Source organism: Manis javanica, chromosome 1 (genome assembly GCF_040802235.1).
Source record: "Manis javanica isolate MJ-LG chromosome 1, MJ_LKY, whole genome shotgun sequence".
Taxonomy (NCBI): Eukaryota; Metazoa; Chordata; class Mammalia; order Pholidota; family Manidae; genus Manis; species Manis javanica.
Window position 1 is genome coordinate 145,364,528 of NC_133156.1, and position 72,089 is coordinate 145,436,616.

The 72,089-nt window shown below is 42.7% G+C and overlaps 1 long non-coding RNA gene across 1 annotated transcript; it reads left to right on the top strand.

Moving 5' to 3' along the window:
- The first annotated feature begins 6,111 nt into the window (after positions 1–6,111).
- On the top strand, positions 6,112–54,512 carry LOC140849114 (uncharacterized). The gene is made up of 6 exons (XR_012130695.1): positions 6,112–6,481; positions 9,944–10,023; positions 43,890–43,948; positions 44,821–44,976; positions 45,258–45,427; positions 54,351–54,512. It is a non-coding gene; the product is annotated as an uncharacterized lncRNA (long non-coding RNA).
- Positions 54,513–72,089: the final 17,577 nt, after the last annotated feature.

Below are 72,089 nucleotides of genomic sequence, written 5' to 3' on the forward strand. Positions count from 1 at the left end.
CATAAGCAGAATATTGCTGAATTTGTTCATTCATCACTCACTCAGTCTGGAGATGTCTTTTGGAGCTGGATATCTGCCAGGGAGGACAGACATGATGTAATGTTTCCCTGGTCCTCAGCCCATCAAACTGAAGAAACAGATGCACAATTACCTTTGATTATGTTAATAGATATATTGAAGGTAATGAGGGTTAAAAGTTTATTAGAAAGAATGGCCTCTGAGCTGACACTTCACTATTTGACATCATTTGGCTGTCAGAGATTCCACACCCCCAAAGCACTTGTTATAGGGGAGAGGATGACCAGGCATCTCTCAATCAGCTCCCTGGGGATTCAGTTAAGCCCCTCATCACATGAGCAGACTAAAGTCCTCCCACCTGCTCTGTCACACTTTGACAAGTGATTAAACCCTAAACAATTATAATACTCAGTTCAGAAATTAATATGTCTAAATGACACTGCCAAACCTAAGACTTTAATAAAAGCATGGCAAACACTCTATATGGCGCATGACACTCCTCCAGCCCTGATGTGTGCCATTTTGCATGTGGTCACATCATGTGTGAGGGGCACAAATGAGAACAACTAAGAAGCTGAGATTCCGTTAATCTCAAATCTTTCCAGCTGGTAAATGTAATTCATGGTATCTATGAATTTCCTTTAGTTGGAAATGCTGTCCTGTTTGTTGAAACAAAGGATGCCAACCTCTCGTGTTCTTTATTCAGTTAATGATTTTACTCCAGGGCACCCTATGTCGGGCATGTATCATAAATCCCACTGGCAATGAGTCACAATAGAGCAGATTCTTGTGACACACGCTGGCCAGCTCCCTCAAGGCAGCTACCACACTGGCATTTATCCTCCCAAAACTGTTACTCTTGTTGCCTTTGCTTCACCTCCAGATTTTAAGCTGTTCTGTGCTGGGACTTTTGCCACCTGCTCAGTTGTACGAGGTGACAGCTCCCTGCACAGAGCCAGCTCAGGATGACTGTCACTGGATTCTGTGGGCAAAGGACCAGAGAGAGCCCACTTCTCAGAAAAGATCAGCACACTAAGCTGTTACAGACCAGCAGGGATAGGTCAGATGTCAAGGGCAGTGACAAGAGCTCCCATCAGGTCAGATTTGAGAACCACAGACTTGGAGAAACAGGGAGGAGCACAGCGTTGCTCTGCGGGGCTCTGACCCCCAGGAACACGAGGGGAATGGCAAAGCCTGGGAAAGACGGGGACCTGCCTGTCCCCACCCAGCTGGTGCCGCAGCGCTGGGCCTGCGGGCCTAGCTCCTGACTCCCAACCGAGAACGCCTTCGATCTCCCTGGGACCCTGCGTCTGGCTGGGCCCCCAGACGGAATGGCAATATTTGTCCAAGAACCACAGGTGCGGGCTTTTCAGGGGCCCCGGGGAGAACCTTTGCTCCAGGTCTGGGTGTCCCCTCCATGGTAGGGCAGCGGGACTGAAGCTCAGGCCCCGGGGGACGGGACTGCAGGAGCCCTTCGTCCCCGCGCGTCCCACAGACACAGCGTCGGGAGGGCTGAGCGCCGACGGCCGCCATCCTGCAGCCCCGCGGGCTCCTGATGACTGTGGGCTGGGGGAGGGAACGACAGCGCAGCCCCGACACCTGCTCCCCAGCTGCCCCCCTCGCCGTGCTCAGCCCCTTCACACTTTCAGGCCAGGTGGTGATCACTTCGGGTTAATAACTTTCCAAGAGAAATGATTTGGTAAAAGTGCCAATTTAGCTTCCTCTTCCGTGCGCCTGTAAAACAACATAAGGAGCAAAAAGGGCAGGAGAGCCCAGAAGGAAGTCCGCCTTCCCTGTTGCGTTTTGCTCTGAAGGGATCCCCAGAAGCGGCCCTGGGAGCTTGGACGAAAGTCCTCATCAGGGAGGTGACTGCACGACCTCTGCTTGCAGGAGGGACAAGCCTCCTCCGCCGGGAAGGGCTTCCTTGCAGGACCCGCAGGGCTGCCTGGGGCTGGGGGACCCTCACCGCCACCTCCTCCGCCAAACCTCTCTGGGCAAATGAGTGGTGTCAGCACACGTCCCAAAGCAGCTTCCTTCAATCCCGGACTCCTCGGAGTAGGGGAAGGCATTCACTCAGGGACAAGGCAAAGACGCGGTAGCAGAGGAAGGAGAGAGCTGCTGGAACCCTCGCTGGGAGACAGCCTGGGGCAGGGCGTCAGCACCCCAGGCTTCATCAGCAGGCTTGCATCTTGACATGTGACTCCGATTTTAAAATACCAGCATCCCCGTGTGGAAGTATTTATTAACTTTTAAAAGAAAACTTGCCTCAATCCCTGAACAGAGAACATAAGCTCACATTAGAAAGTGTGTTTGCCAAGGACTTTTCAGACCCAAACCAAGAGCTGTCAGTCCTAACACCTGAACATGGGTGAGTTCCCGAGAAAATAATGCTAAGCTGTAGCCCTAGGCAAACAGGCATGGAGACCATTTTATCCTTTGCCCTGGCTTTTGTCTTCTGTCCACTCTGCCACTGCACACAGAGACCTCTGCTGTCACTCTTCTGGGAAATGACCTTCCTGCAAAAAGACCATCAGAATGAGGTCACGGGATATTGTCCTTCCTAAACTGTGACCTCATTCTGATTTTACATGGTAATAACTGTTTTTTCTCTTCTGAAAAATGCAAATACTTTTCCTTCATTTATCAATACCAATATGTGCATAATAAAATATTGCCATGATTGAGCAAATTGGAAAAATATGATTTGTTCTTTTATGGATTTTCATTTTTGTGATCTTCCAGTTTTAAGATTAAATCCACAGCCAAAGAGAAGATACTTGGCTATGGGGAAAGGCATCTCACAGTCCTGGGTAAATTTTAGGAAGCCGTGACACCTTCACCTTCACTTTCGCGGAGGCTGTCCCTGCAGCAGGGACTCTTGCCCTGAGCTTTCTTACTGATGGAAAGTAGAGACCCAGAAGGGGTTCTAAACCTCTTGATTGAAGAGCAGGGGGCAGAGTGCAGCCCCACATAGTAATGACACGTCTGCAAAGCCAGCCGGGTCACCCGCAGAGGCCTGTCCCCACCTGTGCACAGCAAAGCAATCCCATGGGCAGGCGCGGGTTTCCTACAGCTGCAGAAAGGCAGCCCGACACTCTCTTCTACTCGGATGAGAAGGAAAGACGGAAGGTAACAGCAAGGTTCCACGCTGGGCAGAGAGCGCTCTTCCTTATTAGGTGAGATGTGTGCAGATGACCAAGTTCCCACCTTGCCTCATGATGACCATGCTTCATATCCAGTGGGAAATGCATCTCCTTCAACAAAGCTGAGAGTAAGAGTCTCATTTTTCATTTCATTGTCATATTTCAATTCATTAGTGATTGAAAAGAAACCAGGTGTTGGTCCTTATTAAATGTGAAGATCAATGCTATCTGTAAGGAAAAAAAGTGAGATTTCCGAAATGAACCATGCTGGACTCACAGTGCACAGATGAAGTGCCTTCTGGGAAACACTTAACAAAGCAACAAAGATTTTGTTTCTGGAATGTATGAAGATTTTTAGCACCAGGGTTAGAAAAGAAAAGAAAGGAAAATCAAATTCAAATATGTCAACTTGAACATTAAAGCAAAGAAACTAAAGATGACAAACAAGCAATCTACTCATCAGTGAATAATAAATTGGATTTCCATTCAACACAGATACATTTATTTAAGTAGAAATAAAAATAGGGGTGTTTCTTATATTACCCTTGTCATCACCCACCCCCAAGTCAACCTAGCTTTGCAGATACTCGCCCTGGCCTTCCCCTGCCCCTCTCCCTGAGCTGCTCCTAGACCTGTTGGTTTCAATTCCCTTCTTCACCCCTTCCCCATCTTACTCTTCATTACAGAGCCCATCCCTGCAACTGTGTTTCTGTTTCCCATTCTCCCATTGCAGCTTTGTTCCGGCAGGATCCTGCCAATAGAAGGCTCCAGCAAGAAATCAAAGGTGGAGGGAAGGGAGAAACCAGAGCTTTTCTCCCCGACCCTCTATCATTGATAAACTCTTTGCTGGTTGCTCCTCTGGGTATCCAGATAGAATTATTCTGTGCATGTCCCTGCTGCTGGGTGACCCAAACCCTGGGCTCCAGGACCTGGTTCCTGTATTTGAACCTCCAGCCCAGTGGGAGAGCTCCCTGCCATATCCCATCTCTGAGTTGTCTCTATGGACTCTTATTGAAATTCTCAACTTTTCTATCACTTTCATAAATATCTCCTTGTATAAAATCTCTTTGTTTGAAATTCTCGTGGGGTTCCTGCTTCCTCTGGATTCTAATGGAAGTCCCAGTGAGAAGATAGACCAGCATCTTCCCTCTTCTTCCATGAGCCCCTGTGGTCATTTCCTTCCCCTCCGTCTCTTCCTCCTCCTCTTTACTCTTCTCCTGCCCCTCCTTCCCTCTTGCTCTCCCTCCCCTCCTCCCCTCTCTCCCAAATATTGCCCAAGCATTATATTTAAGTAAAAAAAACAGTCCTAGAATTTAATGTTATTAATAAACTCACTTGAAGCTTAGAGTACAGCAAATATTGTAACAATATCATTACAGAAAAAGCTACAGGATGTAAAAAAGAATTAACAGCACTTTGAACATTCATGAAGAAAATAAAACTATCAATGAAGCCATTCATCTAGCAATCATCATGAGAAACTACCCTGGGTCAATAGCTCTCCTCTGCTTCTCCAGAAGAGGGCTGTGGATGGAGAAGTCATATACTGAAATGACCTGGTTCATACATCCGAGAAGCAAACAGTCACCCACAGAGACAAAGGACAAACATGTCATTACTTCAAGTCCTTCACAGGCTCCTTACCCTGAAGTAGTGCCAGCCAGGGAGGGGCAAGCAGCCAGTGAAAACAGCGTCATGCCCCTGTGAGCTTCTTCTGTTAAGGCATGAAGAACTTCCAAAGTATTTATTATCTTCTGGTGTTTATTCTGACTGCAATTCATTTTTGTGAATTTTATCTTTTGTTTGACTTTTGAAAACCAGTTTGATAATCGAGCAACCAATCTTATGAGCCCTGTGTTCTCACAGCTGCCAAGGACTATGAGTCCATGTTTTTGTATTAATTTGCAATTATCATATAGGAGAGAAATGTGTAGTGCCAGAAGTATTCAGAAAGTCCCTATAGCAAGACCTACAACCTACTTTAAAATTCACTGCACCATGGTTTGTTTTTTCCAACTCACTGAATACATCCCAGAGCAGAAATAAATTAAATGTGATTTTTCTTAGAATTATCTGTACATCACCAAAATGTCCTATTGCATTTAACTTAAAATTGACTGCAGTTTAAGCCATAATGCACATTTCTTATGAAATCCTACAGCAGGAAGCAAACCTTAAAGAGTCACAGCTTGTGAGTGATGTCATGTGGGTCACATCACACCTGGGCCGACCCTGGAGAGCCAGGCAAATCCTCATAATCTGCACCTACAGCTCTGAACACAGAAACCAGTTATTACTTATACACACCCACATAGAAATAACATTTTAAAAAATCCATTTGTATTTATCTGCTTTCTCTTTTCACACATATTTAGTCTGTTACATAACACAGTTATAGGACACAACTTAAATATAGGAATAAAAAGAGTGAGGGGGAGATTCTCAAGATGGCGGCATGAGTAGGGCGGTGGAAATCTCCTCCCAAAACCATATATACTTTGAAAATACAGCGAATACAACTATTCCTAAAAGAGTGACTAGAAGATACAGTACTGCAGGCTACAACTACATCTGTGAGAACTCAACATCTCACGAAAAGGGTAAGATACAAAGGCACGACACGGCAGGACCTGAGCACTCCCCCCACCCCAGCTCACCAGCGGGAGGAAAAGAATCAGAGTGGGGAGGGAGTAGAGCACAGGACTGTTACACAACCCAAACTTCAGGGGCCCTAACCCCCTGGGTAGCAGTGCAGCACCAAAGCCCCTCACGGCGATAAGCAGCCTGCCATTCATTCCCCCCACCGGGACTGCAAGCAAACTGGCTGATCCGCCACTGCTGCTGAGCAACCCGGGAGCAGCCCCTCCCACAGCAACCGCACAGAGGCTTCTCCCAGCGCACAGCTAACTGCGCCAGACCCAGAGGCTGCTCCCTGCGCGCAGTCAACTGACACAGACAGCGGAGACGGGGGCAGAGTCCGGAAGGCACAAAGGAGCTTTATTCGCATGGTGAAGACGCACTACTCACCTGCACACCCGTCAATGCCCTAGGCCATCCCGAGGGCCCTCCGCCCATAGCCGCTCAGGGGATCGACCCAGAGGCTACCCTCTGTACATGGCCAACCGACACAGGCAGAAGAAGCCGGCGCAGAGCCTGCACAGAAAGTAGGAGCCCTATTCTCGTGGCAAACATGCATGGATAGCCTGCAACCACCGCCAGTGCTCTCGGCCATACTGAAGGCCACCCCATGCACGGCAGCTAGGGATCAACCCAGAGGCTGCCCCCTGCACACAGCTGACTGGCACAGGCAGAGGAAGTGGGTGAGTCCAGAAAGCACGTACGAGCTCTTGTAAATCAAACTAACTGAATGGTTCTGTGCTTTACTCTCTCCTACTAGTCTCTAGACTTTTAAATCAAGACAACATATTTAGAGATTTTGGATTTCCTTTCTAAATAAGAAGTTAACCTTCATGGCACTATGTTAAGCAAGCCATCATAACCAAAAGCCTAATTTAAATAAAGGCTTGCTTTTTCATAAATAACCACTAACAACATCTGGTCACCTGGGGTGATGGCAAAGCAAAGGGCCACACCAAATCAAACCCTGTGCTCCTCTCCCGGGGACACTATGTTGAACAATCAGTTACATCACTCAGGAAGCCTAACGAAGGGATAAACATGAGAAAAAGAAAAGGTAACAAAAAAAAAGATGATGCAAACAAATCATGGGATCTTTGATTCTTCAAACTAAAATGTCACTATGCTTCCGATACCTGAGATATTTTGGTGCCAAAATGCTAAATCATAAAAAGAAAGTTTCTGAATACAGACACCCTAACTTTCTGTTCTGGGGTATCTATATATCACAGGGCCTAGCTTATTTTTTAGAATATTAAAATTATGGGCAAAGTAGTGATACAGCCTTAAAAAGCAAAGATAGAACAATTTTTCTGCCCCCAAAAATGCCTTCCTTTTGGGAAACCAATGCTAAAACCTCCTGGGTGAGATGAGTTGGTGTCTTTTCGGCCCAAACGCTCCAGTCCTGGACATGCTCCCCTTCTGTTCAGTCCCCTGGAGCTGCTGTAACAAAGCACCACACATTGGAGGCTTAAACCAAAATTTACCACTTCCTAGTCCAGAAGCCGGAAGTCTGAGATCAAGGTGCTGGCAGGGTGGGTTCCTCTGGGACTGTGAAGGCAGGATCTGTCCCCAGCCTCTCTCCGGGCTTGATGGAGCACATCTTCTTGTGTCTTCACATCATCTTCCCTTGTGCATGCTGCCCCTGTGCCCAAATTTTCCCTTTTTATGAGGGCATCAGTCCTATTGAATTCTACCCTAATGACCTCATTTTAACTTGATTTCCTCTGTAAATCCCTATCTCCATACACCATCACATTCTAAGGGGCTGGGAGTTGGGATTCTAACATATCTCCTCTGGTGGAGATACAATTCAACCCAGAACATCTTCCCTGGAGCATGAAAGTCTGAATTCATTTCTAAGGATTGTTACCAGCAAGTTAGGGCCTTTATTTCTACTTAAGGCAGCTCGTTCCCACCCTCTTCCTGGCATACACTTAGGGTAGGCAACTACAAGGCCCCTTCCTGAGGCACCAAGAACCTTTTTATCACGTGTTCCCTGGCAATTGTGATTGCTCTGTCAGAAAAATAATACATTAATCTTCAGACATTTCAAAAACCTAAGTCAAGAATGCCTTTGAGCCCCTGGGAAAGACAGGTGTTGTTATTGCACTGCTGTCACAGAGTTACGGCTAATATTTCTTAAAATCTGTGCATCCCCATTGCACATGCTGACCACCCTCAGTCAGTATAAGATCTCAACTAAGTGCTCAGCACCGTGGACTGAATCAGCAATAACACAGCTTGAAATTTCTCAGCTCCACTTGTATGGCTGCCAGTAACTGGACCCTGAGCAGAATGGGCAGCCCATCCTTATGGGCCCCGTTAGGTAATCAGGCTCATTAGGTGGTGTCTCTGCTCATTATGGCTCATGTCAGAGCAAGAAGGAACAGATCCTCACGGACTCTTCATGACCAGCGGGAGCTTTAGCTGATGCATGGACTTGCAGCCCAGGGAGAGACTGTCATTCTGTAATTCCGTTGGTCCTGCTACCACTCATCCAGCACAGCCTCTTTACATCCCTGCCCCCATTTGCCAGACACTGGAAGGGGGGAACCATCCTTTCAGAATATCAGTGAGGGGAATGATGTCATCTTTTGCCACAATATTTGCTCTTCAGGGAAACTTGTAAGGAAAATACACATATCTCAAAAACCATACCAGAACTTAACTTTCTTTCTCATTATAAGGGCCAGATGATGAGGTGCCACTGTGGTGTTGCTTGTGTCCCTGCAAAGAGACATGTTGAAGTCTCAACCCTTGGTTCCTGTGAATGTGATCTTAATGGGAATTAGGGTGTTTGGAGATGTAAATGAAGTTAAGGTGAGGTCACTTGGGATGAGGGTGGACCCTCACCTAATGACTGGTGTCCTTCTAAGACAAGGAAATTTGGACACAGGCACATACAGAGAGGAGAGCCTTCACCCTCCATGTGAAGATGCAGAGAGGGGAGTGTCACGTGACAAGAGACACCCAGAGAGTGTGGTGATGAGACTGAAAGGCAAGGAACCCCTAGGGCTGCCACAGCCAGCGGAAGCCAGGAAAATACAAGAAAACAGCCTCCCCTAAAGCTTTAGAGAGCCCATAGCCCTGCCAACACCTTGATTTCAGACTTCCGTGCCCCAGAACTGTGAGAGAACACATTTCTACATTTTAAGCCACTCATTTCTGTAACTTATTATGACAGCCCTGTGAAACTAATACAGGTACTAGATTAATTCACAAAATTCCACGTGCTCCTCTGTGCTGAGAATATGGAAGACAGTGTGGTGCATCAGTTATGACTCTTCTCTGGAGAGGTTTGTAATTTGGGGGAATAATGCATAAATAGCTGTCATGCAGATGGAAAATGACACTGCCTTTTAAAAGATACATACCACTGGAGTTTCATCTCTTACCTAAGAGCCTTCACTAAGAGGCAAAAATGAACTAGATCCAAGCCTTCTCAGTGAGTTCCCCTCCTCAGGTCCTGAGGCTGTGGATTTATGGTATCTGTTTGTCAGGGGGTGCATGTGTGTGAAAGGAGGAGATATCAGCTAGAAAAGGAGGTAAGCCATTGCCCTGGTTCTCCCTGCTTTTAGGATTTGCAAGGAGAGCTCAGGCATCTCACAGTGGAAGCTTTCTTCTCATAGAAGCACAGAGTCACAAAAGAAACAGAAAAATGGACTCATCAAGGATACTAGTTATGCTCATCAGTCTGCATGCTCCCCTACCACACTCACTTTTATCTTCTAAAAATGTGAGATAAAATTGACAGATTAGTGTCAGGTATACAACATAACAATTCGATATTTATATATCATGAAATGATCACCATTATAAATTTACTTAGTATTTATTGCACACATAAGTAACAAAATTTTTTTCTTATAATGACAATTTTTAAGATCTACTCTCATAGCATCTTTCAAATATGTAATACAATATTATCAATCATAGTCACCATGCTGTACATTCCATCCCAGGACTTATTTATAACTGGAAGTTTGTACTTTTGAATTCCTTCAGTCATTTCATCCCACCTGCCCCTGCCTCTGGAAACCATGAATGTGTTCTCTCTATCTCTAAGCTCTATTTTGTCCTCTTAGATTCTACATATAAATGAGGTCATACGGTATTTGTCTTTCTCTGACTTCTGTCTCCAGGTCCATCCACAAGTGGCAAGATTTCCTTCTCTTCCATGGCTGAGTAATATATACCATTAAGGAATCTTTCACAACTACAGGTGGGTCTGTGGTGGGTACTGTCTTATCTTTCCCCTGAAAAGGTAAGAGATCTGGGCTAGTAGTTGCCCTCTTGCCTTCTATATGGAGAAAGTCCATTTGCAGAAAGAACCTGTGTAGAAACAACCAGAACCATGAGAAAAAGAATCCTGCTAGCCTTGTTTGAGTACCTGGACCCAGCCACACCAAAGCCTGATGCATCCCGGACTTCCACAGAATATATTCCCTCTGTCAGTGTGTCTCCCAGGTCAGGATGAGCTATGCCTTCTGCCGACACATTCCTGTATTGCAAGAATAAGTATCACCTGTCTTTAAACTTCATAGCATCATGTGCATACCTGCCACAAAACCCTCTTCTTACAGAAATGGAGCACTCTAAGCTTTGGAAAAAATCTTGTCACCTCTTAGTGTGTTTTAATGATAGATGCATGGATAATAGATAGCTAATAGGTGAGCATCCTAATAATGCAAGTTTGATTTGACATTGAAATATCAATCAGTGTTGTATGCTAAATAGACTAAAAGAGAAAAACAATATTATAATCTCAATTCTTTAAGAATATTTGATAAAGTCCAACATTTATTCATGATAAAAACCTCAGTAAAATAAGATTTTAAGTGAACTTCCTTAACCTGATAAAATGCTTCTACAACAAAGCTATATTCAACTTTCTGCTTAATGGTGAAATAGTGACTTCCTCCTAAGAGTAGGATCAAAGACAAAGGATACCTGCTTTCACCACATTTATTCAGGATTATATTGGAAGTCCTAGTCATTTCCATAAGTTAAGAAAATGAAATAAATGCCATACAGATTGGAAAGTATGGCAAGAAGCCCCTACAAGGGCCTTCCCAATCCTGATTTTCACTCTATTTAATGATCCCCCGCATAGTATGGACTACATTTACTGATCTCCTTCTAACAAGTAGAATGTGGCAGGAATGATAGATGCCACTCCTACTATTAAGTTATAAAAATACTGGCTCTCTCTGTTGGATCAGCGACTGCCATAATATGAGGTCACCCTGGAAGTGTATGGAGAAGTCCACATGGCAAGAAGCCAGGGCCTCCTGGCAACCATGTGAGTAAGCTTGGGAAGAGATCCCACCACCCCAGATGAGCCTTCATGTGAGATAACAGCCCTAGCCAGCAGCCTAAGTGTATTCTCATCAGAGATTTTAAACCAAAGGGACCCAGCTAAGCCACATCCCAAAATCCTGACCCACAGAAACTATGAGATAATAAATGGTTGTCCTTTTATGCCACTAACTTTTTAAGTAATCTGTTATGTAGTAATAGATAAATCAAATAATGGGGAGAAATAAAACTATGTGCAAAAGACATGATCTTGGTTGAAAGAAACTAAGGAATCTATAAAAGGATTTTTCAAGGCCACAGGATTCAATATAAAATTATATTTTATATACTAGCCACAAAAAATATTGAAACATAAAAATAAACATATATTAGCATAAAAACCATAAAATAATCAGAAATAAATTGGATGACTCAAGTGCAGAACCTATAAAATGAGAACTACAAAATATTGCAAGAAAGGTTAAAAGATATTTCAATAACTGGGAAATATACCATGTTCATGGATCAAATGAATCAAAAGTATTATGTCCATTTCCTTCATATTATCTATAAATTCAGTACATTTTCTGTCAAAATTGAATCAGGCATTTTTTGTAAGCACTGACAAGCTGATTCTAAAATTTATATTAGAAGTCATGATCTAAAATTGGTGAACTCACTTTTATAAAGGAGAAAAAGACATAGGAAACATTTATATTTCAGTGATAAATTCCCTTTCACTCGAAATTTTGCATGGAAAGTTTTTTTTAATTGACCTAACATTATTTTACAGTGAAAATTGTAGGCAAAGAATATGACTGGAATGGTTTATGCTTTGGCAATCTATTTAATTATACAGTTGTATTATTTCATGAAGATAAACTTAAAATGTGTATTTGGATCATTTGTCACTTTATATAATGCTATAATTCAAGCCATAATTAACACATTTCTGTAACAAATTTTTTAAAAGGAAGAAAATATTTCAAAATCAGGAATGTTCCAAATAAGGGAAATTCTTAATTGTCCTTGTGCCAAATCTCACTATAGGCATCCCTTTCAGTGGTTCCTCATTTTGTGACCTCCTGTGGGCTGACGATGCTTCCTCCAACTGCTCCACATTCCCGGGGTGTCTTTTTAGGACCCCCCCATCCTGAAGCTCTGCAGATGGTTGTCTATTCATCGTTTTTGCTCTTCTCTACTGCCTTTTATCACTTTTACCTAAGATAACATGTTTACTGTTTTCACTTATGAGCTACAAGTACATAATTTGAATAATAATTATTTTAAAATCCTTTAAGCATTACATTTTTCTATTATGAAAGAAAAATGTTCATAGTCATTAGTTTTCCTGCACATTTTAGACCATTGGAAATAAAATTCTACATCCTCTGCTGAACCACTTACCCTCAATGCATATTATAACGTCCTTTCCTTGCTTCATTATCTCTGAATTAGCCCATTTTGGGACACCCTTCATCAGTCCTCTCTGGAAGGTGATGTTTCCTGTGCCTCTATGATGGTATACTATTTTTAAGCTGCCCACTGAACCGTCAGGCCACGAGGCTGTTAAATTCACTCCTTTTGTTGTTATCTTCCTTCCCCTTCCCTCCCTTCTCCTGTCTTGAACCAGCAGGTGTCTCGGGAAGGGGAGGAGCTTCTCGAGTTTTCTGATCCCTGATCATGTCCCCACAGGTCACAGTCCCCATACACTTCATCTCTACTTGTCCTGCTATTCTTATCTTTCCCCATTTGTAGCAAAGTGAAAAGGCTGCTAGGGAGATGAAACTAATGACTAAAAACAGCAAGGGAACTTAACCAAATAAAATTTTTGATTCTGGCAACACTGAGTCAGCGTTTGGCAGTTTCCCAGTGCCAAGGCTGCAGGGGATGCAAATGACCACCTGCTGCTCTCGCATCCCTGCGTGCAGGTGACTCCAGCTCAGGGGGCTGCTGGCCTTGCTATTGTCTGTGGGACTCTGAATCTGCAGCAGGCAGCGCCCATATGGGCTGGTGGGCTATGAGATTATTGCTGCCTTTTTACCAAACTGTGAAATTCAAAGGTTACTATATTCACCTCCTTTTTGGAAGTAATAAAAAAACATGCCAAGCACAGCTGGGTACCAAGCAGAGAAAAATTTATGCCTCGTTTTCTCTCCTCCCTAGGCAACCACATTCCCATGACAGCCAGCTTCCTGATGCTTAGACCAGCACATCAGGTATAATGTTACATAGGATAAAAAAAACACAAAACTTCAGAGGCTGAATGATATGGAGATTGTTGTGCTAAACCACCTCCTGTTAGGAGCTTGCTGCCCAAATCCTACCTCAGAAGCAAACGGGAGTGCAGCACAGATGCTTAAGGACCCAAGAGGTAGGGGTGGGAAATATGGCAAAGCACAGGACCCTGGCTTCAACCTCGCAGAAAGCAGCCTGCAAAGGTCAGTCCTGTGAAAGGTCCCACCTTCCAGAGCTTCTGCTCTTCTATCAGTATCTTTCCTACCAGCAAGATCAGCTTCATTGTTTGTAGGGTCAGGTGCCACGTGGAACGCAGGCTCCCTATTCAGAATTATTAAAAATATCAAGGTGGTGACATGGAGCATGATGCCCTTCTGAGTACGGGGCCTGTGGAGCTGCTCATAACCCGTGGCGATGAGGCCCGTTCTGCCCAGTGGTCAGCATACAGGGGAGGAGCCATGAGAATGGAACAGAGCCTAGTGTGGGCTGTTCACTGCTCACCTGCCAATCTGTCGCTGACACTCACTACAATTAAACCACCCATCATTCCCGTTTGTCTTTGGCCATTAGCTATTGCATGTCATCTGATGTATTTCATCGCCATTTGGACAGAGACTCACAAATGGATTCTCACCTTGCAGTTAGCTTGTAATCCACAAGCCGCCATGGTTAACCAGGAACCGCCCCCCGGGGTGCCTTCTCCCTGCAGCGCGATTATGGTCAGAGGGCACCAGCCAGGAGGAGGCGTCTTAAACCCTAGAATACAGCGCTTCAGGAATGCAGCCCTGCTTGTCTTTGAGGATTTGGAAGAAGGAAGCTTTCTCTCCTTGGTTTACATAGGAGGGCCATCCCAAGGCAGGGCAACAGTTGCATATTCCCTGGTCCCCTGAGAGTACCAGTGACAATGTGGAGTGACTACAGCATCACCTGTCTCAGTTCCCATCCCACCTGTTAAAACACAAACCCATTCCCTTTCCAGTCAGTCTCAGCAAACGTGAGGGCTCTGTCTCTGGCCATGTTTCTCAGAGTCTCGCCCACAACTGTCCTTCAGGGCAGAGGAGGGGAGGACAGGGCCCCTGAGCTGCAGAGTGAAGTGTGGCTTCAGAAAAGCTGAAATTCATATGTGACCCTCATGCTTCACCTGCAAACATCATGGGAATGTTTACTAAGTGCTGTAAAACTGTTCATAAAAATATTTTTATTAACCAGGAAATGTCCTTTGCATCATCTTGCATAAAAATTGATATTTTACTTTCTGTACTTGCCAACAAGTGGTTCTACCTTTTAAAAATTAAGAGTTTAACTTCTTCCTTCATAATTACAACCCCTAAGTAGAATTCGTGCCTCATATCGAAATTACCGAGTATCATAATTCTTCCAAGTGGTAAAGATACCTCAAGACAAATGCTGGGCATAGAAGTCACAGGGCATAAATCTGCAAAGAAGTAAAAAGCTAACCTTTTCAAACAATATGGCTTCTCTCTCACTTACCAACTTTACATTTCCCTGTATGGCCCCGGAAGATGACTGGTTAGCCAGAGACGGGTAAGATTCCTCAAGGGAGGAACAACCTAAGACAGGCACAGTTGCAGGGGGCCATCAGGTGAGAAATTGGGGATCAACAGAGGTGAGGCTTAGAACCTCACCCCCCCCCTGTTTTGAGAGAAATCTTCTGCATCCGTGGATGTTTTGTTGCCCTTGTCTAGCTTGGATTAATACTTAGTCTATAGGCACACACCTGATCATCTACATTTGCCCTCTTACAGCACTAAACTATGTTTTCTACCTTTATCTTGCATCTACCTACCACTTCAGCATTTTATTTTAAAAAAAATAATAATAATAATAATAATAATGATGATGATGATGATGATGATAAGGGAGAAATGTGGGATTCACATATAAATCAAGTATAAAAATCAAATGAATAATCATAATTGACCTGATTGTTTATAGTTCATGATGCATGATCAAAACCGGAAGTTTCTGTGATGAATGCCCTTGTACTGTTCACCATGTAAGAACTTATTCACTATGTAAGAACTTGTTCACCATGTAAAAACTTGTTCGTTATGCTTCAGAAGATTGGAGACTGTTGAGAATTAGACTTGGGGTTGATTAATGATTGTGCATTGAGTCCCCTATACAGAATTTTATTGTTGTTAACAACCATATGATCAATAAATATGAGAGATGCCCTCTCAAAAAAAAAAACAAAAAATTAAGAGTTTAAGTTTTTTTGGTTTCTGTTACTAGGAAAATACTCTGTGATTGACAGGTGAGATCCATTTATCAGTCAATTACTGTTTAGTATTAATAAGCTTATTAGAAATTATTCCAGGGTGAGGGCAGAAGGGAGTGTAGAGCAATTATTGTTAGTGACCTTCCCAGAGAGAAGGGAATCCCACTGAGTGGGGACAGCAACACAGAGCCGCACAGGTGGGCTCCTCCATATCAAACAGTCCATCATATCTCACTCCTGGCAAAAGTTTGCTCTGAATTAGAATAATCTCAACATAAGGGTTTCCACTAGAAAGTGCTATTCCAGTCCCATTAACCTGGCCCATGGCCATGGCCTCTGTCCCGGGCTGCTGATGTGTCCACTGCCAAGCAGAAATCTTATCTAGCACCATCAACATGAACAGGCCCAGTGCCCCTGCTCCGGAGTTTGTCTCCGTCTAGCAGGCAGGCGGGCTCTTGCATAATCATGTAATCAATCAACATTATATTTCATTCTTCAACCAAAATTGATTTCAGAGGTAATTTCATGTGGAACCAGAGGGCTTTTTTTAGAGACCTAAGAAAAGTTAATGCATTGGCTAAACTTCAGGGGCAAAAATAAAATGCACACATGATATTGTCAGAATCACTTTAACAGAAAAAGTCAGTCCTCCCACCCAGAAAAATAAGAATGATTCTAGTAATTTAGGTGGAACTGTCACAAATGAATCACTGAGTTTACTTAGCATGTTACTGCACTCGGAAACTCAAGGCCATTCTAAAACCTTTCTTCCAGTCAGAGCAAACAATATGCATCCCAGGTTCATTCCCTTACAAGAGGGCAGGGTGGCAGCTCTGAACCCACCAGAATGGGGTCTGGCTCCTCCCCTGCATGTCTTGGCTGCAGTGGGACTGCTCTGTCCCCTCTATTCTCTTTGTCTACATGTTTAAAAGCCAGGTAAGGCTGACACCTCAAATCATAGGATGCTCATGAATCTCAAAACCAAACTGAGGGATTTATGTCTAAATATTTTTTAAACATCCACATCAGGGTGCTCTGTGCAAACATGAGAAAATCCTTCCTTGTCTCCTCACCAGTGCATGCTATTATGGCTCAGGTTCCATTCCGGCTTCATCTTGCTTTGTAAGAACACCTAACATTGCAAAAGAATCTGAGTGAGGTAGGATGTGTGGATAATAACAACAAAATATATATTTATATCATATATGTCTACAGTAACATGTAAACACGTATGTTTTCATAGTAAATGCATGTTCACACTAAATAAACTCAGGAGAGAAGGGATCTGAAGCACTCAGGCAATGATTACATTGCGCCTTGTAAAGCTATTGGATCGGAGAAAGCACCTGGGGCAGAGAAGTGAGGGTGGCGGGGCTTTGTATTCTTACTCCAGGAACAGGAGCCACACAAGTCTTTCATTTATTCAGGATTTGGGTATTAGAGTATGAAAGTATAAACGTATTAAAGCGTATTACAAAGCATATTAAACATACTTCTGAAGCTTGCTGCTGACATAAAGTTTTTAATTAAAATAAAACAATGCCACAAAGAAAAGAAGTAGGTCAAATTTAGGTAAGAACAAAGGATAATCTGTTCAGATGTAGGGAGAAATGCTTCTGAAAAAGGTTGGGAATTGAAAGTGTTTGATGGGTGGTATGTGGCAGTGAGGGGCCCACGTGCAGGGGTGAGGGGCCCGGCGTGTGGCGTGAGGGGCCTGGTATGTGGCAGTGAGGGGCCTGGCATGCAGGGTGAGGGGCCCATGTGCAGGTTGAGGGACCCAGTGTGCAGGGTGAGGGGCCTGGCATGTGGGGGTGAGGGGCCTGTGTGTGGGGGTGAGGGGCCTGGCGTGTGGGGTGAGGGGCCTGGTGTGTGGGGTGAGGGGCCCAGCGTGTGGCAGGGCCTTGGGCTGGTATGTGCCCCACTCTCTGCTGCTCTGTAATTTCAGTGTTCCTCATAGAACAGGTCACGTGGCCCCAGGCCCTCACCTTCCAAGGACCCTTTTGCTAACAAGGATCATGACGTCCCTCCGTCTCTCTGAGAAAGATGTGAGGATCGATGAGAACATGCTCTCCAGCTCATGCTCCTCAGAAAAGAATGGTTCAAACAGGCAGAAAAATAGGCTGAAATAAAGCATTTTCTTCTGGAATGAAAACAAACAATTCTACGGCTCATTTGGGCAGGGAGTCCCAATTGTTTACTTTCTGTGACTGAGAAGCATTTCTTCAGATTTTCATACCCCAGTTTCTAAGTGCTGTCTTCTGGTAGCTTGGTAGTAAGCATTATTTCCAATGTTGGAAAATCTGTAAATTATACTGAACATTATGTAAACATACTCTTGTATCTGAAAATTGGTAGTTCTCTTATAGTTTTACTTTTAGGTTGCAAAACCAGAGCCAAGCTGGCCCTGCCCCGTCCTGCTCCCAAGCTGCTTCACATTCCAAGGGCCATTACTGTGACACCGTCACAAAATAGTCACTGAATCTTTCTTTACTTACTATGGATTTTCTTCTCCCTCTTTCATGTCTAATTGTTCTGGTTATTTAATTGGCCACTTTTTCATATGTTTTGAACCCAATTATAATACTTTTCAGCTATAAAAGCATCTCACATTTGCGTATTCGATGGCTTTTCACTAATACAAAAGAATTGGCATAAATTGGTGTTACAGAATCTTGCCAACAGAACTGGACATTAACATATTGAGGCCAAACTAAACTAACTCTTCATTGTTAAAATGTATTTTTGCTGTTGGTTCCTTGGCTAAATGCAACTCCATTAAATGGATAATTTTAGATTAGTCGGCTGCCTTTTCAAATGAACACTCCCTTCTCCATGTACTCTGAGTTCTCATTAGCAAAGTGGCTTGGCCAATACCAAGTGCACAGTTAACAATAATCCATCCATCCAAATATTTCCTATTTTTCCAAAAAGGCAGAGGCTCTGATCATGAGTTTAGGAGGCACTCAAAACACAGTAAGAATAGGGCTTAAAATATCTAACACCATTAAGAGCTTGAACAGCACCTATCTTAGTGAAAATGATTCATAAATTGAGCTGTACACTATTTCACAATTTGCCAAGGAAACTGTGGAATGTAATTATAAGTTACTCTTTTACAGCAATGTCAATAGCTGATTAAGAAATGGCTAGTATAACCCAAGTGAAGTTTAGAAGTCAGTTTACTCATAGATGCAGCATCGTACAAGTGCCCCCCACCCATTACCAGAGTCCAAATGAATACTTATTTGAAGGAACTTGTATTTGCCAATGCTTGAAAGGGTAGGTCAGGTGGAGGAGAAGCCATGCAGTGAGAGCCGAATTCAGGGTTTCTCAACATTGACTGCACGTTAGAACCACCTGGAGAGTTTTTGAAGAATTCGGAAGGATCCTATACTGCAGACGGACACAATAACTCAAGGCAAGGCTGGACTGTGGTGTCTTTAAAAACATCTGTTTTTCCCGAATCACGGTGAGTCCCAAGAACCACTGGAGGACTCAGATGGCATGGAAAGACAAAGAGCCTTTATTAAAGCAACACAAGCTTGAGCTTGGGCACCCAACTGGCCCGAAGCAGCAGGACTTGGTTCGGGAGCCCCTGAGAATGTTACAACAGGATTTTTATGCATTCGAGAGGGACAGTTAGGGGGTTTCCTCTCAGGCAGAACTGAGATTGGTTGACCTTTAACTTGTTCTAAGCTGATTGGATTGTTAAGTTCTCTTTTTTCTATTTTTGTAATGCTCTTAGGGTTCTTTCCTGCCCAAGCCTGATTGTTTGAAGCGGGACATGGTTTTTCTTACTAACTGATTCTTGGTACAGTTATGGGGTAAGAGTATAGTCATGGGATAAGGGTACAGTCATGGGGTAAGAGTATTTTAACTTCTCTAAGATGGAGTCTTTTTGATCAATCTTAAATTTTGCTTGGTTCTCTCACATCCCCAGGTGACTTTGATGTGAAGCAAGAATTGAGGTTTACTCTTAATTCAAGCCTTACATTGAGGAGTCTCCATGGTTTCTCTATCCCTGGTCTCCATATGTTCTTGTTCCAATGCCAAAGGTCATGGAACTGCCACATGTGGCTTGCAACATGGCAGGGGTCTTCTGTGACCCTCTTCTGTTCTTCTCACCTGTAAGCAGTTCCCTACACAACACACTTCACACTTCGACGGGCACAGGAATCAGCTGGGATGTTGTTAAAATGCAGGTTCTGTTTCAGGAGGTCTGGGCATTTCTAACAAGCTCCCAAGGGATGCCGAGGCTGAAGAGGTTGATGGCCCAGGAACCACATTTTGATGGGCTAAAATCTAGAATTTATTTGCTTAATAAACATCACTCCTTCCAAACACCATTAAAATTTCTTTTGAATATGTTTGTATGAGTGGGGAGAGAAGAGAGATTCAGCAAACTGTCAATGTATAACCATCCACACCAATTATTATAAAGTGGATGCCTTCATTTCTTACTGCTTATATGCAATGTAAGCATAAACCCCATTTCAATGAAACGCTGTCACTTTGTAAATAAAATTAGCAGGGCAGCTTTCTTACATGGGAATTCTGACATTATCAGCTCCTTAGGTGTAGAGGACATCCCTGCACTAGGTGGCTGTTCTGAATCTCTGTCCACAGACTCAGTCATACACCTGTGTTCTCTGTAACTCCACTTACCATTGCTTCTGAATTCCCCATTAGGCAGCTGGCTAGAAAGCTTGGCAAGAGCCCTTTGGAGGCAGCCCCACTAGCTCTGTCCCAGGGCCCTGGGCCTTTCTCTTGCCAACACACCACATGCTGAGGGGTCAGCCAGGTGCTCCCTCCTTAGAACCAAAAGAGCATCCCGCCAGCTCAGGGGCTGCAGGCATGAGGCAGAGGCTAACTGCACACACAGTGGCTTTGATGGACTGGCTGACTGATTGACTTACCACTCAACTGTAGGGGCCATCTCTTCAGGAATTCACTTAACTAATTTTCTATCTGTGAACAAATAGGATAATTCTCTATAAAATATATGGTACCATGGTGGCCATCTTTCCTTTTACACCACAGAGCGCTTGGCCAATTTCTGGAGGTGAGATGTGCACACACAAAGGGCTTTGGCGAGAGCTGTGGAAGTTCTCGTAAAGTTCCTGTTAAACGAATGTCCCTCAGTAACATGAGGGGCCAGTTCCACCACGTCCTGCCAATGCCACTACCATTTTTATTAATTTCTCTCATCTGATAAATTTTAAGTGTCACCATTTGAATTTCATCTTTTAGCTACTTCCTATTCATATAATTTGCTTTTTTTTCTAACAGTCTTTCTGTATTTTAATTTAATTTGGAAGAGTTATTTCTGTCAGAAGTTTATCTTGATTTGGGGTGGGTTTACCCCATAATTCATCTCCTCTCCCAGAAGTGCATGTATGTGTCTCTCCAGAATGTTCTTTAGCATCCCAGTTGCCAAGAATGTTCCAGGAAGAGTTTGTTGCTCCACAATAACGAAAGAGCCCAGGGCTGCCAGGGACACCCTGTCCATCCCCTCAGGGGGCATAACCCCTTATCTCCACCCGCAACCGAGTGTGAGTCACAGCAGTTGTGTTCTTGTGTGCTTTGAATGTTCAGGGGGGAGTGATGATTTACATTCACACACTCACATACACACACACACACACACACACACACACATGCATACATACACTCACCTGTTAAAACAATTTTTTAAGAGGTAGAACTAAAAAGAAATGGATTTCTAACTTCTATGTTCTTCATGGCTGTGTTTATAATAGCTGTAACTAAATAGACATGGCTGTCTCTAAAATTAGTTTTCTTTACCCCATGGTATCAAACTGTGCTCATCAGTCGTCACAGAAATAAGCAGGACCACAGCAGACACATTTACTGGCATGTTCCCCACCCCTAGCTGCAGGAAACCTGAACGAGTTTTAAATGCCCAGGCGCAAGGCTAATTGACACCTCCCAGGGGCCCAGCCTTCCTCAGCTTGGTCTGGGAGAAGGAGGCTGCCTTTTCTCTTGCAGAAAGAAGCCAGAGCAGGTTCTAATCAGAGGAGTGTTATCAAATCAGTATCAAACAGATGAGCCTCCCGTGGCAGCATGCACGGCAGGCAGGAGGGAGGGAGGTTGGGAAGGAAACTATTTAGGAGAGTGTGACAGTAGGAAAGAATTAGGATGAGGACCAGGTGGAAGGTTGGCCATAATTACAGATGTTGGTGTTGGGGTGACATGTTACAAGGAGTCCTGAGCTTGATCAGGCTCAGGAACCACACACCTATGCAGGGAGATTGGTCCCAAATCGACACTGGCTGCTGCCCCATTTCACCTGGCTGTCCCTGCAGCCCTGGGTCCCACTCCCACCTGCTGCTCCTGCCGCAGATTACCATTCCAGTGACACTATCATGTCTGGGATCTCTAGAGACAGCTACTATCTTGACTGGCATATTTCTTGATCAATGGGAAAAAAAAAAACATACTGGTGTGCCCATTTCTGGCTTGTCTGGGTCTGGCATCCACTGGCTTGTTAGAGATAATGACATGGCCAAACAATAACTGAGGTCATCAAGCCTCACTTCTTCTGTCTGGATAGCTGCTCTGCTCTACATTTTTTCTTTGTTTCTATGTATTTTAAATATACCATGTCTGCTTAGAAGAAGGGGACACAGCCATAGCATAGTGTGAAAAATCCTGAAGCTCTCTGATAACTGCTTTTGAAAGTTTGTTTTAAATGTGGTCACTGGGAGCCAAGGACATACTTGGGGACTGTCTGAGAAAAGAGCCCTTTGACTAGTTTTAGCCTGGTGCTTGCAAGAGTCCAGATAACATTCCACGAAACCACTTTGTCCAGAAGCAATGCTTTCCTATTAATCAACAGAGGAAGATAACCAGCCTTTAGTTGTGGGCAGAAATGCACATGAGCAAGCAGCACTAATTTGGATGACTTTTGAATCAAGTCACACAGCTCGTAGCTCTGTTACCATGGAGATCACGCTCCTTCTCATCTGGTACACCTGTAACAATTGGGATGAACCTTTGGTTTTGTGCTTTGGCCCCTGTGTAGGCAACACAGAGAATCTTTATACTTGATCACATATGGGAGATCCATACTGGGATAAAGTACCCCCATGCTGGGTTTCACCCCCAGACATTTCAGTTTCTTTGTTTTGTGATTGGCCTTGGACATTGGAAAATTTTTTTACAGCTTTCAAGTTTACAACCTAGTCCAGCCATGATTATGAATCCTTGATTTAATTAGATGAGATTTTAAATCAGTCCCAAGACTGATTTAAAAAAATATGGCAGGGAATTCCACATCTGCGAAAATGGAGTAGATGTACAAATATGCATCTGGTCCTTCCTAGCACATTGTAAAGCTGAACTTCTTATTCTCTTTTAAAAGTGAATGTGGCATGTAACTTGCCTGGGCTGTAGATATGCAAATGGAAGTTAAATATGCAAATGGAAGTTAGAAGCTTTGAGAGTCTATATGTGATCTGCCACATTCCCTTCTACCTACTGTGGTAACTGCAGAAACATGCACTGAGACAAAGCTTTTGTCCATCTGACCTTGAGTAACTATGAAGGGCAGAGTAACCTCATCAACCCACATTGCACAAGTGGTGCGAATGAGAAATAAAAGCACCTTCACCCACTGGCATTTTGGGATTACCTGTTCCTGAAGCAAAATAGTTTATTCTGATACCCTGTAACCCGGCTTCTGAAACCTTAAAATACTATGTACCTGACTGAGAGTTATTTGGGATGACACTAGGTAACAATGAGGATAATTCTGATAAAGTAAATGTATTTTATGTATGAAAAAGATATATGTTCTTTTTTATTGTATGACAACTGTAAACCAGGACTTCACTTGGCAATTTCTGGGACTTGGACAATGTGATTTATAGATTTCAATGTGCTCCCAAGTTTTGTGATTCTGAGGCTGAGAACTGGCAATCTTGGGTTCTTTTGGAAAGGTGGTCCTAAAGCAATAGCAAATGGAAGTGCAGGGAGAGCTATTTCACAAGTTTGTGCTCAGTGAGTTGGATGTCTGGTGAATTTATCTAGAAAGTTCAGAGAAATAAGAGTCAGTTTTCCCCTTTGGGGTTATATCTTATTAGGCTTAGCATTCTGTACTTGAGATTTGTTATTAGCTAATGCTTAAGCAATGAACTAGGTAAATGTCATTCACTCAAGTTCAAATGGATGAAGTTACATGAAAAGTTAAAATAGCAAGGTTGTTTAGCACAGTTGCTTGCTAATGAAGGTAGCTCTGTAATGAAGATGATTATCTTATAACAGGGAGATCCGACTAAGGTTCTCAAGTCCAGATGTATAACACAGCCATCAAAGAAATAGGTAAACAAAGTAAGAGAAAATAAGGAATTATTCCAATCAAATAGCTCATGAAACCATAGATGTCTGAGTTGCTGAACATTAGAAACTGGGAATAAACCTCCACTCTTTGAGAATGGAGAACCTAAACTCTCCCAAAGGAACCTGCTGGCTGCTGCAATCCTGGATGGACCTGAATTTGAAATTGCAAGTGTCCTCTGTGTAGACAAGTCTTTCAAAGCTCAACCACATCCTCCTGTCTTTTCAATACAATTTCTTGTATTTTTGCCTCTGGTTCATGCATTATAAAGTAGGACACTGAAATATCAGTCAGTCTTCCGCTGAACTTTATAAAAACAGCAGTGACAACAGCAGACACATCCCATTTTTGTTCTTTCTTATGCTGAAGACACAAAAATACTGTTACCTGCCAGAGTTGAAGCAGGGTCTATCACCTGTCTGATTGCTGGAACTGTACCTTTTTTATTAGTCTTAACAATGTGTACTTGCATGGCGAATTACATGGTAAAAGAGATGGAAAAACCCTTTTTGATATTCTTGGGAAAGCATTTCAGAACAACACAAGTCACGGTGGCTGAGGTCATGAAGTTGGAACAAGAATGGCCAGGCAGGGCAGTCATGTGAGCACAATCAGGGGGTCCCCGCACGGAGGGCATTTCTTGCCCCAACGACAGCTGGTTGTGGATTCTAAACCTGTTAGTGATAGACTGAGATAATACCTATTGGGTTATTGTTTACTCATTGATATCTGGGGGCATGACACTGACTTCTAGACCTGTCTGGATTTTGGTATATAATTCCTCTGTCGTCATCAGACACATATTAATGACGTTATGGTCCTTATACCTATCCAGGCCATCTGAGTGCTTAGGACTCCACATAGAAAAATCAACGAGATGTGCCCTTCCTTTCAGCTTCCTACTAACAAACAAAGCTGTTTGGCCCTGAAAGAACTTCCACCACTTTTTTGACAGCTTAGCAGAGCAGTGGCTCAGCATGTCAGAATTTGCTCAACAGAACAGGTTATTCTTCTAAATTTTAATTTAATGCAGTTTTTGCTATTTGGGGGTTTAATCTTCCTTGCCATTTATTTACTATTTCCCCATCTGTTCATTGTTTCTTTATCCCTTTTTTCTTATCTATCTGGAGATCCAGTGATAACTTTTGGTATTTGGTAACTCTTGGCTTTTTTCTTTCTCTCTCTCTCTCTCTCTCTTTTCCCCTAGTGGCTGTTCTTAGGTTTTAATATACAATTTTGGCTTATCATTTTTTACCTTTAAATTATATTATAATGTTTTGGTAGACTAAGACCTTGCAAAAGTACAGCTTCATTTCCCCCTTCCCATTCTTCATGCATATGTTATAAACTCCAAAATTATTATTTTTTTCCCTCAATCAATTGTTCTCAAATTGTGGTCCAGGAACCCTTGAATTCCCTAAAACTCTTAGATTGTTCTTAAGGTTGAAACTATTTACAGAATAATTCTAAAACCTTATTTACCTTTTAATGCTCATTTTCTCATGAGGTTATATTGGTATTTTCAGAGGCTACATAACATGTCATATTGTAACAGATTGAATACAAAACACATATGTGAACCCAGCTGTCTTCTCTTAATTCAGACATTGAAGATATTTGCTAAAACATAAAATAATTCCACTCTTCTTGCTAATGTTTTTGTTTTAAAATGTAGATATTATTTTTATTTACATGTATGGGATTCTTGTTATTTTCAGGTGAATTTATATCTTTAAAGTGAATATATATACGGTTTTATAATATGTGTATATGAATATACATGATTTAAAACTATATATTTAACATAGCTTTTCATATGTTAAATATATTAGTAGCTATAATTCACATAAACAAAAGCTCTTTGGTATCCTTGGTGTTTTTTTCTTTTAATGTAAAGGGGTCTTGAGACCAAAAAGTTTGAGAACTGATTCTTTAAGCTTCAACATAAAATTTGAAAAGTCTGTCATATTTACTTACATAACTATTCTTTCTACTGTTTTACTTTCCTTCATGCAGATACAAATTTGTATGAAGCGTCATTTTCTTTCAACTTGAAGAAATTTCTCTAACTTTTTCTACAGGTTCCTGCAATGGATTGTCTTTGCTTGAGTTTGTCTAAAAATGTTTTTATTTCACCTTCATGTTTGTGTATAGAATTCTAGGTTGACCATTGTTCTTCTGTAGAAATTTCTGGTAGACACTGTACTGTCCCCCTCTTATTCCCTAGTCAAAAAGACTAGTTACCCCAGCTTCCAGGAGTGGGTATTTGAGAAGGTCAAAGTCAACTACATATTAAAAAATAAGGCAGGTGGAATGAGGAGTGAAAAAGAGCATTGCATCCATCTTTAATGCAATAAACCTGCCTGTTTTCCCAATTCACGTTATATCTGCAGAAACTGGAATATGTCATGCTACATTCTCCTATGAAGTTTATATTTTTGCCCCAAACTCACATCTTCAAAAACCTTTGTTCTCAGAAACCTGCAGCTGTCAACACTTGACAAATGGATTTTCTTAAACTCCTATGAAGTTTATATTTTTGCCCCAAACTCACATCTTCAAAAACCTTTGTTCTCAGAAACCTGCAGCTGTCAACACTTGACAAATGGATTTTCTTAAGTTTTAAATCCTAACTTATGTTAATGTTTTTTTTATAAAAGATATAAATAAGCAGTTGGGTGACCTTTTACAATTTTTCCTCTGGTATTTATGTTGTTAACAGTGACATCAATAAGCCTTACTAGAAAATTACAATTCTTTATAGAATGTCATAGGATGATATATTTTTATATAGTGTTTGAACACAAATGTGTAGAAATTTTAAAGGACACTGGTCTTTTCTCCTTTGAAACTGACAACCTTAGATCTATTTTAGCAGAAAATGCAGGCACAGACCTCAAAGAAGCAAAAACACAAATCCAGTTATTAGAAGAGAACATGTGGGGTCTATCCAATACCATCAAACATCAAACAGAATTGTGAGAAAGGTTTAAAAAAATGCTTCATTCCAAAATAAATGTGTGTTGTGCTCATAAATACCCCCTTTATAAAAGGGAGCAACACCTTGTAGAAGAGGAAAATCAGTGAAGGGAAAAATTGTTCCAACAGATCTCGGGCCCATTTCAACTCTGTATTCAATGATTTCTAGTCATAGCCATAGCTGTCAATACTGAGGATGGTATTCCTAGGAGGGCTCTGGTATCAACTAGGGCAGATTTCATTGCACTTGCCCTTTGCTCCCTGGAGGATGCCATCCAACTACAGCACAGACAGGTGCTGAACTGTGAAGTCATATCTCATCTGTCACGGAACATAGACAAACAAAAAACAGTAAGGATAGAAAATGCTTGAATAATGGCAAAACGCTATCAACCAACTTGGCCTAATTAACATTTATAAAACACTTCACCCCAAAGAGCAGAGTGCACGTTCTTTTCAAGTGAATAATTAACAGTCACAAAGATGATAACACATACTAATGATGACATGCCTTCCAAGAAATGTAAAATATTTAAATTATATAGTGTATGAGCTCTGCCCACAACAGAATTAAATTAGAAATAAACAAAATTATTTGAAAATTCCCCAGCAAATGGTTGATAATTAAACAACATGATTCCAACTAACACATGGGTCAAAGAAGAAATTATAGGAAACATGAAAAATAATTTATTAAATGATAAATTTTAAAATATATATTGCATGTATGAGATTCAGCTAAAGCAGTGCTTATAAGAAAAGTATAGCTTCACAAGCTCCTATTAGAAAAGACACAGTCTAAGTCATGATCCAAGCTTGCACCTTAAGAATCTAGAAACAGAAGAGAAATTTAAATGCAAAGAAGTAGAAGGAAGGAAATAATAAATTTGAGAGCAGAAACAACAAAGAGAGAAGGAAGACTGGGAAATGAGGTCGCAGGTCAAACCGCTGCCCCAAATTGCAGAGATACACAGGCAGCCACAGAGAATAACAATGTACAAAGCTCAAGTTCACGGGCAGGAACCTCTGTGAGAAACTTCTTTGGTCATGGAACCCTGACCTGTAACTGAGGAATTGTTGAGGGCTCAGAGTGGAAATGCCTGAGAGAGAAAAACTCCAGGGATCACAGCCATGGACGGGGAGGTATGGGGCAAGTACGTATTCTAGATTAATTTACCTGCAGGGGCTCAAGCAGGCTCCCACAGTGAAGACCAGAGAAAAGTCTCCTGTGCTCTGGCAATGCCAGGGGAAAAGAACCATTCTTAAATACACCAGAGCATTCTGTTCTACTTAATGAGGCCTGACCTCCAGAGAAATTGTTTTGCCAGAGCCTAGCCTATTGGGGTCTATCAGAGCCCAACCAACCTGGGGAAAGGGCAACACCCACCGCCAGCCCAGCTAGCCTTCCAGTTGGAAGGAGAGAATCATGCCCACCTTCAGCTCTCTCTAGCTGTCTTGTACCACCTGTAGGGGTGGGAAAACAAACTGAGGAGCCCTTGAGAAGCTCTGAGCATGAGCACAGGGGCACTAAAAGCCCAAGACCTAATCACAGGACCACAGAACATTTCCCCACCACACCACTAAGGACCTATTGATCAGTTCCTTTCACCAGGACATGATGCCCCTACACAAGAAATTACAAGGCAAACAAAAAGGCATAAAGCAGTTTGACACAACAGAGCAAGACTCCGAACCAGACCAGGATTGGCAACGTTGTTGGAATTTTCTACCATGAATTTAAAATAACTATGATTAAAATGTTGAGGGCTTTTCTTTTATTTCCATTTGTAACACTTAACAGTTGGAAAGTGAAATTAAAGCAATACCATTTACAATGGCAAAAAAAAAAAAATCATGAAATAATTAAGAACAAAATTACCAAAAGAGTAAAGACCTATACGTTGAAAACAAAAAAACACTTAGATTATAAAGAAGACCTATGAAAATAAATAGGTATATTATGTTATCTGGTTGGAGGATGGTATATTGTAGTGATGTCTATTTTCCTAAAATTGACTTATAAATTCAATGTATTTTCAACCAAAATTCCAGCAGGTTGTAGCAGAAATAGATGATCTAGATCTAAAGTTTACATCTAAATGCAATTTACATTGAAATAAACAACTCAAATCAAAATTTACATGGAAAAGACTTAGACTTGCCAAAGCAACTTAGAAAAATAGTAACAAATTAGAAGGTTTAAATTACTGTTTTAAAAACTGATGGGAAGGCCATTATGACCACGTACTAATGATGTAAATACAGATATACAGATCAATCCAGTTGGCTAGATGGTCCAGAAATACTAGAACACATACATGCTCAAGAGGTTTTTCAACAAAGGTAATAAGATACTTTATCAGGAAGAGGATAGGGTTCTCACCAAATGGCACTGGAACCAGAAGACGCCCATATGCAGAAGAAAACAGACTGAATTTCATCTCACCACATTGCCAGAAGTCAACTCAATATAAAACTGTTACATAAATGTAAAATAATCTTACATTGTGGTTAAGCAGTTGTGCATTTGGGGAACCATGGATTAGAACCATTTAGAGGGCAAAAGATGTTAGCTCCAGAGGCCACACCCCTACCCCTCAGGCTACATTGCGTTGTAATATCACCGGGTGATCCTGATAGGTCAGAGAAAGTTAAATACAGTAATGAAGTGACCTCCATCTTAGTTACTGATTACATGCTGTGAGCAAAGCAATGAAGCCACAAAGAGTCTGCACATCAAACAAGAAGGGACACAGAGGATGCTTGGTGATGATTAAAAAAAAGAATCACTAAGTAGGGAACATGGATGGGTTGAATAGAGCATCATTCTAACTGTTGATAAACCAACCTTTGGAAAGACTGTGACTGTGAAAATCAACCTTTTCACTCATGAGTCCAGAATGCAGGATTCAGTTCAAGAATGGGTTGACAATCATAAGACATTGTTATTATTTCCCCATACCTAGTTTATGCCTAGAATGTGATCAATTCTTTGTGTACATTTTAATGAATGGATGGTGAACGTTCCAAGCCAAAAGGGTCATCCAAGGTCTTATTATATTCTAGGTTCTGCACTAGTTGATAGACAGGTTATAAAAATAAGTTATTCCTCCCTTTAATGAGAAAACTATGGGTCAGGGGGTTATCAGGGAATTAGAGAAAGTTGTAATGCAAAATAGCACTTAAGTGTGCAAGAAGGTTAAAACCCCATATACTCCAGACTTTTCCAAGAGATACTGAAATATCAGATAAGGCTTCTCGGCGAGGTAAGTCTTTGAGACATTTTTAAACATAAATATGAAAACGTACTGACTATCCTTAGTTCCAGGGAGAAACATGCCTTTTGTTTGCATTACTGTTATTTTTCAGGGTCTGCCTTTTCAATGGACTTTGTAAATTTAAAGCTCTAACTATTGTGCTACACTTCATCTTAGCTGAAAGTCTGAGGAGCAATGCTTTTACTGTTGTGAACACTTATTTAATGGACTCTGAATGAGACTTTAGTACATAAATTACTTTTTTTTACATGACAAAATAATGAAAAGATTAATAGTGCACACACAGTATTTGAAGTGAGGACTCCAGACAAGTGAATTGCTCTAAATACTCAGTAACTTAACCTACAGAAAAAGATGACACTAGTAATAGCAATCTTAAGCAGAATTGTGCATACTTTATATCAAGGCCATAGATATTAGCTTCACCAAGACGGGGGAAACATATGATGACTATAGGAGAAGATTAAACATAAGGGGGTAAAAAAAGAACAAAAACTGATAGCCTATAAATCAAATCACATTCAAAAGAAAACCAGCTGGATATTTTTACAGAGATGGAAAGAGAAACCTTGAGAAAATGAAAAGAACTTCAGTAAAAATCAATAGCTGATACATGCTAGGCCATGCAAAAAGCTTGACAAAAACAGAAACCCTGCATATTAGGAGCATTTAGCACCAGCTTTCCTACCAACTGCTGTGAGAGGCATTTGGAGAAGGAGCAGTCTAGATACAGAGTGAAATGGAATGAATGCGAAGCCCTGTTCCTGGTAAAGGGCCCCCCTCCCAGGGTATGGTTACCTTTCTCACCTAGAAATCATTAACATTTACCTCTATTTCATGTCCACATAAAACTAGAATTCTGCAGGGGACAACATTGGACTTCACAAGGTAGAGATGTCAAATACATTTTTTCAAGTCAACTCTAATCTCAGGTCTGGAAAAAGTACAGAATCGTGATCCTCAATGGGCCTCAAGGAAAAACTTACCACCTCTTTCTCTCCCTCCTGGAAGGCAGTATAAGAACTTCAGACTTTTGGTGGTAAGAAAGCAGGCCTTTAGTTCTCATGTGAGGCTGTATGTTCTCCTTGTAAAGCTCCCACACCACCAAAGAAAAAAACTAAATAAAGAATATTTGGTATTTTTTTACTTAACACAAATCATCACATACACATAGAGATATCAACATATACCTTTTAGCTTTTATCTACCAGCACCTATTTTCTTAATTTTTTCTCCGTGATGTATCCTAAATTTATTGGGAATAATGCTCCCCAGGCAGCCTAGCTGATCTGGGAGAAGCTGACTCCCTTCCTTCATTCATCAGCTCTTCTTACATCTTCTAGATAGCAAGATGCTTCAAACTATTATTTCAAAAACTAACTCAATAACATCCCTAATTGCAAGTGTGACCGCTAGTTATCTAAGCAGTTCAGATTCAGACTGTCTCTGTTTCCTGTGATTGGTTGCAGAACGGATGGCAGTGTCTGGGCCAGTGGGGTATAAGGAGAGGTTTACCACTGGCTCCAGAGGAAATTCCTTCTCCTCCTCCTAAGACAGGGCACAGAACTGTCCTCCTGCCGGCAAATGTGAATAAGGAATCCTGCGGCCCCATGCTCAGAGAACGAGCTCTTCGAGGAGTTAGGCCAGAAAGTCTGGTGGGAGAACAGAAAACCGGGTCTCTATGACTTAGCCGAGCAGTGGGACCCATCATCACCTAAGGTCCAGAGCACCGTGGGTCCAGAGCATGAGCCCTGGGGCCTTCCCATTGTTCAGGACAGATATGGGTAATACTTGTGGTTGAAAACAGCCCAATGTTTCACAGAAGGAACATTTATATATTAGCACATCTCTAATTAAACAGGCAACGTACATTGACAGAGAGGCACCAAAGAAAGGGACTAAATCTACGAAGTTGATATAAATAGGAGACCTGGTCCCAGAGACCAGCATGCCTTTTAATGATAGACAAATTTGTTATTTCCCTTTTCTGGGCTGTGTTTCCCATGCATCCTCATTTTTAACATGCATGTAGACTAGAAAAATTATTCCATGGGACTCAGTAAATATGTAAATGAATGGCAATATCCACACAAAGTCAACTACAATTAAATTTATCATGCTTCCAGCTGGGTCTGATTCATTATGAAGAAGTAAGTTTTCAGATGACTGTGAATTAATGCAGACCATACCCTGCTATAAAACAGACATCAGCACAATTGCTTCAGAATGTTATTTTAAATATTAACTCAGTAGTTACCTCCTAATTTATAGGTGTGCCCCCTGAATTATCCAAGCCAATCAGCTTCAGCCTGTGCCCACTGCCACTGTTTGGATCTGGAGTGGACATGTAGCACCACCTTGGACAGTGAGGTTGAAGGAGGGATTTGCCACTAGCTTCAGGGAAGTTCCTGTTTCTCCGCTGGGGAATGGCCAGGAGCAGCCCTCTCCATCTCCAGGTGGGAATGAGGAGCCCTGGAGCCCCGGTCCCAGAGAATCCATCTTGAGGGTACCAGTCCTGTCAGGAGCTGGGCTATGGATCAGGGACCAGAGACCCAGAAACCTGCATCCCCTGTAACTCCACTGAGCCAGGGGACCTGTCAGCACCAAGGCCAGAGGCTCCTCGGGCCTGCAGACAGGGAGTCTGGGGGCTTCCTGACATCCTTGCTAAGCCATTAGGGGTGGGTTTCTCCCTCAGCTCCCTGGATACACCCCCACATGCTCACGGGCCCTCCAAGAAGGGAATATCAGACTGTTTCTAAGGAAACGTTCCGTGTGCACTGGTAAAGAGAAGGACCCGACGAACGAGGGCTGCCAAGTTTGCTTGAACAGGAGACAGAGCTCCAGAGACCCGCTTGCCTTTTAACCACAGCAAGTTTGTTATTTCCTGTCTGCGCTTGGGCTCTTCTTCAGTTTTATCCCTCAAGCAGGGAAGAAAAATTGCTCCATAGGACTAGACGAATATCTAAATGACTGGCAATGTCCACACAAAGTCAATTATAATTAAATTTATCATGCTTCCAGCTTGTTCAGATTCATTATGAGGAAATAAGTTTTCACATAACTTGGAATTAATGTTAGAATAGTATATCAGTCTTCAGTAAGTTCCCTTGAAGCATTATGAATGTTCAACCAGTGACTGTGATTGAAAATGCATTCCATCCGGAAACCAGCCAGAGGAACCTCCCTACAGAAGAGGAAATGAAGTGTGTGCACAGCCCCCTCTCAAACTGAGTGCCAGCTAAGTTCTTAGAGGAATATCTTTATAATCAGACTTCACAATAGTTGATTCTAATCTGGCCATAGTCCCAAGGGATTTATTCTGCCAGAACACATCTCCCCAAAGTCACCAGTGAAATCTACATCTATGGCAGGGGCATCATGTTTTTGTGGACCTGTTTGAAGCAAATGACTGGTGCATCCAGTGAAATGTTCTCTCTTTGACCTGAGCAAGAGACTTCAAGAGATGGACCAGCTGGCAGTCCTGCTCTTCCCAGACAAACCCTTCCATGCATGGCATGACCTCTGGTCTGCTCGCCAACGCCCAGCCCACCTTGACACCTGTCCAGTTACCAACCCCCATCCTCCAGCTTTTTCTCTGAGCCCCTGAGAGGTTTCCAGTAAATTCCATTTTTGACTAAGATAGCCAGAATCATTGTCCCCTGCTAGTAACTAGAACTGCACTCACTCAGGATTCCTACCTTCCTCACTCCCAGAGAATCCTCACCACATTGGTCACGCCCCAGCACCTTTCTCTGTACTGTAAAGGGAGAGAAGGAGGGAAAAAGATTGGGCTGCTGTCCAACGAGAACCGCGGCTGGATAAGGTAACTGCTGTGAATGCCACCATTTCCACCATGTATCTGCTGCTGTGACAGCCCACTGGGAATTTTCAGCAGTGCCCAGAAAGGCAGTGAAGGAATTCAAATCCAGTGACTTTTGGAGCCAGCCAAATCCAAGTCCAAATGTCAAGCATTGCCTTAAGAGTTTCATCATTTTGGCAAGTTCCTGAACCTCTCTGACTCATTTCTTTAAGATTCATATAATACCACTGAACTTGCACTTTGCTGAAAGGATAAGAGATGTTGAAGGTCATAGCTGCCACTTAAGAGCCCCATAAATGGTAGCCATTAGTGGTAGTATTACTATTGCCAGCTCACTTTTCCACAGGACCGCAGGGCGACAGATGCCCAGTTTGGAGCTGGCCGAGTCTGCTTTGACATCTGGACCTGCCAACTTCCAGCAGTGTGAAAATTCCAGCGTACACAGAATTCCAAAAGTTGGCCACTACCAATCGACAAGCCCTAAACCCGTATCTGAGCCTCAGCCTCCTTTTCTGCAAAAGGGGAACAAAGTGATCCCCATCAAGATTCGTGAAAGTCAAATTAGGTAGTCTTTAAATACCCAGACTGTAACGGCTTATAGTAGGTGCACAATTGCAATTAGTTTCTTGCTATTTTCTCTCCTTTTTCTTCTCTTTTTTTCTCCTCACATTCCTTTGAAAAATAATGCCTGCTCAGCTTTAGCCTCTGGGCCTATGTTCAGCTTCTCCCCTCATGAATCCCCCACTCTGTCCACACCTCTCTAGTACCACCTTCCAGTTACTGCGTCGTACTGTCCCCACTGGATCTGTCAAAGGCTTGTGCCCCTAGCCTCACTGGACCCTTGTGACCCAGTTTGCAGCCTGCTTCCAGCGCCAGCTTCTCCTGCCTGCTGTGCCATCGGTGGGGTTCCCCCTTCAGAGCTGTCCCAGTGACCATCTGCATGCAGTGCACTCTCTACAGTGGCCCCCCTCTCTATGGTGTGGTCATTTTGTACCTCATCTCTTCCCCAATAGATGGACTAATTAATTCATTTTCCCTCTCTTTACTCTGACAATTGAACAGGACAATCTTCATGAAACATGATACAACTAAAGAAAACAAACCTTTCTGAATTTAGAAGTACACATTTTGAGCTGAAAATTAAAATCCTCAAAGTTATTAATATTTATGCCTTTTTAATTTTTGTTAAAACGTAAATTATTTTATAAATGAACCAGAAAGGCTGAATATTTTGGCTTCTTATGGCTGTTGGCACCTTTCTTCACCTCGTTGTGCCTAGAGCAGCTGTAGGTCTTGTGGCTCTGCCGCTTACCAGCGACGTGGCCCCAGCAAAGGGGAGAATCCACTCCCCTCTCTCTGGGCAGGTTAGCACCATGTGGGATGTAGGATCAAAGTGGAGGTGACCCTATTACCTTTCCAATTTCAAGGCCCGTGCTTGGGGCTGAGACTCTTGTATTTATTCACTTAGGTGGGAACACTGGGCAAAGGGTTCCTCTCTAGTCCTTTTAGGGGCTGCCTAGCTCTTCTCTTATGCCTCTTCTGGCCACCAGGCGAGGCTGAACCAGCTGACTAGCAGCCAGCACCCACAGCTCATGACAGCTTGAAAGGTGTCCCATCGGAAGGGAAGCTTTGACAAAATGGCCTCTCAATACAAGTCGATCTGTAGGGACATCACCCTGCTTTGAAGGCTTCTCAGCGTGAAGAACTGCTGCCAGAATGATGTGGGTGCTGACAGAAGGCAGAGTCCAAGGCAAAGCGCTTTACCACTCCCAGCAAAAGCTGCAGCAGAATTATCGCCAGTGGATGCCCAAATCCCACTGGACCATGCTGAAGTCCAGGCCCCGGGGCACAGCCACAGAGCCCTGAGCTCAGGGCATTGTTGCTTCTGTTCTGGGCAGCAAGCAGGCCTGTTCCGGGACTCCACCCAAGCAGAGGGAGGTTGGGTGCAGTGAGGCCTGGACCGTACATTATTTGCTGTATTTTCTCACTTTTCAGACTGACTGTAAGAGTAAAAACAGGTCATTAAGGTTGGTGTTCTTATAAGAAGAGATCAGGACACACACAGTGGTTAGACCATGTGAGAACACAGGGAGAAGACAGCTGCCTACAGGCCAAGGAGAGAGAGAGAGAGGCCTCAGGAGAGACCAGCGCTCTGATCCTGCATTCCCAGCCTCCAGAATCATGAGAAAACAACTTGTGTTATTCAGGCTGCATAGCTGGTTGTCCTTTGTCACACGGACTCCGTGAGGCCAGTGCAGTTTCCTGGTCCTGGTGTCCTTTGGGTTTGCTCAAAAACCTCCTTTTCAGGGTTCCATTCCCGGCAAGTCTCCAACTTCTCTGCTTCTGAGTTTTCACCCCAGCTTCCCTGATTCAGGTTTGCATCAAATTTACTCTGACCCGCGGACCTTCCTCAGGGCCAGCCACGGGGTGGAGAGGGCTGTCCCACCATCATCAACTTAGGTGGCATCTGTGCCTCATCTATCCACAAGCTGAACTTTGTCCACATGATTCACATGAATTGATCCCGTAACCTCCACACCATCTCAAGTGGTAGGAACCTTGACTGCATCGCCTTTCCAGATACGGACACCGAGGGTCATGGAGGTTAAACAGCTGGCCTATGGTGCTGCAGTGAGTAAGAGGCCGAGTCGTGCCTCGCACCCGCGCTCGCAGACTCTAGTACTCCGGCTCTAACAATACAGCAGCAGCTTTACACAGCCCAGCATCTCAGAGCCACAGCAGGCACTGCTGTGTAGAACAACCAACCCACCCCGGCCAAGGCCGTTTCCTGACACTGTGAGTTCATGGTAGATCAGAAACAGGATAAGTTAGAAAAATGTAAACATTTTTCAGATGGTGGAATTAGCCCAGTTGCTTTTTGGTATTTATTTTAACTGATATAATAGTTGGAATGAGAGGCCTTTGTGTTGAACCCCGTTGTGGTCCTTGTGTTATTCCATGCATCAGAATGTCAAATCAACAGGACTAAACACAGGACTAAACTGGAAGGGAACTATAACTGTGTCTCAATGTCTAGACTGTATGAACACATACAGGCTAACAGTCCCATGGTACAGTAAATAATCGCAGTTCCTGGCATGTGCTCTCATTCATGCTCAACACTTCTCCCTACAGTGGCTCAGCTCAGGGCCTGGGATCCTTGCAGCTTGTGACATACATTCCCAAAGGGTCCCCTGCACCTGCCCCCAGCCAGCGGATGGCAAAAGGGCAGAGGAAGCACATGGCTTTGGGAGGCCCAGCATTTGGCCCTTCCATCCACACTGATGCCCTCACTGGGCCATTGCACACAGCTGGCAAAGGGGGCTGGAAGATACAGTCATCCTGGAGCCTGGCTGCGGTCCCATTTCCATGCAAAAAGGATGAATTTTGTTGAATGCCCAGCAGGGTCTGCCACAGCCTAAGGTAGAGGAAAATGATTAAAGTAAAAGGCCCAATCGGACTGTCAATCAATCCCATAGTCACATAGAACTATGGACCCAGTCACAGGTAGGGACAAACTGGGCAGGCCTCTCTCACTGAGCTACCTGCCCACGTAAGACAGAGCTTAAAAGGAGCAGAGGACCACGATCCCTGCAGGCAAGCTCACAATCTAAAGAAGAAAAGGAAGGAACTTAACCAACAGCCATATCCTTCTTTAATCACCTATTTGGTAACATGACCAATCCTAGGGCAGAGAGAGGGAAGGGGACAGAGGTGGGAGTTACACTCATCAGGCTCTCCCGATGGAAGGAAACATGGGGAGTGGGAAAGAAGTGTTCCACCCCACAGTCATCCTGCCAGGACAAACCCAGTGCCCCTCCTTCCAAAAGAACCAGTGTCTCTTTCCTCTGATTTCCTTACAGTCTGAACTTTCTCACAGAACTTTCCCTCTTTTCCATAGAGATCACTATCCCTGAATAGACTGCAGGCTCCTGAGGAAAGTGTCCTTGTATCTTAGCATTCGTATCATTCTCCATAGCTAACATTTGCCCTCATGTTACAGTAAGAGCTTAAGGCTGAACAAACATGACTGAAATTTATAACAGACAGTAAGCAAAACAGATTAGTGTGTATTTATGACATCCTTTTCCTATGGCACAACGACTTTATACTCACAGTATCAAATGCAGCCTACAGAGAACGTCCTGGTTTAAATTCTACTCCTACAGAATGCTATGAAACCCGGTTGGAATCTAATAAGACATGGTAATTGCTCGACTAAATCCACAGATTTAGCGTTTTAGTTCACTTCCCAAATTTCTAAAACAGTGAACTAACTACTTAACAGTTATCAAAATAAATAAATAGCATGAATTGGTTGTAATTTTTTAAAGTGAATTTGAGTATTTTCTTTTCTTGAATATTTCATTTTACCCAGTGCCTGAAACAATGGATTATTAATATGACAGGCAAGTTTCCATGAGAAGACAAAGCTAACTAAAGGCTTTTAATAACAGATGTTATAGATTTGGCATTTGTAAATTCCAACTTGAGGAAGCCATTCATTTTTGTTGGGCTGAGATTTTGAGTTAAAGGATTAAAAGTAAAATGTTCTCTTCCAATTAGGCAGGTCAGCTGTTGGGATTGTGAATTACCAGACATCATTTCAGAGTAAAGGAATATAAGATGTAAACTAATTGAAATTCATGGATTTGTCATTCCCCTTTGAAACATAATTTTGGAAAGGAAACAAAAACACTATTATTGATGGTAATGCCACTTTGTTTTAGTGACTATACTGTAACTACCACCTCAATGACCAGGAAAGACTCCTCTCTTTGGGGCTCCTTAACTCAGCATGCATGTCTCTAGAACTGTACCCACCACACTGACTCTCTCCATTGACCATCTGTTGCCCACACTGGGCAGGAAGACCCTCAAAGGCAGAGTGGCTTCATCCAGTCAGCAGGGAGCCTGGGCAGTGACGGCTGGTGCATGACCGACATTCCTTGAGCTAAGTGAAGACTCCTTACGTCTTTGGGCTCTTAGCCCACCTCTCCAAGCCCTTCACAACCTGGCCCCAGATCCCATGCCAGTCTCAGTTCCCAGCACTGGGGGAACACCTAGGATTGCAGAAAATCCCCTGCATTCCATCTGCATGAGTGTCATCCCTTTCCACGTCCCTGTTCCCTCTGGTCAAGGGGAGCTGCCCCACTTCCAAGGAGCCTCACGGCCAGAGCTGGGGTTCCCTTCGCCTACCCATGATCGCCCTGTGGCTCCTGTTACAGCATCACCATTGTATGGGCTTCGTAGTTACACAGGGCCAGGCCTTTTCATTCACATTCAACTGCACACCACTTAAAGGCAGAGGGCATATGTCTCTGGCAGTACCAGCTCAGTGCTTGACCACTTAGGTGACATTCTAAAATCATTTATTGAACTGAGAGAACTCCCTCAATGAAGCAGTATATGTACTGACAATAGAGAAACAAGAATGGTCTTCCTAACATCAGTCCATTAGAAGCACCACACCAAAAATACTTTAGTCATCACCACAGACTGTTTTCTTAAATTAATATAGTGAAAAATATTTGAATGATCATCTCACTCTCTGAGTGCAAGTTCAAAATAATGCTAGAAGGCATCAGTAACAAATTAACTTGAAATAATAGATTATTATTAAAGGGCAGTGACCAAATTCCAGGAATCTAATTTAAGCATATTCAATAAATGTAATTTTAATCATTTTAATTGTTGGTTATTGAAGTTGAAGAAAGAAAAATTTTCTTGAAAATCCTATAATGTGTCCAAAATAAAATCAGCCCTTGAAGATGTCACTTAATCAAATTTACAAATGAGAATGTGATGAAGCAAGCATTGAGTGGCCTCGATGCTGAGGTGTAAACCTCTCCTACAGGTAATGAAATTCCACCAGAAACCCTCCGAAGTTCAGTTACATTTATGTAAACTTCCAGAAAGCACCCTTTAACCTATACTATCTTTAAAATGGGCCTTAATGATGTAGGCAATCCTCCAGAAGGCGAAAGTTGTACTGGTAAAGTCCCAAACAAGAAAACTACAAAGTGAAAGGCCTTTGTTACGGGCTGAATTGCATTTGTGCAAAATTCACATGTGGAATTCCTAACCCCAATGTTAGATGGGCTATTTAAAGAGATAATTAAGGTTAAAGGGATCAGAAGTGTGGGTCCCTAATAAAATGTGGCTGGTGTGCTTTAAGAGGAAGAAATACCAGAGATGTCTCTCCCTCTCTCCTTCCACATGTTGTATCAGTGATTTCGGAGACCAATTCCAATGTGGGAGGCAGAGGTCCCCCACACAACACAAGCAATTCTTGAACACTAGCAGCATGCCCAAGAACTCAACTCAATTCTGATACTATCTACATGGAGATAGCACCAGATTCCACAGTCTTCCCATAAGACTGCCCCTGAGCTCCCTACATCAGACAGCATTCTCAGCTCCAGGCTGTTACCTGTGCTTCTGACCCACCAGCTGCAGATTAGAGGTTCCCACAGCCGTCTCCTTGGGTTGATTAATTTGCTAGAGCAGCTCGTGGAACTCAGGAAAACAGGTTTACCAGTCTAGTAAGGGGTATGATAAAGGACACAAATCAACAGCCAGATGAAGAGATGCCTAGCATGAGGGATGGGGAAAGCACATGGAGCTTCCATGCCCTCTCCAGATGCCCCACTCCGCCTTAACTCCAGGTGTTCACCCACCCAGAAACCTCTGAACCCATCCCTTTGGGTTTTTATGGAGGCCTCATTACATAGGCAAGATTAATCAAATCATTGGCGATTGGTGATCGATTCAACCTCCAGCTCCTTCCAGTCCCAGGAGGGCAGGGGGTGGGAATGAAAGTTCCAATCCACCAATCACATGGTGGCTCCATTGGCAGCCAGTCCCCCATCCTTAGGTGCTTTCCCAGTCACCTTTACTACTCTCCACACTTCGGAAATCCCACAGGTTTGGGGAGCTGTAAGCCAGAGATGGGGATGAAGACCGAATATTTATTTCTTGTAATAAATCACAGTATCACAGGCACCCTCTGTAGAGTCAAGGAAAGAGGCCTTACCAGGAGCCAACCCTACAGGCAGCGATCTTGGACTTCTGGCCTCCAGAACTCTAAGAAAACCAATTTCTGTGGCCTGAGCCCACCAGTCTGTGGTGTATTGCTATGGCAGCCCAAGCAGACCAATATAGCCTGTTTGCCTTAATTCAAGCATGTTCCACATCTCATCAAGATTGATGATCACCTCTGTGGGAAAAAAATATGAATTATCGGCACTCAACTGGAATTAGTAGGGATTGCCAAAGGATCTAGGGAGCATTGCACACAGGGATATTCATGTGATGAAAATTCCTTGCTAGGCTGTCAGTGCATTTTCCTCTATTGGAGGATTTGGGGCACAAATGATTACTCTCTGAGGGGTAATATCATGCTCAGTGGGAAAGGTGGAACTTTCTAGCAAGTCACAGATCCCTGGCTTCAAATCCCAACACTTATATTTATTAGTTGTGTGACCAGAAGCAATATCCATCATTTCTCTGACATCAGTTTTTCTCAATTCTACAAGGAGAGAATTCTACCTCTCTTTATTGCTCAGAGAAATGTTATGCTGTATTCAAAGTTTCTGGCAGAGAATCGATACTGGCTTTTGGTTGTCTTTGGCATTTCACAGACTTTCAGGACACCAGAATTTTCAGAAGCTGCTTGGAAAGTAAATATTGCCATGGGGATTCTCACTTATTTCTGCATGAAGTGTGCTCAGAATGTTGTCTTGATGGTGGGGCCAAAAGACAATATCAATCAGTACCTACTCAACAGCAAGTCACTGCTATAAAGAACATCACTAGACTTGAACACGAAAGAACTGAGCTTGAGACCAGAATCTGCCCCTTTCTGTAACTAAGGAAAAATTCTAAAATGTCCTAAATTAAGTGACATAAGGGCCAGAGAATGGGGGAGAGAGACAAGGGAAGGTTATTAGTCAGTTAATAGCCATAACTAACCAGAAACTCCGCATTTCCAGGTGAAATCATGTTAGCAATCATCTAGAAGTCCCAGGACCACCACATCTCCATTCACATGACCAGTGTCTGACCGTCATCAACAAGCCACCCATGAGCCTCCCCTATGGACTAGCCACCCACCCCGGCCTTTCCCAACTTTGCGTAAGCCCACCTTCCTTCCCTGCAGACAAGGTGAATTTAACAACTCCCTCTCCCTGGGACCCACACAAGTGTGCTCTGTTTCTTGAGTCTGGCAGACAAGTCTGGGGACTCAGTCCTTGTTCGGGCTGCACCTGTCAAGGCTCAATAAACCCTTTTACTTCAGAGCTCTCTGATCTCTGGAGTCTTTGATTTGTTACAATGTAACTTAAGGCAACTTATTTTATCAAGTTCCTTTTGTGTTAAATGGGAATAATTATTCCTTTTAACTTCACAGATGTTTGTGGGATTCAAAGGCAACACACAAAAGCACTTTCAATTTATCTAAAAAGGAAATCAGTTCAAACGTAAAAGATCGCATTTGTACAGGGAATTCAGACAACAGTGATGGAAAGCTCTGGGGTATGTATTCATTCACCTAATATTCAGAGAAATGATTCTGGGCCCTGTGCTAGGCACAAAGTCTACCTTGATGAACAAGAATTTTGTTCCTGCCTTCAAAGAACTCTCCATTCAAATTTAGTCAGATACTAAACACAGAAGAAAACTAATAAATATATTATTTAAACTGTGGTAAGTCCTATAAATGAAAAGAATAGGCAGTCATGGCCAAGAATATCTGTGGGGGACGGGGGTGGGGACTGATTCAGCCTGAGGGTCAAAACCAGCATCTCACTGCAGGAAGAGGAGGAATCTTTTTTTTTTTTTTTTTTTTTTTTTGAGAGGGCATCTCTCATATTTATTGATCAAATGGTTGTTAACAACAATAAAATTCAGTATAGGGGGGTCAACGCTCAATGTACAATCATTAATCCATCTCAAGCCTAATTCTCGTCAGTCTCCAATCTTCTGAAGCATAACGAACAAGTTCTTACATTGTGAACGAATTCTTACAGAGTGAATAAATTCTTACATGGTGAACAGTACAAGGGCATTCATCACAGAAACTTTCGGTTTTGATCATGCAATATGACCTATAAACAATCAGGTCAAATATGAATATTCGTTTGATTTTTGTGCTTGATCTATATGTTGATCCCACATTTCTCCTACTATTATTATTATTTTTATTTTTAATAAAATGCTGAAGTGGTAGGTAGATGCAAGATAAGGGTAGAAAACATAGTTTAGTGCTGTAAGAAGGCAAATATAGATGATCAGATGATCAGGTGTGTGCCTATGGACTAAGTATTAATCCAGGCTAGACAAGGGCATCAAGACATCCACGGATGCAGAAGATTTCTCTCAAAGCAGGGGGGGTGAGGTTCTGAGCCTCACCTCTGTTGATCCCCAAATTCTCACCTGATGGCCCCCCTGCGACTGTGCCTGTCTTAGGTTGTTCCTCCCTTGAGGAATCTTACCCGTCTCTGGCTAACCAGTCATCTTCTGGGGCCATACAGGGAAATGTAAAGTTGGTAAGTGAGAGAGAAGCCATATTGTTTGCAAAGGTTAGCTTTTTACTTCTTTGCAGATTTATGCCCTGTGGCTTCTATGCCCAGCACTTGTCTCGAGGTATCTTTACCACCGGGAGGAATTATGATACTCGGTAAATTCGATATGAGGCACGAATTCTATTTAAGGGTTGTAATTAGGAAGGAAGAAGAAAAGCTATAGATGTAGCATACGAAGGAAGCTTGGGGAGGAGGAATCTTTTTGAATAAGAATTTTCAACTAATAACTTTTGAAAATTACTGGTAAGTCTAATTTCAAATGTTTTGCTAATTCTTCCTTCTTCTCACAGAAAAAGTCATGTAATTCCACCAATTTCCCAGCAAGACATGAAGGCAATCCATTGCTTGGGTAAGGAGAGAAAATTGGTTCTGTATTACTCATTAAACAGTCAATTTACCAGCCATTGTATTTCTGTCATATTAATCGCATCTAACTGGATTTTGTGATTATACTTCAACCTCAAAATCATTTGTGATTTGCCTTTGAAGCCTTTCAGAGTTTTCCTACAAGGGCCTTTCACAGAAATATTTCTATTTTCTTCCTCCAATTTAAGTTGCCATAATTATTTTAATTATATTTCTACTTTCATTTTATAGCCTATTTCCTTTTTCTTTCACTTGCCTTTAGTTTACAAAAAATGGCAGGTTTTTATAACTTTAACTTCAGCACAATAAAAATAGCATTTTGGCCATTTTTCTAAAGGCAGCAGTTATGAGAGAAACTTTACACTGTAGATACATCAATAAAACCAGATAATTTTCCAGTAAGATGCCAGCCAACAGAATTTGGAGTGACAGTACTTGGAGGTTTCAGTCATCACCATATTCCAACTTGTTGTTTCATTATTAATACCTCCTAAAATATTTCCCCTTTAGTTTCATCTGCTCTTGTAATAATACTCTGTTCTCAAGGGCTGGCAGAGAGGGAGGATGCCCTGCTCTCTCCTAAGGAGCCCATACGCCATCTGTAATTCCTCACCTTCTAAGTGATTTTCCTGCAGCAAATGTGTCCATCAATTCCTTGCTTTTCAGTTTATGAAGTGATGGATTCATTTTGTCATGCATCTTTCATTCACTTCCATGTGTATAAAAGTAGTTTACACCATTACAGCCAGAGTACTGCCACTATCTTTTGATAGTATTAAAGACCCTATTTATACCAAATCCACATGAAATAGACCGATAATGACAACACCAGTAATGCCTTATGTTTTCATTCAGTCTCTTCTCTAGAACTTGAGATGTGGCTGAAGTAATAAGTAATTAAGAATCAACCTGTTCCAGGAAGATGAGTGGTCTTCTACCATCCAACGATCTAATGAAGCTCCCAGGGTTCAGAGGGAGAGGCTTCCAACTTCCCACAAGCGTTGGCATGAGGTTTGCTGGGATCCCAAGCCCTTCCTATGCATTCCCCCCCAGGGAGGGAAGACAGACATGGGGAATGGTTAGTCTTTTCTTCTCTCATGTTTCCAGGCTGGTCAGCGCCAGCTCTAACTTAAGCCATTCTGCTTAGGGTCCATGATGTCAGAATAGTTTATCTTCTTTCTGGGCCCCTAAAATTCATGTAACTTTGGGAAAATGGGCCTTTTAAGTAGCCTTAATTCTGTAGGTAACATATAATATCCAGGGAATACATCTGATTGTGTTTTCTCATATAGATATCTCCATCCTCTCTGCTGAACCACACAATCCTGAGAAAAATCAGCTATTAATCATCTTCCTATAGCTCTTCAAAGTTTATATAAGACTCATATCAGTCTCTCTTTTTGGTTCTGATCCACACGTCATACATGGGGAAGAAAGAGAAGTTATTGGCTCCATTGCAGAGGTGAGGAAAATAAGAAAAAAGTGGTGATTCCACCAAGGTTCCAAAGCTCACACTCGGCTAGCCTCAGCCAGGCTGCCCACTCCCCGAGCTGATCCCCTCCCACGATAGCACCACCGCCTGGCTGCCCCTACTGACTGCGGGCCCACCATCTTTCCATGGCAGGAACTACCACAGGTTCCAGGGGTCAAGGGATAAAAGATGCATGAATATCATGTGTGTATTAAATGCTCTTGGTCCCTATCTCTGTTATTTGACTTCATAAGGACCTGGTTGCATTTTTTAAAAAACTATCAGTGTCATTTCTTCTTTGTGGTAATTGCATGTAGCGTGTGGCAGAGCAGCTATCCCACTCAGAACCAGAATGGGCAGGAGGAAATGAACAGAACCATCTTTTCCTGTATGTGTCTTCAAATCAAAGGCTTCATTTATGATTTCTCTCTGCGCTTAGCTTTTATCAATTGTTCTGTGCTTACCCTTGGGATGCTTCCCTTCATAAGAAGTTTGTGTAGGATTCATTGTGTACTTCAGTCTTTGCTTTACTATCTCTCATCAGTTTGCTGAAGTGTTAGGCCTTAATGACTCCAATATTGCTTATCCTCTTTTCTCCTCTCTTATTTTGGGGCTCTCCTTCAATACCGGTAAACCTTCACCATGCCCCATATATCTCCTAGGTTTGTACCTGTTTTTTGTAGGAGGAGAAGACCTCTCCACAGAAGCAAAGGAGGCCAGGAGATCTCAGAGTGCAATTTTCAAAGTGTTGAAAAAAAATAAATGTCACTTCATATTTATATACCCATTAAAATACAATTTATAAATAAAGGCAAAATGAGACATTTCAGACAGATAAAACCAGCTAGAATTTGTAACCAGAAGATACCCCTTCAAAAAAAAGATCCTAGAAGAAAGAATAAAGATAACAGGAGTAATGAAAACCAAGAAAAATGATAAATATGTGTGTAAATTCAAAGAAATACAGACTTTGTAAAAATAGTAATAATATTTTTTTGGCTTTGAAACACCTAGAGAATAAAAATACTGGACTACAAAGCACAAAATATGGGATAAATTACCCACAATGGGGGAAAGGACAGTCTTTGGAAAAAATCATAATGGATCAAGTGGATATTCACAAGGGGAAATATATTGGCTTCAACTTCGTACCATAGACAAAAATCAATTCCAAGTAGATTCTGATCTAAGTGATGAAAGAACAATATTCTTCTATGGAGTGATATGTGAGGATATCTTTTGACCTTGGGAATAAGCTAAACTTTCCTAAACAGAACACAATAACCATTCACTATAAAGGAATGTCCTGATAAATTAGATTACATTAAAATTATGAACTTCTGTGAAATATTAGAAAATGAAAAGTCAGAGTGGAAAATGTGTTTTCAATCCATTTCAATATACCCAAACAAAAATTTTGCATCTAGAATACCTTCAAGGTCTGACAAATTAATAAATGAAAGACAGATGCTTCTCATTGAAAGACTTGGTTATATACATGAGTTTATGTAAGATTCCTTGTCACCTGAACCAAATAATCATAAATCGACAATTATGATTATTTCTAGTAAAATAAAGAGTTGAAGATACATGGCAGTTACAATCCTTCTGACTGGAATATAAGCAGTCATATTTTTATAAAATGGTTCAGCAATGCAGCTTAGTTTTACTATTTTGAACTATCATTTCACTCACTGTTTTTTACATTGAATTACACAGAGCAAACAAGACTTTCCCAGTCATTTCTATTCCCAAGCAAAAGTGGGGGAGGGGGTTTGAAATGTATTATTATTCGTTTTTCCCTTTATTCAATTTTGTGTCTATGACATATTTATGAAGCCTCTAGGCTTTCTATCAAACTCCACCAGATTCTTAAAGAAATGGGAAATGGGAAAAGCAATAACCAGTAGACATATAAGCTACATCATATTTCAAGGGGAGTTTCTTTATATTTTCATTCATAATCATTACCTACGTTTGGGAATAAAAAAGATAGTGTATTTTTACAGCAAACACGGAAATATTCAGGAGAAAAAACTGTTCTTCATTAAAATCAACCAGAATGGAGGGATGTTTCATTCCCTTACAATTCATTAAAGTCCGTAAGCTATAACCAATTCATTTTCCCATCCTCTGATTCTTTCAAATATTTCCCCTTCTCCTAAAAGCTCCATGTATTTTTCAAAAAAGCTCTCGTTTCCAACTCTTTCTGAGCTTAACCACTGATCTATCTGACATTCACATCACCAATCTATATCCGCACCTGCATTTTCACTCTCTGCTTTCCCCCCACCCACACCCACTTACCCAGGGCAGGTGCCCTATGGTTTCTTCCTCTAAGACCCTCCCATATGCTCTGGGACTCAGCTACACCACTTCTCAATGCCTAGACACCTTAAGCTGTAAGTTATCTTCTTTCTGGTTTATATTCAACCTGACCTTCTCTGTCTACTCATCAACATTAAAAACTGCTCAAGAATCTGCTATCCAACATCTTACTACACTGATGGACAGTGACTGTAATGGGGTATGTGGTGGGGACTTGAGAAGGGGTGGAATCTAGTAACCACAATGTTGCTCATGTAATTGTATATTAATGATGGAAGAAGGAAGGAAGGAAGGAAGGAAAGAATTGGCTATCCAAAATACGAAGCCCTTGACTCATATATCCCTCCTGTTAGTCACCTGGCTCTGGCTTCCACCATAACTTCCTGCAAATTCTGCTACTTTTGGTCTCTCCATTTCCTCACCACAACCTCCAGCTCACTCCCTAACTCACCCATCCCTCTTTTTTCCCCCAAACACACAGTTGAAACTCTGCATGTATGGTTCCCAGCAATCTCCCTGTAGCTAACCCAGTGAATGTCTGTTTATTTTGCCCTTGAAGCTGACCGTGCTCATTCATTCATTGTATCAGTAAATGAATGATGCCATGTTCTACCCTGGTTTTTATGCCAGAAACTGTCCGAGACATGGCTCTGAGCTGAGTCCCAGTAGCCTTCCTGGGTTGCCACTCACTCCTTACAGAATTTGCTGTTTATACGGAGACAATGATGTGATTTAAATGCCGAGCAAAATTCGGAAGCCATCAAAGCTGTTGCCAACTACTCCCAAAATGTGTTAGCTTATATTTCTACTGAAAGGAAGCTAGTTTCTACACACTTTTGACATTATCAGGACTTCATTATTTCCTCTCTTCTTGATCGACGTGGTGAGAGATTTTCAAATCCCAGTGGTACTTGACTTTTGCCTACATGTGTACTGTCCCTTTGTACTTTCTGAATTCATATTTCATCATTTGCCCACTTTTCTATTATGTTGTTATCTCTGTGTTGGCTTTTAAAGTTTTTCAAATTGATACAGTCTGTGAAAAGTTTTGCTAACCAAAGGAACATACCTACATTATACATTATGCTTAGTGTTGCTATTTAGTTATCTGAAATATAATCAAATAAAAATGACTAAAGATACAACTGAAAAATACAATATTGCCATTAATGAAATATCAGTGTCATCATAGACCAGCTCTTGGGCTGGGTAGAGAGTAATAGGGTCACAAATTATGGTCTTACTCAGACTGAAGAAAAACCTTGAGTATTTTACTAGCTCATTCTAGAACAGATACTATATTCTTCTCAGTAAAGCTCAGAGTTACTGATTTTAGTCAGTTTTCAACGGGAAGAGATTGTGGTCTTTGTGAGTGACCTGTGAGGGGCTGCCAATCTCTCTAACTTGGATGGACTGTCACTTTGATGTGTGTCCCTCTGCTCCTCCTCCTGGGGACAATATTGGATGAGGGGACAGGGTGCAGAAATGAGCAGTCTGGCTGTCCCATCAGTCCCCCATGTCCATGACAATCAAACATTACTCTCTTCACAATTACACAATCTAACTGTAAGAAACAATGCTCTGCAGAAACCAGAACTGAACAAGAGATTGTTTTCAGTTCTTGCCAGCAGACACATACTCGGCTGGGTTTGTGGCCGCCCCCACCCAGTGCTCCTCACTCCCTGCCTGGAAGGCAGGGCTGACCCTCCAGCTCCCTCCCAGCCAGAGTTTCAGGGTCACCTGAGAAGTCTGCCCTCGCCCTGACTTTGGCCTATCCTTCTCTACATTGGCAGTTATTACATGAAGAAAGTCCCCTTTCCAACTTTTAGAGATAACAATTCCATGAACCCACTCTTTATAGATGAGGTTCAAGCATCTTAGCTTAACCTTTTTGAAAGGTAACCCCTTCCTTTTTGAAATATAATTGACATATAATATTGTTTAGGATTAGGGTGTGTATCGACTAACACCTTGGTCACATCACGTAATTGTTAGGGTCCAGGCTTCCGAGGCTTCCCCAGAGAACAAACTACACAGGCATAGAGATGTAAATTCAAGCAAAGTCTTTATTCAGCCAGCTAGCTGAGGTCCAAGTCAGCCCGATGCAGCGGGTCTCAACAAGGACCCCGAGCACTCAGAGCCAAGGGTTTATATAGCAATTTCAAAGCACTTAACTCATAGCAATTTTCTATAACTATACATTATTCTTGCAAGACATATATCCTGGGGTTAAGCAAGGGCAGGGTAAGACTACTCCTCAATGGTTAGGGAGGTTCTGCACGATAAGCTTGGTATGTAAGATTTACTGACCAAGGTTAGCTGACCAAGGGTCACAGCTGCCCACCACCCGATGCTCATGATTAACTTGTTTTTCAAGGCCTTACCCAGGCCCAGGGTTTGTTTTTTTTGTTTTTTTTTTCCTCTGAGTCACACTCTCAGAAAATGGTTTCTAGGTTTCTAAGATGGCTATGATTATGCTAATTTACTAATCTTACTAATGCTTAGATTCTACATTTCCCCACTTTCCTTTGACCATTCCAATCATGGAATGTTTGTTTCTTCCTGCTGTGTGAGTGAATGATACTGCGGTCTCAGCATTAGCACCTGAACAGCACTCACTCTTTCCCTAACAAAGGCTATTAGCCGGTTTAAGATACAGGGACCTAAAGTGAGAAGCAGTATAAAAATAAGCAAGGGCCCTGCCAGGGTGGATATCAGGGTTGTAAACCATGGGGATTTAGTAAACTAGGATTCAAATAGCCCTTGGCTGGCCTCTCGCTCTCTCTTCCTTTGATCTGGTCTCTCTCTAAGTTTAGACACTGAATCTCTTACTATTCCGGAATGGTCTGCTGTTAAGGTTTAGCTAAGTTTTATTAGTTCTTTTTCCTGACTCTTTACAGTAATTATCATTGCTCTTGTGTTGTGGGAACCATTACGACCGAGTCTTTTAGCCTTTGAAGTTTATAACACAGTACCAAAGATCATAGCCACGACAATCTGTGCCAGCTCTCCAAGGCTTATTTATTGACTAGGTGCATATTGGAACCCTTAAATGGCATCTCCTCAAGTCCCTCACCCCCAGCCTCTGGTAACCACCATTCACTCTGTGTTTTTATGATTTGGCTGTTTTAGATCCACATATGAGTATAAAATCATACAGTGTTTGTCTTTCCCTGTCTGGATTTTCTCATGTAGTATGATGACCTGAAGGTTCATGTGTGTTAACACAAATGGCAGGGTTTCCTTCCTTCTCATGGCTGAATAATATTCCATCACATATATATAACAATCTTCATCATCCATCCATTTGTGGACACTTAGGTGGTTTCTGTGTCTTGGCTGTTGTGATGAATGTTGCAATAAACCTGGGGCTGCAGCTATGTCTTCAATCTCCTCTTTCTATTTCCTTTGGATATGTACTCACAAGGGGCACTGCTGGATCATGAGTAGTTCAATTTTTAATTTTTGGAGGATCCTCCCTACTGTTTTCCACAGTAGCTGCACTAATTTACATTCCCACCAACAGTGCAGGAGGGCTCCTTTTTCTCCACATCCTCGTCAACACTTGTTATTTCTTGTCTTTCTGATAAAAGTCATTCTAACAGGTGTGAGGTGATATCTTGTGAAGGTTTTAACTTGCATTTCCTTGTGATTAGCGATGATGAGCATCTTCTTACAGAGCTGTTGGCCATTTGGACACCTCTGTTGGAAAAACGTCTATTTAGTTCTCTGCCCATGTTTTTATCACATGTTCTGCACCATCTCCCACATTGTCTCCGTGTCCTGGCTCATCGCTGTGACCCACTTCCCTCAGGCTGTAAACCCCCACCTGTCCTTCAGCCCACATCTCAGATGCTGCCTACTCTGCAGCTTGACTGTCCTGAGGACCTGGCACTCCCAGCAAGGGTGTGACAAGCAGGGGAGCATGCTGGAGCTTCAGGCAATGGCTGCATTTTGGCCCTACCCAGACCCCTGGGTTAGAATTTTTAAAATGTCCTGAGGCCAGTCAATGCTCCTTAAAGTCTAACAGCACTGCTTCTGGCCCTCCCTAACTGGAGAATTCCACTCATAACATAAAATGTGTCTTAGCATGTTCTATCATTTAGTTCTCAAAAGGCTTTCTTTCTCCTGCGTCCCTGGGCCCCCAGCCCGTATGTGTCATTGGGACAGCTGATGGGACTGGAAGCTGCCTCCTTCACATGAGCTCTGACTTATGTGGGCCCAGACCAGCTAACTCTTAACCCAGATTCTGTCACCTCCCTCCTGGCCCACAAGGAAGGCTCACCTTCCCTGCAGCTGTCTGCTTCTGGATCCAGGCTTGGCCACCCATCACCCTTTCCTGACTGTGACGCCACGGCTCACCTCTCTTAAGGCAATAAACAAATCCAGATCTCATCTCCAACTCCCTGTGCAGGGGTCCCTCTCCGGGTGAGGAAGAGCTCTCTGCGGGACTGCCTGCACCCCCTGGGCTCTGTCCCACCAGCCAGAAGCAGCCGCACTGGCAAGGAGCAATCACATGAACACAATCTCCCCCAGACTTCACTTCCTCTACTAGAAATCAAAAAAAATTTTTAAATACCATTTTGAGCAACCAGGAAATCTAACTTTGTATTTGACAGGTGGGATCATGTGGTTTTTGTCTTGTGCCTGGCTTACTTTGCTTAGCATTATGCCCTAACCATTCACCCAGGCTGTCTTGTCTGAATTTCCTTCCTTTCTGAGGCTGAATATTATTCCACTGTATGACTCTTCGCGTTTTGTTTTTCCATTCATCTGATGGACACTTGGGTTGCTTCCACCTTTTGGTTGTTATGCATAATGTTGCCACAGGTGCACAAGTATCTCTTGAGACCTTGCTTTCAATTCTTTTGGGTATATGCTCAGAAGGGGCACTGCTGGATCACACGGTAATTCTATTTCTAGTTTCTTGAGGACCTACCATACTGTTTTCCACAGAGACTGTGCCATTTTACATTCCCACCAACATCACAGAAAGACACCAGTTTCTCTACATCTTCATCAATACCTGCTATTCTGTCTTTTAGGTAGTAGCCACCTTAACGTATGTAGGGTGGTATCTTACTGTGGTTTTAATGTGCATTTCACTGATGACTAGTGATGCTGAGCATCTCTTCATGTGCTTGCTGGCCATCTGTAGAATCTCTTTAGAAAGAAGTCTATTCAAGACCTTTGCCCATTTTGTAATTGGGTTGTTTCTTTTGTTACTGTGGAGTTGTGGCCTGGATGCCAGTCCCTTATCAGATAAATGATTTGCAAATATTTCCTCCCACTCTGTAGTTTGCCTTTTCACTCTGTTGATTGTGTCCTTTGATACACAGAAGTGCTTATTTAAATTTTAATGTAATTCAGTTTATCTATTTTTACTTTTGTTATCTATGCTTTTGGTGTCCAAATCAAGAAATCCTTGTGAAATCCAATGTTATGAAGTTTTCCCGTTTTCTTCTAAGAGCTTTATAAATTTAGGTCTACATGTAAGTATTTGAGTTAATTTTTGTATACAGAATAAGATAAAGGTCCAACTTCATTCTTTTACATGCAGATATCCAGTTTTCCCAGCACCTTTTGTTGAAAAAACTGTCCTTCAGCCATTGAATGGTCTTAGCACCCTTGTAATCAAAAAGTATTTGACCATATGTGTGAGGGTTTATTTCTGGGGTCTCTATTCTATTCCATGGGTCTAGATATCTGTCTTTTTGTCAGTATCATCCATTTTGATTACTGTGACTTTGTAATTAGTTTTGAAATTGTTTTCTCAGTTTCCTTTGTGGATTGTTCATTACTAGTTTTCAGAAACATAACTGATTTTCGTGTGTTGATTTTGTTTCTGCAACTTTGCTGAATTTGTTTATTACTTCTAACTGTCTCTATGTGTGTAATCTTTAGGGCACAGTTGCTTTTAAACTGTTGGTTACTGTCAAGCACAGGGAACACACACTGCTCAAAATTTTAGCATTGCACGTTTCCCTTCTGTTGGCACAAAGATGTATCACCTGGACACCCCTTCAGAGAAGGACTTGCTGCCCAGAGGCTGACACTGTGGTTGGCAGGTGCCTGCTGCAACTCAGGGGCCTCTGAGGCTCTGCCTCAGCTTCAGGGAGCTGCCTTGTCTACAGCCAGGCCCTCTGGGCACCCAGACCCAGAGCTGAGTGGGAGGCAGATAAACATCTCACCTGCTCAGCCTGATGCAGGCCCACTCTGCTGACAGTTCCACCCCTGAGCTCCCTCCCCAGGGAGGCTGTGTCGGACAGCACCAGGCTCCACCCTCCCCTCTGCCCAATCCTGACCCCCACTTTCCTTTCTCAGGTGGCAACTCAAACAATCATCTTGCACCTCTACATCATCTTTGTGTCTGCTTTTGGGAACCCCAACCTGAGATGATCCCTATTTTCAAAGATGATTACTGTTGTATTATTTCTCATTTTTAATTTTTCAGATAGTTTGACAGAAGTTTACTTAGGCAAGGGCAGTAATTTAGAAGCCTACAATCCGTTTTTTAGAAACCTAGTACAGGAGACAACGCCCAAGTAATAACTCTAGTTCTGTTGTGATTTGTCTTTGTTTTCAGAGGAAGGAATAAAGATGACTTTGGAGTCCTGTTTACTTCTCCTCCCAAGTTGATGTCTGCCCGATGCAACTGTTCAAGTACCAGCTCCTTGCAGCATTACTGAAAAGCTTAAATTCTTTGAAGGGTTATTTCATGCCTTGAACTGCTATTTTAAATAAATCTATTGTTGGGTCAAATCAAAAGTCATTATTACTAAAACAGTTTCCTTTCAGGTCTTTTTGTGCTTTCAAAAAAATTTTGTTGTTGTTTATTAACACGCTACATGGCTTCAACCTGTCAGCTCTTTATTTTGCATGTCCTGCTACACAACAGAGAAAGGTGACCCCAGACTTCTCACTTAGATGCTATATGTTCTACATCCATGACACTCACATATATGTTTAGAGAACAGGCAGTAAGTATGAAGAAAAAGGTAAAATATCATTCTTGTATGTTTTACATTGTTCCCATAAAGTCAAAATGTATCCATTCTGAGAGTGGAACAATGTACAATTCCTGCATGATTGGGACACAATCAGTCATATAAGTTTATTTTGTTGATGACTTAAAATAACATGATTAAACATGTACAAAGCATTATATTCATATAAGCCAACTAATTTATTTCTCATGAACTCTGATGCCCTGGTTCAGATGGCAGAGGAAGGCTGGCAGTTATGACATTATTGTCCCCAGTGGCAATTGCACAAATTTATAAATAAAGTATAGTTAGAGTCCATTTCATGCATCGATGATCAATGTTCACTGATCCTTGCAATTTTACAATTACAAGGCAAAATAGAAAGCAATTCAGTCCAGCCATAAGACAATAAAGAAATCTGCCAGGGTGCTAGTTCTTTCTATATGGGGCACTTCTACACATTTTCTGGGAAAACTTTATCACCATCCTCCCTCTGCTTTTACTGAAAAACGGAATAAGGAAGGAAGTGCACTATCTGACATTTTAAAATCATTTTGCAACATGCCTAGAGATCAAATACCAAAATAAAACCAAAAAAACAAGTATTTCTTGGGTGGAGTGTATTTTTTCTGTTTTGTCTTTCAAAAGTGCCCATGGCTCCATTTTTGTTGGTGTTTTCAAGGTGCTTACTAAGAGTCCTAGCATCGCATTTTCCCTTGGAGCGCTTTAAACATAGTATCAGTTAAGGTTTTCTTCAGCTGCATGTAACATAAACTCGAAAAAATTAATTATACAAATACCTTTCCTCTTAGATAAATGAAGACTAGAGGTATGTAGTTATGAATGGGAAGAGTATCTCCAAAATGTCTCCAGGGAATCAGTTTCTTCCTACATTTCCTGCTCTGCCATCCTTAGTGTGTGGCTTGCATTCCTCACACTCATAAAATGGCTGCTGTGTCTCTAGGCACTACATCTGCATTCCAGGCAACAAAAGGAGAGAAAGGACCAAAAAGTGTGCCAGCTAAGTCTTTACCTTCTTTCCAGAGAAAACTGGTTTCCCAAAAAGTCTTATCCAAGAAAAATCTGATAATATCTTATTAGACAGAACTACCACATGGTCACCACTATATAGAAGGAAGTCTAGGAAGTTGAGACTTTCAGCTGGACTCATGGCTGTCCAAACAAAATTGGGGGTTCCTTAGAAATGGAAGACTGGTAATAAATATTGGGTAGACCAATCTCAAAGTCTTCTATAATTCCATCAATTAGTGGTTAGGATATAGTTACGTATCAATTTTTACTTAACAATTGACACTGAATATGGGTTAAAGGTATGTAAGACTTGTAACGTTTATGACGTCAAGTGCAGGGAGCAAAGGAGGGGAATCCTCAAACACTGGCCGCTAGCGTGTGGAAGTGCTCATATGATCGTCAGACAAACCTGTGGGAGAAAGGCCTCCATCTTCTATATTTATTGTTGTTACTGGTTCACTGGACATCATGGTATGAGAGCGGTGGGAGGATGGTGGGAGTGGAACAGGAGAGAAGGGGCATGAGAGTCCTGGAGGGGGACAGTGTGCAGAAACCATGCCGAATTCTCCCTCCCTTTCAAGGGGCTTCGGACACTGTGTCACACTTCCCTTGATGTGTGTTCATCACGAGAAAGTACATTTCCTTAAATACCACAATCAGAACCGTGTCAAATTTCTCTACAGGGCATTGACGAGCCCAGGAAGGCCAGATGATGTGTATTATAAACACAAAAATACCTGTACCCCATGCTGGCATTGAGTTAGACTCTTTATTAATCCTGCAACATGTGCAGTGCTGGGTGCTTTACTGCAGTGTCTCAGCCGATGCTTAGAAACCTCTGTGGGGGTGGGGTTATTAACACCATTTTACACATGTGTAGCCTAGACCAGGCTGACCAAGGGTTACTTGACTGCATCACGAAGAGAGAGCTCCTGGGGATAAGTCCCATTCAGAGGGCATGAGAGGTGAGAGATGGAAAGGCAGGGGTACAAGCTCAAGCCCCTGGATCCAGCCCCTGGAGCTACACTCCTCTCCTCCATGAGCTATCACATTCCCTTGTACTTCAAGCCATTTGGGGCTGGGTTTCTGTTGAAGAAGGATCCCCCCAACTATATTCAATATGCATCTCTTCCCCTGTGATTGCTGCTTGGACAACCAGCTGTCGGAACTGGCCTTTAGAAACTCCCCGTGTAGCATTCATAGATCCTACTAGCCCTCCCCTGTGTGTGGGAGAAATAAGTCAAGTGCAGCTAATTCAAAATATAAAATAAAACGTGCAAAAGTACACCAACACACAGCTTCCAGCCATCAGAGAACTGTTCCAAGAGCAGCCTGCATAGCTGGTTCTGAAGTCACGACGTGGACAAATGAATGTGTACTATTTTAAGATATAAAATAAATCTGCTCACTTTTTCCTCCTGTTATTCCTTCAGCTTGGTATTCTCTATCAATGCTAGACAAATAGGACTTCTTAAAAAAATGTTCCAGGCCATGTTACACTGTTTCATGCCAGGAAAATGAACTAGTTTTCAGTCTTTGACGGTATACACAATCATTCTTTCACAAGGCATTCCTGATGTGATCAGGTGAGATCACACCTATGTCCTCTGCTGCAAACTACTGGGGAGGTGACATCCTAGAGGAAGCACGTTCCCTACTGCCAGAGCTGAGAATCCTTGCCTTTACTTCTTCCTCTTCTTTCCCACTGAGCACAAACTCAGCTTTCTCAGTGGATACAACCAATTTATTCTCTCTTTAAAATAATCATTTAGTATATCCAATATACTGATATATCCAATAAACTCTGACCAGGCATGTTTTTATGTTGACAGGGAAATCATCTGGTTAATAAGCACAGCCTGCACCCCATACACAAATGACAGCAGTTCTTAGGATGGTCATTTAGTAGCGAAAGTTAAGACTAAGTGGATTTACACATATAGAAATTGTTATTAAGTTCTTCTTTCCCAAGACTACTTTTCCATTATTGTTTTCCTCATGTTACAGAACCTTAAACCCATCTCCCCTCCTTCCTTTGCCTGTATTTGTTTTTTTTTTTTTTTTTGGAAGCAGAGTGAAAGTTTTATTTAGTTATGTAAAGAGAGAAGAGCAGCCGGCAGCCTCAGCAAGGAGAGGCGCCTTGAAAGGTTTGGAAAGACAAAATTCAAGATTAAAAGGTTACACACTTAGAAAGTGCAGGCAACCTCAGAGAGAGGAGCCCCTGTATTTGTGATCATTGGAAAAGAAACACCCAGCTGCAGTTCTCAAGTACATTGCTGCCTTTCTCCATAGCTGAAAACGTGTCATTTCTCTCCCCCGTGATCAGAACTCCCTCTGCTAGGTGGTAGCATCTGTCAAGGCTGGAATTAACAGCAAAATTACAGGCTACATTGTTTCTAGGTCTAACTAGCTCTGTGCCAGACCACCTATTGTTATCAATTTAACTAAATTACTGCTATAAATTACCCCATTTAATTGACACTATTGAAACCACATTCTGTGATTTGTTTTTTGCTCTTGTTTTCCTCTGGGTTTAGGGTAGAGTAGTGTTGTGTAACTGATTACATGGCAACCAAATTGTTCTTTGATTTTTTTTTTCCATAAGAAGTTGTACATTAGGGTTGGTCAGAAGTCAGAGTTCTGATCATACCAATTCTGATCGCCTCTAAGCTGATTGGTTGCAAAATAGAAAGAGTGCCACATGTAGGTATCTGAAATGTAGGTATCTGTGCTTTATCTGCATAATGTCACTAGGAAGTCTTGTTGGGCCCCAGGGGAACACTTGTGGGTTCTCTGAGCATAGAGGGCTCTAGGAATCGTGACCATGAGATGTAATTGTTGGGGTTTCAGCAGTTATTACATAAGTAGGTAGGATGCAAGAGATTGATAAAGCACAGAGAAGTGATGCATTTTCTTCACAAAGAGGAAAAGAGTCTAAAAGGAAAAGCTTCAGAAATCTAGACATGAATACCTCAAATTCAATACCCACTAAAAATACTGGAATGAAACATCAAAGAATCAATTTGACCCAAGTCTACAGCTACAGGGAGCTAAGACAGGAAATCCATGGGGCTTTGTGAAGAATACATTCAAAAGCCCAAACCAATTTCTTCCTGATTATTATGACAAGCCTGGAAGATCAGGAGAAGCAGATAGGACCCTGTCTGTGAGAGCCTCTGTCCCCGCCTGGGTGACTCTCTTTCTCCGGCAGGGACTTAGAAATTTTGGGCCTTGGGATCTTAGGAGAAAACAGCAGATCCACTGAGAGGTTAGGCAGCACTGCAAGACAGTAGGCTGGGAACATAAACTGAACATAATTTCTATCAATAATTAGTAAGAAAATCAAGGTTAGGCAAAGTAAAATGAATTTAAGAAGAGACTATAAATAGTGATTCAATTAACATCAAGAAAAATAGGAACATAAACTGAGCTATATTAATGTAAGTCGGAGTCCTCTGGAGACATATAATTCAATGATGCATTGATTACCTATTTAAACCAACAATTACTTTATTGTTATTAGAATTCGTAATATTCACTAAATGCTACTGTGGAAATACATGAAGACCAACCAAATGAGAAAAGCACAGGCCATTTGCACAGACTCAGTGCAGCGAGGGAGGCAGCCACCGTCACCTGCGACTTGGCAGAGACTCAAAGGCAGGCAGGGGAGCAGGAAGGGGTCACAGGGAAAACGGGAAGCCTGGGTACACCCTGCTGGAGGTTGTTGGTGTGGGGAAGCTGGAGGCAAGCTAATACAAGCCAGGCATCCTGTGTGATTGGTGAGTGTGGTATCTGGTTTTCTCTGGCTGGTCTTAAACTGCAAGTAGGACAAAAACCAGGGCAGCCGGCTATTTAGGGCTGATTACTGTAGGTTTTATTGTGGGCTTTCTGGATGGTTCGCTAGGCATAGCAATCTGACTTCCTCCCAGACTGACATTGCCGGCAGGCTGGATTCCTGGGCAGGCTCCTATAGATGGGGGGGGTTGGTTTCCTGAGATGGGTGCAGGAGACTGGGGGCCAGAGCTCTACTTTCACACATGGTCTGGCCATGGTCTGTTTGTATGTCCAGTGTTGCACTGTTCTGTGGCAGGCACTGGCATGTAACAGTCATTAGATTACCTAATCTCATTTAATCCTGGCATGATGGTGCCAGAATTCCTACTCTACAGAGTAAGAAACCAAGGCTTCATCAGTTCACCTAACATGTCCAGCCCATGCAATAAGTGACGGAGCCAGAGGTTAGATTCTGGTCCTCTGCCCCCAAGGCTGGAGTCCTGCACAGCTACGTCCCTGCTGCCCACATTCTCACTGGGGAGCATGATGATGGCTGTGAGATTTGGAAGTCGAGAAGTAGCTTGAGACCTGCTCCTCTGCCTGCTTGCTGTTTCCAATTCTATCAGAGACTTTGCTCCTGTCATTTTAGGAAATCTCCCTCTCACTGTGTCTTTCTCTTCAGAATATTAACTCAATGCCAATAGCAGAGGGTTAGCCAAAAAGTCCAGGGCCAAGGACTCATAACCTGAACGTGCAAGTGCCTTGCATCTAAGACCATGGGGAGGCGCCCACACCTGCTTAGAGAAAGAACGCCCCATGCCCAGGCCCCGCTTTCTCACCCATGGCACCTACACTGCATTGAACAAATCATACCTTCTGGGCAGGAGCTTCTCACCCTCAACCTAATGCAGCAAAATCAGGTGGGGAAGGAGCTCAGGCGAAAGTGTAGCTGCTGAAGGATTTGAAGACTTTTTCATGCCTCTTCTGAGTAATGGCTTTTAACCTGATAGCCTTTAAAAATTCAAAAGTAAAATAATTTGAATGAGATAGCATAATTGGAAAAATCATGCAGGACTGAATTAGAAATTGGTATGAATATTCTAATTCATGTGTTTTTGAATTTTGTTACTCTTATAGGATTCTATATTTTCAAAGGTTAAAGTGTTTTGTTCTCTTCTGCCTGTGGCAGATCTGTAGGCACCACAAAATGAAAAGTCAGAGATGCTGAAATGAACTTATGAATTTATGCAAACTACTTAAGCACTGGATTACATTTTTCAATGTATTTAGAGAACAAGATTTAAAAGAATCATTCTCTGTTTAAACTGTAAAATATTCTGGGCTGTATCAGAGATGACTGAGAATCTTATTTAACAGTGATGGAGAATATTATGGTGTAACATCAATGTAGATCTGCAGTTGGGAAACGCAATGGTCCCAGGATGCTCTCAGGACCCTCCCTGTGAGGGTAACTGGGGATAACAGATTCAATTTCACATCTGTTACCTGTGCCTTAGATTCATGTTGTTTCCCATGATGTAAAGACAGAATGTGCACCAACTGCCCCCAGTAAACAGATAGAAGAGAAGTTTTTAAAAAGTAGAATTGCATTACATCCAGGTTTGCAACCTCCTTGGTCCAGGAAATGAGTAAGAGCTGCACTGCAGGGGGACATTCTTGTCAGCCTTGTAGAGGGAAAATCATAGTAAGAGGGACAGGAGGTCTGTACAGACCAGGTCCCCAGAAGGCCGTGACATGCAAGCGTAAGAGAATGAAGCTCTCAGTGCCTGCACAGAGGTTGGCTCTACCAACCAGAGCTGAACCGAGGAAGAGCTGAACATGATGAGTCGCGGGCCCCTGCCTGCCTCAGAGGCGGCTAGGAGTAGAGAAATAGAAATGAAACCAACTGATGTATGATCACATGTCACATTTTGTCCAAGACATTCTTAGTTTATACAACTGTCCTGGAGTAATTATCATTAGTGCCCAAAGTGTGCTGGCTTAGCTAAAGGTTGGTTGTATGGCTCATGAGTAGGGGCTCATTCTGCCCTTCATGTCTGGCCAGCCTGAACCTGTCTGTGGTCCCCGGACCCCTCTTCTTAAGTGTGGGAGTGGAGGTTGGGGAATGATGTGCATCTATGCTGGAGGCGTAGAAAAACAGGATGATGGGAGAAGTCTGAGTTCTCTCCGCCACTTTTTTTAGCTTTGTTCTGAGAGCTGCGCATGAAGTAGCTCAAGCTCACAGAGACCTGTTGTACTGCAGTTGGAGGGATCAGAGGACAGAGTCCGGGCAGCTACTGCAGCTGGGAAGTGAGGGGGCGCATCGCGAAAGGAAAGTAATAGAGGCGGAGCCCGGACCTGCCCCATAAGCTCTAGGGAAAGCTCTTGCTGGCCCAAACTGTTCATGCGCAGGTGGACAGCACGGACGTTAGAGGAACTGGAGTGATTCCCATGGCTACCCACCGTGAGGGAGTGCGGGTCTGAGTGCAATTGGGTAGCTACCTGCCAGACCAAAAGCAACCCCTGTGGGGGAAACGGCACAGAATAGCCTCTACGTCGTATTATTCGCATGACCAAGAAGCAAATGAAGATCACTAGATGTACAGAGAAGCAGGGAAAAAGTGTCTCATATTCAAGGGAAAATGTGGCCAAAGGGGACTCCATGCCCTGCAGAGCTGGGAAAAGGCAGCGAGCTTTTCCTGTGAACACACTGAGCTTGACCGTGGGATTCTCTGGTCCAGAAATGCTGGCCAGAGCCCTCTGCCCAGAGGCTCCACTTCGCCCACTTGTAATTTTCAAAGGTCCACTATTGAGGGCTGCCCCCTCAGTTGGAGCCCTCACCTGCTAGCCCATTACCTCTACTGGCAGCAGTGGAGGCTAATGGAAACGGGACCACACCTGGATGGAAAAGGGGGCAGAAGGTTTTAGGCCCCCTCCTGAGGTAGCTTGCTTTGAACTGGCCTGTGCCTGGTGACATGCAGCATTTAAGAGCTGCTGGATGACCCTTGAGGCAGGATGATTCTGCTGCTTATTTACTAAACTTCTCTGACAAAAACTTCAAAGATGATTTAATGTGACCTCACCATCTAAAAATTAGTCACAGAAAGTTCAAGGTGGCAATGGTCCCACAGCTAGTGAGTCCCAGTGATGGGAACAGATACCACACTCGGATGCCTAGCACCTCATGCCTCAGCAATCTTCCACTGATGACTTATTCATCTCAGCCCATTTCTCACTGCATCCCTACAATGGGACAACACCTGTTCTAGGATCCAGGTGTTAAAATGAACAGGGAAGATGAGGTCCCTACACTCCATCTGCTCTGGACATTCTGCCTTCAAAGCTGCTTTTCCCTGATTCAGAGTAGTAAGGTGGCCTCGTAGACCCTTACCGCTTAAGATTCTTTCCAGTATAATTTTCATTTCTTAGGAAGGGTTTCTATTTGTTAATTTTCCTGCTGTGTTATTACCTCCCCCAGATTAATCCATAAGAACCTAAGTAAAGCTGGACACTTCAATAGACAAAAAATAGCTGCCACTTGGTCCTTTCACAACTTTCCTGCTGCCAGGCCTCATTCCCTTTCCATCGGGATGCTTTGGACAGTGGCTGGGCCATGTGACACTTGTCTCCTTAAATCCAATTTGAATAAATATTTCAAGGTACAGTGGTTTAAATGCTCTTTATCTCACAGTCATAAAAACATGCAACATCTCTTATCTACGTAATCTTCTTGTTTTGGGGGCAGCATAAGAAACTAAATTGTTGGACAGAATGTAATTTCTTCTCTCAAATTCCTCTTGATACTAAAATCCATTATGCTTTAATAGAAATTCACTTCCCGAAAGTAAAAACGTATGACTCTGAAGGCTTTCAGGGAATTTGTCTCCTCTCTGTTGAAACCTGACCATTTACTGTAAAGGAAATGTGCCATGTTAGCCACCCATGTTCCATCGCCCCTTCTCTGAGTAACAGCTTTAGCAGGAACCCTCCCCTCCTTGGACACAAGTGAACCAAAGCAGATCAACGACCCCACTCACCCTGGGCTGATAGGACACTAAGGGTCAGCTCATGCCACAGAGCAGGTGGCCAACCTACCCGCGTCGTCTCCTCTTCAGTTTCATTATCTAAATCACTACCTTATAAAGAATTCCTTTATCTTTGATTTAACCAGAGCTAATTTCTATTTCTTACAACTGAAAAATCATAACTTAATCACCCAAACGCTCCTGTTTCTTTCCTTAATGAGTATTATTTAAAGCCAATGTTAATATCATTTATAAATGTGTCAACTTGAATCATATAGAATGAAGAAATTTCATAGAGGTTAGTCTTTACCTTTGTAAGTTACGGGTATAAAGGGGAAGGTTCTTGTCATTTTGCCATGTAAAGATAATCGCTTCTCTATTGGCAGAGCACTGCACAAATGCTGGATATGTTATAAATCCTCTTACTGATTCTCCAGTTAAAATAAAATTTAGGGAGAGTTAAGGAGCAAACTTTAAAACAGTGGAATTGTTCAAAGTATCTACATAGTCACAACTATTAACTACTGCTTCTGAAGATGCTGGAACTTGATAAGCTCGTAAGCTCAAGAAACACTCACTGAGTAATGGGGAAAAACAGCATAAAAGCAGGGGTCTGTTAATTTTGGTTTTCATGTTGGAAAAGACATGTTGATAGTGGGAAATGTAAACTTTTATTGTGTTGAGAACAATTAGGATAGATGGAGGAGGAAGGTTCTGGAAAGGCAGCATATATGAAATAGAAAATTGAACTTTAATAAATCCTACTGCATGTGATCACGATGTTGTATAATTTCCAACAAATGTGTGCATGGAGACTGGCTACTTCCCTGTGGCATAAATGAGAGATTATCAGTCATTTCATTAGCATGAGAAGATTTAAATAAAGCATTCATTGTATTGTTTCAGATTATGCAGCTAGGTAGAAATATAAACAGAATGGTCACCTAGGCTTCCTGGTTGGTTAAAAATGTACTTTGGGGTTCTGCCATGCTTTTCATGCCTGAAAACTGAACATTTTTTAAGGAAAAAAAAAAATTCTGAAACCAACGAAAAAAACCCATATGGATATATTTGTATTATTTAATGGCACAATATGCTACCCCAAAGCCATGCACAGATGTGTGTTATCAAGCCTCATGTCCCCCGAGGGGACAGCATTGTCTCTCTCTTTCCAAAGTGTAAAACTGGATGGCCTTCAGGTTGGACTTCCTTCACCATCCAGTTAAGCTGCAGAAGTCTTGCTAACACTGCTTTGCTGATTCTTCAGGTCTTTTCATCTCCACATGTATCCATAAAATATAAACATCTCTTTCCCAAGGTAATGAAGCATAGAAAAATACTCTGCACATTCTCTTCAAAAAGCATGTCTTTCCCTGACTGACATCCCACAGGCCAGTCATCATTTCCTTTCCGATAAGATTAAACTTCTGATTAAAAGGCACCCTGTCCTTCATTCCATCCATACACACACACACACACACACACACACACACACACACACACACACACACACACACTCACACACACACATATATACATGTATATACACACATATGACTTTTTAAATAAAAATAAAAAGGTAAATATCTGTGGGCCAGAAATGAGTGGGAACTAAGCCTCAGCCTACAGAGAGCACTAGGACTGGAAGAAGTCAAAGGGGTCAAGATTTAAAATACCCAGGATAATTGGGAACTGAACCGAACATAATCCTCTTGAAGGATCCCAGAACCAGGGTGCCTACATGGAGTGTGCGGCTCAATCAGTGTTCCGTTTTTAAGACCAGAAGCTGCAAATGGTCTCCTCTATGCTAGGGGTTTCAGCTAGAAGCAGTAGGAAACAGCTTATCTATCAGGAAGAAGCAGAGACCCTGCCCACAGGACCTGGGCACACCCAAGTTTTGGCTGACATTGGCCCTGAGAGATCCAGTTTCCAGGGGGCACCCTTCCGTGTTTACTAGAGTATCCAAGCACACTTACCATTTCTCTGCTTTTAGTCAATCACTTTCTTTTGCAACTTTTGTGGAAGTGTTTTTAGTATTTAACACCACATCAGTGAAGTGTAGCTATTTCCCATACTCGAGGTTTTCAACATAATTGTTTGCTTTATTTATTAAAGTTGCTGACTGAGGGTGTTTTTCATATACATGCTCACATTAGTTTCTTAGCGCTGTCACCACAAACTTCCACAACCTTAGTGACTAAAAATAATACCAATTTATTATCTCACAATTCTGGAGGTCAAAAGTCCAAATAGGGCCCCAGTGGACTAAATCAGGTGTCAGCGGCTCTGTCTTCCTTCTAGAGGCTCTAGGAGAGCACCTGTTTCTTGCTTTTCCAGTGTCTGGAGGCCGCCTGCATTCCTTGGCTCACTGACCCTTCCTCCGCCTTTAAAGCCAGAAGAAGAGCATTTTCAGTCCCCTCTCTGACTCTGGCCTCCTTTTCTGCCTCTGTCTTCCACGTATCAGAACCCATATGATTACAATGGGCCCACCTGACTAATCCAGAATAATCTATTTTAAGAGGTTACCTTAATATCTTTAACTTAAAGTCCCCAAGTTGCATGTAACCACACCTATTTGCTGGTTCTGGGATTACGGTGTGGATAACTTTGGGAGGGTGCTCTCTTCTGCCCACCACAGTCTCGGTGGCTGCCCTTTGGCTCATCTAATTTCTGTGCACAAATTAATGTTATTGGAGTCACTGCACAATTCTGTCATATAGCTCCTCTGCCCGCAACCAAACTTACCAAATAAATGATCTTATTGGTGTCGTTATCACAAATTGCTATTATGTTATTATTGTAAGCTGCTTTTCACAGCTACACCTGTTTTACACATATTTCTCTCTGACCCACGGACCTCACATATTATGTAGATCTGACGTCCTCACTTGAGCTGTCAGGTACACGTTCCCATAGATGGTAAACAGGAGACGCCGACTCTTTCCAAGTAGACTTCAGAGGGCAAATTTTAGTGTGTGCTGAAATTACAGTTCTTATGGGTTCTGCAAGGCCAATTTAATTTCACGGTATCATAATTTACTAGATATAAAACAAGATTTGGCTGAACTCCTGGGGTTTCTAGTCAGAGGATGTAGATAGAGTTAGTCAAGATGCCCTTGGTGTTCAGAAAGCCGGGACTTTCAGTTCCCTAAATGTGTGACAAAGGTTTCTCTAATACCCAACAGTGCCCTTCCTATTGTGAATAATTACATCATCCTCTGCAAGTGGTGAAACAGCACAGGCCTCCTGGGCAATCCAGCCACTGGCACCTACCTCACCACTACCTATTTCTTCCCTCCTTGACACATGAGCTCACCTGAATTTTCACATCTGCTTCCTGCTCCCTGTTTTCTTTTCCTTCAATTAAACAAAAATCGCTAAATTTAAAGTATCATAACTATATACTACCTTATCTACAAAAGGCTGGATGCTGCCACGACCAGTGTCATCACAGGGAATCCTGTCCTGAGGGTCTGCAATGCGCTAAGTTAGAGCAGTTGTCACAAGATGTCAACCTACATTTTGTGCATGTTAAAGTGAAGAGGGGTTAGAACTTTTTGAAAATGATTTGAATACATAGAGTGGTTGATTATCAAAAGTGCAAAGCGTGAACATGTTTCTGTCATTCATTCATTGATTTACTCATTCATTCATTTTAACCAACTCGTCTGGAAAGACCTGATGGGTGCCGCAGACCAGGTTAGATATGATGGAGACAGAATAAGTAAGATACAACATCTTCTTTCATAAAAAAACAGAGTCCAAAAGAGGGAAAAACAGATATAAAATAGAAAAAGTAATCTGCGGGCCAAAGCTGCCCATGTCACCTCCTTTCCTCAGTTAGAGCTCATTGTCCTCAATTCTGCAGTACTTGTAAGGCCTTGGCTTTGATAAAATGGGTGTTTCCAAAGGAAATGGGGTAAAAATTGTCATATGCACTTGGAAAAGGGTGCATTTGAAGGTGCAGTGACCCAGATTAAAGGTATTGTTTGAAAATCCAACTTCAGATCACATCAATTTTATAAACTTCCCTAAAGTTTATAAAATCTCTTAAATCAAATAGAGTTTGATGAACTCTGTAATTTTAAGAATTAGTTTGCATTTACTTCAAAATCTTCTAATGCACACACTCACACACGACTCCCATGTCTACATTTAAGTGAAGCGATGACTTCCCAGAGCTGTGACATGCATGTGCACTTGGAACTGGGATGCGCAGGTGAGGCTCCCTTCCTGCCGGGGTCTCCGGAAAGCACTGTGTGAAGTCAACCCCTTCTAATGAGCTACTGTACTAAAATCACCACCTCGCTGAAATAAAAAGCATGAAAAACAGTCTTCCTTGCTTCCTTCTGCATGACCCAGTGGGAAGCTGGCTGCCTCTTGTCTGCATCTTGCCATCACTGTTTGCCGCTCTCAAGGAGCATGTCTGGGCCTCCCTTACATTCTTACACAAACACATAAAGAATCATGAGTCCCTGGCGGCCAGAGCCTGTGATCATCTCAGATCCCAAACAGCCCCCAGGACAACGCTTCGCGGTGGCCGGCCCTCCAGAGGGGCTGCGTGAATGTGAAAGGATTTGTCCCAGCATCCTCCCAGACGATTTTACTCCCCATCCTCATCCTCGACGGGACAATGGCATCCTGTGAACAGTTCCTTTATATTTAAGAGATAAAATTCTTCCAGAATGTGAAAAAAAATGTTATTATTTTTACTTGTCATAATACACAGTTGTGCACTTCAGATCTGCTCTCTGCTTTGCTGATAAAATATACAAGGCAGGGCTGCTGGCTTTATTGATGGCATCTCTTTATTTCGGCTCCTGGCTCTCTACAATACTCCAAACCCACATCAAATGCAGCCGAGCTCCACAAACTTGTGTGTGACCCAAGGGGCTCACTATACTGATGCGCGTCCCCCATTCAGCCTGAGGACTGGTCTTGCCTTAGGCAACCAGGGTGAGAATAAAGACAGTGGCAAGCATGGGCCATGACAAATGGGCATCTGTGCTTCATGCAGCTCAGGGCACTTCATGCCTTTCACCTGCTGAACTGAAGGGGACCTTATTAGAGACACTGGTAGGGATGCAGTCCATAGGGACCCTCACACCCAGGCTGCTCAGCGTGTGCTAGGATAAGCGCGCACTCCGGAGACCCCATGCCAGGACACTAAGTGTAAGGAGATGGGGTACCTGGCTCTGACTCTGCCCCAGGGAGATCTGTGACCTGAAAGGTCACTTTACCACTCCTGCCTCAGTTTCCTCAAAGTTAGAATGCGGGGCATACCTAGATGAGCTAAGAAGCAATGCAGGCTCTAGTACTTTGTTCTTTCAAAATGTTAGGGACAAACATAGGTCACGTTGAGATTCATAACATTTAAAGGACATCTGAGAATTTCACATGGTGAAGAACGTGCCTCTGGCTCAGATGAGAAAAGGGGATGTTTGCAGCCGGGCCAGCAATTCCCTGTGACCAAGGAGCTCATGATGATAGAGGTGATCACATGACCAAGGAAACATAAGGCATGCTGTATCCCAAGACTTCTGTTTTTCTCCAAAGAGGACAGCAATAGCACCCATCAATTTTATCTTGAAAAGGCCTAAGAGATGGGTGTACCTCCACACAGCACACCGAGGTGCCAAGTAGCTGTTGGAATGGTGTTGCCAGTGCAATTTTTATCTGTTCCTTATTTTATGAAGAAAAATATTTTTAGTTCTCATCAATTGAATTGCCTTGAATCTAGGAGAAAAACTGTAAGGTAACAGAAATCAAAGAAACAACATCAAAATGCATTTTGATATCAAAACCAAAGACAAGTTATTGAAAGTTTGGCTTTTGTTTGGAGTCTGGAAGAACAGCTGTGAGCTCTCTCTGATGGAGCACAGGGTGTGATCAGATCGATTTTAATATGGCCACTTTATAGCATAGAATGTTTTGCATTGATTTTTGCCATTTTCCTAAAGATTTTAAAGGTTCTATAAATTTCATTGGAGTTGAGATTTCTTTAACAATTAAAATCTCTAAAATTTATACCTTATAAGTGCTGTTAGATTTAGCTATCTTTTAATTATACTCTACAGATCATTTATTGATACAGTAGAGTGTATTACGGCCCTTTTGTTTCCAAGACACTGCTCTATGGGGCCCTCTAAGGAAGCACGCTATCTGTCATGTTACGACCTACCTGTGAGAGACGATGCACGATTGAACAGCCACAAAACAGCCCTACAACAGATGAGTACAACTCCTAGGTCTTCTCAGACTACTAGGTTTGATCTTAAACTTATTAACTCTCGCTGATTTTCTCAACAAGTCTGCAGAATAGTGGCGGTACTGTTCCAAATTAACCAATGAGGACACAGACTCAAGTCAGCCATCCAGAAATGCAGATCTTCACTTCCTCCTGTGTATCAAGCTATTCTTTCAACTTATGGTAGAGAACTGTTATTTCCCAAGATCAAGATTAGGAACCAAAGAAAGGTTATTGGAAGTTGGGCTTTGATTTGAGTCTGGAAGAACAGGTGTGAGTTCTGATGGACTGATGATGCCAAGCTTTTCAGCTGAATGAAGAACCTGGGCATGGGACGGACAAGATAAAGTGTCAGAGACGTCCAGGTAACTTGAGAGCAACACACTCCATCCAAAGAATGAGGTTCCTGTAGAACAACGCGGAGATTAGCACGGAGAAGACGGCACATAGGGTGGGACCACACTTCCAGGGAGCTTGGACTTAGAAAGCAGCTATTCTGCAAAATATGTTAATCACTGAAAATAACTAGTGACTGATGAAATCGGTAATTTTGAAAGAATAACCTTAGAAGGTCTCATAAGTTTCCAGTCCACAGACTCCTAGGTGGTCTTATAGACTTGCTGGGGGGCCAAAGGGAAATAAGAACTGATGCAAGTATGAGAGTAAAAAACTCAGTCTGACTTCTAAAGACAAGGGAGGGTATATCACATGCACACGCACACACACACGCACGAAGGCCCGATGTGCTGATTTCTGAGGCCAGATACCGAAACTGCATCACCAGACCTCTGCCCTCACCCGAGTCGTGGCTCTGCTTTCCTCTGTGCTGTTTCTCTCTCGGGGGCACCATCTTCAAGTGACAGGCAAGGGGGTGCAGTTCCTCTACACTCACGTGATATGTACCTCCTACGAGCACAGAAAGGAAGCTCCGTCCCAGCACCGAGAACAGGCTCAGGGCTCACAGATCCTGGGGGAGAAAGGCAATCCGATTCCTCAGCCTGGGCCACTCACACACCCTGTGGGGAGGCAGCGGGGGCCCGAGACTGATGGCCTGTCATAGGAAACATCTGTTACCACCTCTCACACTTCACTGGTCAAAGCAAGTCGGACAGGCTCACTCAATTTCAAAAAGGCAGAAACTGCCATCTTACAATGTTCCCACGACGAGCAGGACATTGTCTGTGAGAGGCAGCAGCTCCCACAGCACCCAGAATCACAGTGCACTGGGAAGCAAGCTCCCGAGGGGAGCATAGGGCCGTCCAGGCAAGCCCTGTGCCCACAACTCCACTGCCTTCCAGTGCAGGTGGGGATTCCTGACCTGGCAGCGGCGGCACAGGTGTGGAAGCATAGGGGCCATGCGAAGTTAGTCATCAGGGCTTAGTGAGAAACAAGACATAGAGGAAGAGCCATGGTTAACAGGGAGGGGTTCTGGTTTTCCTGTTATTGTTTGCTTTGTATTTATGCGGGTTTGTCCTGGTGCCTCAAGAGACTGAGAGATTATAAACAGAAACAGAAAACTCTGGATAAGGAAAGAGTTAGTAAAGAGAGGTGATCAGTGTCCAGAAGGCAGATGGAAATATGACCTGGAGTAACCTACAAGGTCACGGTCATAGGACTTCTTATTCTTTTGGGCTGAACTGTGTCCCCCATGAACTCACACACTGAGAGTTCCTCAGAATGTGCTATTCGGAGATAGCATCTGCAAGGAGGTAATTAGAGCAAAATGAGGCCATTGGAGCAGGCCCTAACTCAGTACGCCTGGTGCCCTCCTACGAAAAGGAGATCAGGACACAGATACACATAGATGGAAGGCCACGTGAGGACACCAGGAGGAAACGGTCATCACACGCCACGGAGAGAGGCCTCAGAAGAGCCCAGCCCTGCCAGTACTTTACAGCCTCCAGATGGAGCAACAGTAACTTCCTGTTAGGGAGTTCCTAGTCTGGTATTTTGCTATGGTTGCCCTACAGATGGGCACAGAGACATCAGTTTCCCGAGGGTCAAGTCAGAGTTTGAAATAAGATGCACATTTTATAAACATGTGGTGTGCACATTCCTACAGATACCGTTGGAAATATTCTGAAGCCATGTTCGAGCTGGAGCTTCCTGAGTGCCTTGCTGAAGCTGCTCGTGCTCTCATTTTTTGCCTTTTCCTCATACGGCTTGAATTCTGCAATCTATTTTTAGAGGAAAGGAGAGGGTGGAAAATAGCTCATCAGAACAGGTAAAGTGCCCTCTGCAATGTGGCAGGTTGGTGG